Source organism: Argopecten irradians, chromosome 7 (genome assembly GCF_041381155.1).
Source record: "Argopecten irradians isolate NY chromosome 7, Ai_NY, whole genome shotgun sequence".
Classification (NCBI taxonomy): Eukaryota; Metazoa; Mollusca; class Bivalvia; order Pectinida; family Pectinidae; genus Argopecten; species Argopecten irradians.
Window position 1 is genome coordinate 39696265 of NC_091140.1, and position 72089 is coordinate 39768353.

A 72089-nucleotide genomic window follows, 5' to 3' on the forward strand; every position below is an offset into this window, starting at 1 on the left:
TAATTTCTAGTGTATGAGAGAGGAAAATGCCAGAATGGAAGTAATTTACATGTATATGTGGCAAATGTAGTTTTTGTTGAAACATTGTTTGGAAAATTAAAAAAAAAAAAAAAAAAAAAAGAAAAAAAAAGAGTTATGCCACAGTGTCCATCTTCTATAACCTACTGACTGGTTCATTGGATCTTTGCAATACAACATTCTCAAATTAAAAACTGTTTATTATTATCTTAAAATTCAAATACAACCAAAATACAAATACAACCAATCTTAAAAATAGTTGCACCCAGCTAATATCGAAACTATACATGTATTTCAACTACTGAAATATTATTATTAAAGGTAATATAAATTTTCATATAACATACATGCATACATTGTACCAAAGCGCGCGCTTTTCAGTCCAGGTCTTTTTAATAATATTTTACGGTGCTGTAACTTAAGAAGGCTCGAGGTTTTTAAATCGTGAAAAAAATCAGGAACCTCTTCACCTCTGTCTTATTGCACATTAGAACTTTAACCCCGACATTGCCATGTACTTCAAAAACTACCTCATGAATTAATACCTTATTATCTTTTTCATGTATTTTCCTTCCCCATCTTCAATATAACACATGGAATAATTGCCTTAACGAAGGAAAACACATAAAGCAATTTCTTTAATAGGAGTTGGTTCGACAAAACATGGCGCACTTGGTTAAATATTATTACATTGGATCCGCCAAGACGCTTAGGCGCACTTGAAATCTCAGGGGAGTAACTCTCGTTCATATTGTCTAAACAGCACGAGACTTCAGCGCGTGATTCGAGTGATTGACATCTGCCTTGTTTCAGGTTTGAGTGGAACGACTAAACCTGACGTCTCGCAACTCCAACAAATTAAACTTATTAGACCTCAGGGAGAAAGAAATGAAGAAAAATTCATGTGTGATTAAGAAATTTAATGAATCATAATTGGAATGTATAATTCTATCTCGTTTATTAGCCATTCCAACGCCGTACCTGTCGGGCGGCGCGAGACGCTGACACACGCAGGACCGGAAACACCCCTGGTCCCAGGGGTCACGAGGTGAACTCAACACATTCCGCACGAAGGATATACTTCTTATAAGTACTGTGTAATATAAGACTGATTTTAATTTAATTTTTTTTTTTCGTTTTTGCAGATTCATCGCAAAGACTGCCGGTGTACTGAACTTTTGGCCCTGGACATGTATAGTCATGCGACTTAATTAAAAAATTAATATTTCAGAATCGATACATTTAATATGATTATCAAATCCTCCACTACCATATCATTTTTCAAACCATATAGACTAATATTTTATTTATTGTTACAGAAGATTTGGAGAAGATAAATGGTGGAGAGATTTGAATTACTGAAATAAGAATGTCACGAAATAAGTTAAGTTTTTTTTATTTAAGATATAATTAATGTAATTTTTAATTATTTAGAAGGAAACTAATTACACAACGACCATTTCACAGTCCGATTTACAATGTAGAAACTAGAATAATTTCAACAATCTCTTTTGTAATGCTGATATGACTTGAACACCGAAATTTACTCCAGTAGTAACGGAGAACACACATGGGCTGAAGGTTCTTTCCAAATAATGCTGAGCATTATCTTTCAAACTATCACTACGCATCAGTCTGTTGTACCATCACACTGGTCGGTATTTACAATGATAAATCTAGGCATCAGAACCTGAATATCAAAAACTTTGATCTTTACCATCACTGATCCGAAAGGTGGTATTGGCTATGTGCATAGTTCTTTGCATTTTTTCCCATGTTTAAATATATACATCAACATAAAATTACTTCAACTAAATGATATTTGAGCGTAGATACCCAGTTTACACAAGCTTTGTATTTCTGTTTTTATCCATTTCGAACAAAATGACATAGTTAGCGGCTCTTGAGTTTTAAACGCTACAGAAACGTGAGCTCCTTTTTTGTATTAGCGTAGCCAAGTATCATTTTTACTGTTATATAAAAATATTATGGTTCACGTTTGTTTATTAATTATCATTAAACATATCTTGTACAAGAAAATTAATATAACAACATCAAGTATTATATAAATTATTTATCACTAATACATACTACAGAAGGTATTTCCTCTTGTTGATAATGTTTGCGATTTCACGGAACATTATACTGGCCGTGAACAATCCGCAAAATAATTACAGACTGATAGATCATATAAACTTTCTTTTTCTGATCGCAAAACTGTTATTTGCTAAAATTCAATTTTCAGCGATAAATACAGACTGGTAGATGTAGACTTTCTTTGTCTGATCGCAAATCTGTTATTTGCTAAAATTCAATTTTCAGCGATAAATACAGACTGGTATATATAGACTTTCTTTGTCTGATCGCAAATCTGTTATTTGCTAAATTTTCAGCGATAAATACAGACTGGTATATATAGACTTTCTTTGTCTGATCGCAAATCTGTTATTTGCTAAAATTCAATTTTCAGTGATATCGTTGACCTGTGAAAAAAGCCGCCTTCTCAGCTAGTGTACGGCTTCATCATTTTAAAAAATACAATTAACGAAGAAAAAATCCACATTATTATCAAAATTGTCACCATAATTAAAAGCTAAGAAAGCTGAGGCTTAGAATCCTCCTAACGTAGCATTGCAATAGTTGGAATGTCAAATGCGTTGAAATGAATTATTAACAGGAAATGGGATATGTCGACGAACACCATCTGATAGGAGAACGAAATATAGTAACGGAACGTAAAACAGGATAGCGAAACGAAATACACGTGGCATCTAACAATCTCTTACTTCCGATTTTATACATGTCAAAATAATATAGAAAACATTTTATTTCATCATCAATACACAGGGTTTTCTGAAGACAAACAGAACAAACATATGTTTATTATAACGATCTCGAAATGTCTAGCGTTCACGCAGCGATACAAACCTTCCAATGCCTTAAATGTATTGACCGAAAAAAATGAAGAAAAAAAAAAAATAAAAAACTACGAATAAAATAAAAAAAAATGATGAATTTAAAAATGTGTTTTTTCTCATTGGATGTCAAATTTCGGTTGGCCGATTACATAGCTCTCTCTAGATCATTTCTATTGAGCTTCCTTAATTGTCTATTTGAATTCCCTATTATGGTCCAACCCTCCTGGTAATTAGCTCACGTGCCCTTCTACTCCACTAATAAGCCTCCAGATGTCCCGATACCGCTGTATCATCGCAATACCTACTATGATATGATATATATATTACGCCGAGATGAAAAGAAAATCTCAAGTAATACTAGCAACTCAAATTGCGTGTAACCAAGGTCTACCGATCTCGTTTAGACGAGGAATTTTCTTTCATGAATGAGACTCGTTTTTATGTGATACCAAATTTTGGCAAGAGATCGAATGAACTTGGACACGGTGCCAATGTATCACGGGAGGGCAAGAGATCGAATGAACTTGGACACGGTGCCAATGTATCACAGGAGAGCAAGAGATCGAATGGACTTGGACACGGTGCCATTGTATCACGGGAGTGCAAGAGATCGAATGGACTTGGACACGGTGCCAATGTATCACGGAAGAAGTTCGCGTCGTCCAGTCAGTGTGTGCCGTGTAGTGAAGTTTGGTTACTACATATTACAATCCTTTCGCGGTAACTAATTTTCGCGATTTCCGTTTCAAAAGAGAAGCATGTGCGGATAAGATATTTGAATTGATTCATAGAAATTTTTAGTTGATAAATGTTCACGATCTTATCTTGATCGCGAAATTCGCAAAAATGCGCACGCAGAAAGTTAGTTTACTGTATATGGGTATGGGTGAAGAGTTTGATCCTCAGTAGGGGGATTTACAACACGATATGATTACAATGTCGTACTCTTGATGGTATTGTACAAAGCATGTGATATGTGATGTGATTTGGCTGAGCCGCTCGGGTACTATGCTATCAATTTGTTGACATACGTATCTTACTATTAACTAACAAATAATTACATCGCACTTATTTTTTTAAACAAATGCTAATTCCTTAATATGCATTGTTCAGGATATTTGAAATATTTGACAATCAATTGGCAGATAAAATACGCCCAATTTGCAACATTTACAATAAAATTGTAGTAAAGTACAATTCATAAGATATAATTCATAAATCCCGCTACATTATAACCACCAATATTGTCATTATATATCTGTCAGCTACTTGTGTATAGCTATCCATTCACCATTAGAAACCAAAGAGCACCACACCAAAACCACACCCCTAACAGCGCATTTTTTTTTTATGAAGTCACAATTTTCTATTAGCAGTAAGCTTTCCCACATATACTTACACTAGTAATAGTGTTCCTAAGACGGAGTAAATATACTCACTATTTCGAGTACTTGACTAAGAATCAGCCATTCCTGAATGACCTACACAGCAGTGGTCATTCCCATGTGTACAGCTCGATAACAACTAATGGCCGGGGCGCCATGCCAACTTTGTCTGTCATCGCCTCGCCGCATCCATCATAGTGATGATGGGTGAACACGACGATGAATTGCAAGTCAACTGTAGCAAACGACTTTCTTAAATGATAGTAAATGGTCTTTGGTAACGATAATCATGACTGCATGTTTTAATACCTTCTTTGGCAGTAAAACATAAGTTTACTTTGTTTGCACATTGTGTGTAAACTCGATCTATTTACTTATGTCGCCACAAGGTTACCAACGCTCTGTCTTGATACGGATACTAGTGGCATAAAATATGACGAAAAGGCGAGCAATAACAAAACCAGTACTGCGACATTATCTCGAAATAAGGTCAGGACCTGGTACAATTGTTCAAAATATTTCACCTGTTACTTTTAAATAAGTTGATAATACTTTGTAAAAGACATTTGGCTCGCAAATGTTTATTATTACATTGGATCCGCCAAGACGCTTAGGTGCACTTTCTGACTATCGTCATAATAATTTCATCATTTGCTCATTAATAAATAACAAAATAGATACGAAAATATATCCGTCTATATTTTATTTCATATTCAACGTATTTTCATAAAAATGGCTCATAATACTCAAATAGTCATAATGATTATACAATGAATATTGTTGGGGTTTTTTTCACGAAGAAAAATGTAAACAAGTCCATATATAAGACTGATCATTACAAAACAAACAACACTAACGTTTCCGGAACGCCAGGCACTACTTGTATCTTTTGTGTACATTTCCATGTGCGTAAGTCCTTTTTTATCACATTTTGTTCTCATTGGATAGATTATGAGCGTGGACAATGGTGTATATTATGATATTTCATGTTGTCAGACGGATAGTAGTTTCAAAATATCCATAGCAATAACGGATTTGCCTCTAAAGCGGTCACCGACTACCGGGCTTTCGGACTATTAGACTGTTAGATTTAAAGGGTGTCACCTTTCTGAAGTCACTAAAATTCTAGAAAAGAATCGAAATGAAGGCGTCCTTAGTTTCATCAACGACATTCAGTAATCTCTAACAAGGTAATGCTCCGCCGGTACACCGGGCTGACATGCAATGTCTGGGAAGAAATCGAAAACATAGGAATGAAAGCAGTTTTTAGTGCTTTTTCAAGGTTTTTGAGAAACAACATATGATTACGGCCTTATGTGTCTCTGATTTGTCGATAAAGATCAAATAAAAAAGTAATCTTTGTGTATAGAATCAAAATAATCCATTTTCCCTACTTTACACAGCTGCCCGTATAAAGGTTTGATAATTTTTTAAAACCTGATTCACCAATTTACTTTCTCAAAAACATTATAACGCATTATTTTTGCCAATGCGATTCTAAAATTTATTTATATACATAAAAATATTTTTTCATAATTTCTTCTTCTGAATAAAGAAGAAAATATAGTTAGGAAAACTTTCCTTCTCGTTCTGTTGTCAACGAGACCATCTGACCTTGCCCTTAACGTTACGATATCAGTAGGTCATTCACTTACACGAGTTTTAATATAAGATGCTCGTACTTGTTATCTAGAAGTTAACTGTTATCGCCGGACCTCTAGCGAGATAGATAACGTTTTATTCCGTATCAGTCAGTTTTTACAAGCCACTCTGAAAAGTCAATCAATCTCAACGATGGCCATGGATTCACTTAAATTTGAACAAACGTCATGATGAAAACCAACTGTCCGTTTAATTGGTCGACATTTGGGGTTATAAGCTAAAGTTTTCTTTGATAAAGCAATAGAAGATAAACTAGCACAATTAGACAGTCATTTGAGATAGGGTTATTGCGGCCATTGGTCAGCGATGACAAATTAAACCGGTTATGATATCTATATGAATGATGTGAAATAAAACGAAACGAAATATGAATCTTGTGAAGTCTAGACAAGCATTGACAGATTGAAATAAACTACGGAAGAAAATTAGCCCGGTTTATGGCTTCTGGGTAGTTCAAAGAGATCATCGGTGTAAACAGCCAAAGTGATAAGGAACCTGAAGTTTAAAGACTGTCATTCTTAAATGTTTAGAACTGGAAAAGTGAAAAAATTACAAATGGAAGGGATTGAGGGCGAACTCATAAAATTATATGCTGGTGTTGATATGTTGCTTCATATATATATATCGGATATTAGCACTGGAAATGCAATTGATATGTTAGAAGTGTTGAAATTTTGTTTTATTGATACCAAAGAGCAAACATCCACGGCAAATTTGTACACTTGACCGACTATTTCTTTGTGATAGTGCTGCTAAGACTTCAAGTTAACCACGCATTCGAATAGCGTATTTTTATTTTCGACGTGATAAAAATGTCTCGAAAATTCATTATTACAAAAAGAAAAAAAAAGAAAAAAAAAACCATTTGTCAACAACTCTGGCCTTTAAATATCATAACCACAGTTTTCTATGTTATTGGGTTCCTATAAATATATCACTTTTACATTTTTAACTTAGAATTAAGGAGTCATTATGAATAATGTAAATTTAAAAAAAAAAACAATAAAAAAACAATTTATGGAGCATACATATGTAATAAAAATCATTGACAAATAATGCAAAAATATCCTGTCCTTTACATGATGGTTTTCTTTTCAACTAGAAACATGTTTTTTTTAAGATTATCAAAATAAATTACAACAATCAGAATAAAATCCAAACATTTTTCTTCATAACCAAATCAGAAAATGAAGCCGGCGTTACGTCATCATTTGCCTTGGTGACAAATTACCGTCTGAAAAAGTCGCATATCAACTTGAAATCGTCTTTTTGATTTTTGATGCACAAAGTCGATGGTTCAGCCTCCATGGTCTCTATTGTCTACAAAACCAGCCGAAATATAACGACAGTATATAAAGCTGAGTAGATCTCTTCGCTTTGTACTGACCGAAGCAGAGCGGGGAGCTCAAAGTTCCCACAGGTATGACTAATAGGATTTCCTGAACAATAAATGATTTAAGAATTACATTCAAAATTAAACGTCGTCTCAACAGATAGCAGATAATATATGCATACTCAAAAGAATGCTTCTCATTATTCGATTTTTTTCCTAAAAGCAAGATACCTACCTAATAAAGAGAATTTGTTAATGCAGGTGGGGAGATTTTAAGTATTTCAAAAAACCACCATGCATATATTAGAATCCGACTACAAAAACTGACATTTTAATTTCTTCCCAACATATTAACAAATTTATGCTTTTCAACGTGTTACAGAAATGACACGTTTTGAAAGTGCATTTCGTACGAAAGATAAAGTCTTCTTATCGCTATGAATATTGAGTGAAGTTTTTTTTTTTTTTTTTTTTTTTTTTGCAGCAAAAAAAACATGTATAACTGCATTATTTTGTGTCTACGAGTAACAATAAATAAGAATGTGACATTGCCTAATGTACATATCGCCATAGGAGTAGTTATCTCCCATGCCTCTCCAGATAAAGCAGTGAGAATTATATAATCCGCGGGTAGCTGTCCAATACACGCCCACAGGCTCAGCGTTACATCAAGATACAATGTCACTTCTGACCCTTTAAAAATATTTCATGGGACGAGATATGACGCATGCGCAGAAAATATATCACACAGGAAAATGTTAAGGAATGTATTTATCTGCATATGTTGTTGTGTATTCTATGTAACTGTTCGCTATCTCAGTGTCACGACTGTACTCCAATCCGACATAACCAAGGAAAAGGCGGTCTTATATTGTTTCTGCATATAAACAATTTCCAGAAATATCATTTTACGGGATGAATATTTATTTTTCTATTTTGGTTTTCTTATTTTGCTCTTTTTCGAGGTATTTAATAACTGGCTGGTTTCTGCCATTTCGCCTCTTCGCGTTCTCTTACGCGACAATCGGCGTTCAGCGGGTTGTCGTGTAATTTTACAAGGTGAATAGAAGAAAACGTGAAGCAAAAGTTAAACGATGATGCGAGATTGTAAAAAGGGGGCGCTTTTTCGTGCTGATTTTTTCACAAACCGGTGAATATTTATTTTTTCTATTGTGGTCTTCTTATTTTGCTCTCTTTTTCGTGGTATTCAAGATTGTAAAAAAGGGGGCGCTATTTCTGGTGATTTTTCGAATTTTCGTGTACACCTGTAGATGATTTTAAGTGAACGGAGTGTTGTCGCGTAAAATCTACGTGAAATGGCTAAATAGCAGAAATCAGCCATCATACCAAACCTAGTTGGACCGGTTTGTTGATTTTGATTTTTCTATGTTATCATTGATATTTTTGGTATCAATAGTACATTATATTGAGAATAAAACGATACAATACATCATTACATTACAATGTATTTTATTAATTTTTAACTAGTTACTGTGATGGCGGTTTGGCCATGTTTAGATCGTTACGGAACAATGATTAAGGCGAGTACCAAATCCGTATTTGCATATTACAGATTTATCTACTCTTGCGGGTAGGTATTGATTGTGTCGTCATGAGTTTGCGAGCGTTACGTCATACGTTTCGGAGAAAACGACGTGAATTGCGCTCACAAAATAATGACGTCACAATCGATACCTACTCACAAGGGAGCAAACTCTGTACATATGCAAAGACGGAATAGCATAAGGAAAGTAAGGAAACCCCAAAGCTCCTATCGTTCACGGACGATTGAGTCAGAGAGAGCATTGACATTCTGATACTAGACAAAAACCGGTTTTCATGAAACTTGGAGGATTTGGAACTGTGACCTGTCCTCAAGAGTCCACTACCTGGACAATGTGTGCGATGTGAAATACACCTTGCTCTCCACCATTACACTTTCTTGGGGCTACGTTTTGAAGGCCAAATCCGGGTTGAGTAAAGTATCGTTTGTTTAGAACTATTTAGAACGTTATTTAAGTATTGTTTATATTTTTATCGACACTATCTCATATACGTCCTTGGTAGATGATATTATCTGAAAAGTTATTATCTTATTAGAAGAGCAATGAGAAATGTACTAAACTCGCTGTTTTGGTGTATTTGGTGTGTACTCCGGGTCGGGAATAAGCGTTCTCATCATACTTGTTTCATCCTAGCAATATCATTCGTTGCCAATCATCACGTGGAATATGTTAATATGTCTGTTTCATTTCCCATAATAACAACGATAGTTTTATGTAGTAATTTGTTTCTAGTGTGAACAATAATTGTAAATGTTACAAGTAGTAAATAAGCCATCAGGTTTTTAATCTGAGGCTTCCATCAATTCGCTTAACATTTCAAACATCGTTTTGCAGGAAAAAAAAGAAAATAATTACTGTAAGTGTCAGCATTTGTACTGTGTCTGAGTTGTAGGACGAAAAGTCGTTATATATATGTCTAGATGTCTAAATTGAAAACGGTTACACCTTGATGCTGGCCCGATAACCACCAGCATATCTCGTTTGCTTTCAAAATTGAAAGACATTAATCAAAAAAATGAATTTCTGCAACATTTTTCACATTTGACGTTTATGAAATACCTCATATTTGGGAAATCAAACATTTAAATGATGTGCTTTATATTAGGGACGAAAAGAAAACATTCAACACTAATCAGATCACTTACAAGTGATTCTATCAAATGCAATTTTCCTATTTTCAGTTGACTTGCCAATATTCGTAAATAATAGATATTGAGTCAAGATTTATGCCAACAGGTGGCGCGTCGGTTCCCTGACCCATGACCTTGACACCGTAACGTTATGGCATTTATATCTTTCATTCGTTTGTTGCCCACGATGAATGACACACACCGTTATTTCTCGCTGATCTGGACAGGATTGCGGGGATAACAACAGCTTGATCCAAAAAATATGATTGATGTAAAGTGATTAGTGAGGTATATCATTGTATATAGAGTATAATCAAAGTCAGATGATTGTATTAGTAACTATACATCATTTAGTAGTCCCCAAGTGTATATACCCGGGCTCTAATCTCACTAACTCATTACACCACCCTGATTCATATCATCATTCCTTTCCTTCACACTCTTCACATCGCTTGTACCTCATCCCCCACCCTACTAACCTCCGTTCCTCACACCCCATCCCTACCATCCACACCCATCCTTTGTCCTATCATACCAGCCCCAATCCTCACAACCCCTATCTCTCATATCTCCACTCTTTCCTTCTTACCCCACCTTATCCCAACCCTCTTCCTTCTTGCCCCACTCTTTCCCCACCTTCTTTCTTTTTGTCCAATCCTACCCCCACCCTCTTCCTTCTTGTCCCATCCTACCCCCACCCTCTTCCTTCTTGTCCCATCCTACCCCCACCCTCCTCCTTTTTGTCCAATCCTATCACCACGATCTTCCTTCTTGTCCCACGCTATTCCCACCCTCTTCCTTCTTACCCCACACTATCCCCACCCTCTTCCTTCTTGCCCCACCCTATCCCCATCATCTTCCTTTTTGTCCCACCCTATCCCCATTCTTTTCCTTCTTGCCCCATACTATCCCACCCTCTTCCTTTTCCCCACCTTTTCCTTCTCGCCCGCCTATCCCATTCAATTCCTCCTTGCTTGCCCACCCTATCTCCATCATCTTCCTTTTTGTCCCACCCTATCCCCATTCTTTTCCTTCTTGCCCCATACTATCCCCATCATCTTCCTTTTTGTCCCACCCTATCCCCATTCTTTTCCTTCTTGCCCCATCTATCCCCACCCTCTTCCTTTTTGCCCCATACTTCCCACCCTCTTCCTTCTTGCCTATCCCACCTCTTCCTTTTGCCCCATACTATCCCCACCCTCTTCCTTCTTGCCCCATACTATCCCCACCCTCTTCCTTCTTGCCCCATACTATCCCCACCCTCTTCCTTCTTGCCCCATACTATCCCCACCCTCTTCCTTCTTGCCCCATACTATCCCCACCCTCTTCCTTCTTGCCCCATACTATCCCCACCCTCTTCCTTCTTGTCCCATACTATCCCCACCCTCTTTCTTCTTGCCCCATACTATCCCCCCATCTTCCTTCTTGCTCAATACTATCCCACCCTCTTCCTTCTTGCCCCATACTATCCCCACCCTCTTCCTTCTTCCCCATACTATCCCCACCCTCTTCCTTTTTGCCCATACTATCCCCACCCTCTTCCTTCTTGTCCCATACTATCCCCAACCCTCTTTCTTCTTGTTCCATCCTACCCCCACCCTCTTCCTTCTTGTCCCATACTATCCCCACCCTCTTTCTTCTTGTCCCATCTACCCCCACCCTCTTCTTTCTTGTCCCATACTTATCCCGCCTCGCTATCTTCTCTACTCCCTCTCACTGCTCCTCCCTCTCGCCGCCCACTCGCTACCCTCTTATTCTCTATCCAAAACCCACATCCTATCCATCCTTTTCTCTTTCAAAAATCCTTTCTTTTTCAGGAACTAAAGTATCCTATTAGATGCTAATGTCCCTCATTAGGGGCCAATGTCACATTAGAAGCCAGTGAACCGTTAGAAGCCGGTGCCCAATAAGAAGCCAGTGTCCCATTAGAAGCCAATGTCCCATTAGAAAGCAATGTCCCATTAGAAGCCAAGTGTCCCGTTAGAAGTCAATGTCCCATTAGAAGCCAGTGTCCCATTAGAAGCAATATCCCATTAGAAGCCAGTGTCCCATTAGAAGTCAATGTCCCATTAGAAGCCAGTGTCCCATTAGAAGTCAATGTCACATTAGAAGCCAGTGTCCCTTAGAAGCAATGTCCCATTAGAAGCCAATTTTCATTAGAAGCCAATGTCCCTTTAGAAACCAATGTCCCATTAGAAGCCAACGTTCCATTTGAAGCAAATGTCACATTAGAAGCCAATGTCCCATTAGAAGCCAATTGTCACATTAGAAGCCAATGTCACATTGAAGCAAATGTCCCATTAGAAGCCAATGTCATATTAGAACCAATTTCACATTTGAAGCCAATATTTCATTTAGAAGCCAATGTCCCATTAGAACCAATGTCCCATTAGAAGCCAATGTCCCATCAGAAGCCAATGTCCCATTAGAAGCCAATGTCCCATCAGAACCAATTCCAATTGAAGCAAATCCCATTAGAAGCCAATGTCCCATTAGAAGCCAATGTCCCATTAGAAGCCAATGTCCCATCAGAAGCCAATGTCCCATTAGAAGCCAATGTTCCATTAGAAGCCAATGTCCCATCAGAAGCCAATGTTCCATTAGAAGCCAATGTCCCATTAGAAGCCAATGTTCCATTAGAAGCCAATGTCCCATTAGAAGCCAATGTCCCATCAGAAGCCAATGTCCCATTAGAAGCCAATGTTCCATTAGAAGCCAATGTCACATTAGAAGCCAATGTCCCATTAGAAGCCAATGTTCCATTAGAAGCCAATGTCCCTTTAGAAGCCAATGTTCCATTAGAAGCCAATGTCCCATTAGAAGCCAATGTTCATTAGAAGCCAATGTCCCATTAGAAGCCAGTGTCACATTAGAAGCCGATGTTCCATTAGAAGCCAATGTCCCATTAGAAGCCAATGTCACATTAGAAGCCAATGTTCCATTAGAAGCAAATGTCACATTAGAAGCCAATTTTCCATTAGAAGCCAATTTTCTATTAGAAGCCAATGTCACATTAGAAGTCAATGTTCCATTAGAAGCCAATGTCATATTAGAAGCCAACGTCCTATTAGAAGTCAATAACCCATTAAAAGTCAATATCCACTATAAACCAGTGTCACACTAGAAGTCAATGTCCCATTAAAAGTCATTGTCACATTAGAAAGTCAATGTCACATTAGAAGCCGATGTCCCATTAAAAGCCAGTGTCATATTAGAAGCCAAAGTCCGAATAGAAGCCAATATCCCATTAGAAATCACAGTCACATAAGCTCGATGTCGACCCAGTCTAGTACCGCTACACGTGCATAATTTACATATGATCCAGTTACCTACCTCGTTTTCAGAGTTGATATCAGTTTTAGATTAAAGATCTGAAGTCATCGGCATGTTTTCGGGAGTGGGGGAGGGTTTAAGTTGGCTTTCCTGGTCGACTTACCATCATTCTCCTATATATTGTAGCATTTTACATTAATTCCATCCGATTTATCTGTCCTTTAGACGGGCCAAACTGACCTCTGACTTAGTAGGTAAGCTGATATGAATTATTTATATCATATGTTTAGTATACAAATAAGATAGCATGCAACTGGGAGCTCGTAAAATTTCAAAAATTATCAAATAAATGGTTTCACAAATTAAAGAATGCTTAACTTTAATATTTAAGGATATCTGCTCAGATCTTCTTATCTTGTTAATCCTGTATCATATTTCTCTTCCTCTTTTTAAAAATTGTCAAATTTGAAATTGATTAATACTTATTATCTATAATTTGCCTCTTTGTTTAAGTCAGATACTATATGGATGCGTGCGCATCTCCCATGCATCACGGGAGTCAGGTGTTATTTATATAGCGTGTCATATAACTAGGGGATGCAGTACCGCTGTGTTATGCAATAGATTAACACTAGGGGGCGCAATGATACAGATAACACAAGAGTAATGGAGATATTTATTCTTAATTTCTGATAATACGACTTCTAAAATGTCCGATAGTTAATTTATTTGCGTGTACCGATGTGCTATCGGAGGTTTCAGTTGGCGAGAGGGGGAACCCTGGAGATCGCTTGGCAACAGTACAAAAATATATGAATGTGCGCTCTCCGTGATAGTTTTTCTTTGGAAATCTTTCATCTTGATATATAAATGGAAGTCAGAGCATTAAAGTCATCTTCTGTTCACCTTTAAAATGAACTCATATTTGGATAAATGGACATGAACAATAAATTTATAATAAATATTCTTTTTAACTATAACGAGAAATGTGTAAAAAATCTAGATGAATTTCTTACGTGAAATAAACACAAATATATTGAACTTCCAATACCAAAATCGGGTACTTTTCAAAGCTGGAACATTATAATGTAAAGTCATTTACATGAAACTGATATTATTACCGATTCACTTGATAGGCCAATGAAAGAAATTTAAATGATTCATGATCGGAATTAATGGGCAAATTCGATTTATATATTGTGTCAAAATAAAAACCTCAATTGAATTAGTCTTCTTAGCTAAGAATGCGAACAGTTTGGTCTTGATTGACTTTAGAAATTATTTATTATAAAAAGTTATCACTTTAAAACATTTTACACATGATGAGAGGTTTCATGGCCCTTTGTGATCACACTCACTTCTCCTCTTTAGACAGTATCAGCAGAGAACAGGGAGTATATATATCATGACCCCGAAGAAAAATGCTACTAATTGTCACGAAACAAAAGTTGGGCTTGTCCGGGAGTCGAACCCGGGACCTCTCGCACCCGAAGCGAGAATCATACCACTAGACCAACAAGCCTGATGAAAGAACAATTGACAGCTGTTGCATATGTCCACCAGGTAAGTAAGTTTACGTGTACATTAGTACACAATTGATTGTGTCTTATCTGTCTAACAGGTATGGTGGTTTATATCAGCCACTTGAGTCGTTATTATTCTACATGGGGAATCTGTAACTACTGTCACCAAATGTAAATGGGGAAAAATGATGTATTTTATTTATGTTTTTGAAAAATCCATGTATAATATAGACTCCATGTATAATACATGTGTAATATATAAAGTAATACACCACATTTGTCAGTTTATTTAAAACAAGAGAAAATCGGCATGAGGGTCTTTCAAACTCGATATTCCTCTCTACATTTGTCAGTTACTTATTCTCTGGAAACTTAGCCGAGAAACGAACCGGTCTGTGTCGTCGGTTGTGGTCTTGTCCAATACACATTATTTCAAGGAGACCTGGCCTCTATTTTGCACAAACACGCCAATGGACATACTTGATTGAGAAGCATAAATATGTCAAATGTTATCAGTGCAATTAGTAATTTTACACTTCTTAGTAAATTTTCCCCTCAGTCTCTTTAAAACTGAAAATTGCTGTAATGCATATCCTTATTAAAGTGGACTACACAGATCAATATCAAGACCTGTAGTAAGTCCACACTGTTTTCACTTGAAACTTCCAGATACCTTCAATATTGAAAGATTCATAGCTCTTCTAATCGTATTTCCAAAACAGTCTCCCTGCCTCCAGTATATATATAACAACGTTAACGTTTCTCTGTCTTTTTCTAAAAATTCTTTTAAAAATTCATCACAGATCTTTGAAGGAGTATTATCATCGGTACATATGTACACTTACCTATAAAGTTAAAAAAATGGCATCTATAAAAATTGAAGATAAATATTCGAATATTTGAGAGAACCCTTTTCTAACTTCTACACATTTGCTTGTCTAAAATTACTTCTTTATAATAAAATTTTGTGTATGGAATAAGAGATATAAAATATATACGATATATCATATAATATTTAAGTCCAAAATATCTTATATATATAAGATATCTTATTTCTTTTGTAAGATATTTTATAAACGTGAATATTAGATATGCTCTGATTTTCTCCTATTCTCCCTACCTTACACATGACCACGTGTGTTTCGATATATAGCATATCGACTCGATGTTTCCATTTCTCAAAACACTGAGTTTTAAAAATATTCATTTTGTGACATCACAACTTCATTGCCTGACGTTGGGGTCTTCAGGGTGGCGTTCTATGGCCACTGTTCTTCTTGTAATTATCAAGCACATCGGATAATCGAACAAAAAGCTATATAATTATATATTTATGTAATATAAAAATTAAGATCTTTTTAATTCATTCGCTTCCTATTGTGTTATACCAACCTGACAATTGATAAATACATCATATATAATATGTTTGTATGTAAGATATCTTTTATTGTCGCATAAGATATATAATAGGGTATGCATTTACTAGTCACTATTTACTGGATCGACATTTTTTGTCGTATTTAGTGATACTCTGGGTCGTGGAATTCGAGTCCGCACTACTATAATTAACAAATTAACGTTTATACTATTTGAAAGCTTACTTGAATATTGATAGATTACATTTTTTTATTTTTTCAATAACAAATTTTATTCCATATTTGTTTTCATTTCGACAACTAAAGCCGACCCATAGTTCGTAATGCTTTACTTACACAGTAAAGGGGGCGTAACTCGTACTAAATGAATTTTCTCTCTAGACGCATACCATCGATGATAGGTTACACTAAATTTCATGAAAGTCATTAATTATTTTTAACGGGTTAATGTTCGAAACATTACATTCTTACTGCTCTGTTTTCATTAAAACTGTATCAAAGAATAATTAACCAATTTTTTTTGAAAAAAAAAAATAAAAATGTGTTGTTTTTCCATATTCTTACGAAAATATAATACGTAGTCAACTTGATCAACATGACTATGGATTATCAAATTACAGTCCTGTACTCTATAAGTCATAGATGCTGTTTTTTTTTGGAAAGTCCGACAGTTTTGGTCCTAGAACGCCTTTTCAGACTGGCGAAGAAACTATTCAACCCATCCCACTAGTTTGTTTGTTCGGCTTAACTAGATTTTTTTAGTTTACATTTTTTGTAGTTTTAGTTTACATGCAACAAACGAAAAATCCAGCTGTTGTTGTTATTTCTTTTGAATTATAATGTTATACAATAATTCGTTAGACATAGACCTCTGCTCTGTAAATAAAAATACTTTTCAACATTTGACAATAAATTATTCGTGCACACTAAGTAGAATCATATATATTAGTTGTATATGTGTCTGGCACACCAGCTGTGATCTATATACGTCATGAGAAATATTTGAGAACTACATGTATGGCCGTCACTTATAAAGTCGAAATAATGATAGCATATCGATTATCACAGCTACACATAGATCATTGCATGGTATATGATGTGATTTGATTTGAAATGTCTTTCAACTCTTTAGTTTAAATCATATTTCTTATATTGTATACCTTTTTTAACATGAAGGATTAAAATAGTTGTGGATCGTAAAACTCAAACAAATAAGGATTTCATATAAAATTTTAAAAAATATGATCGGGCTTGTCCGGGATTCGAACCCGGGACCTCTCGCACCCAAAGCGAGAATCATACCCCTAGACCAACAAGCCGCTATACAGATGTGAGGGTTGCCAATATATATATACCGGAGAGCTCTGATATGAACGCCTTCTTCCGGTATACACGCACCAGCTTCTGATGACTTCCGGTTCAACATTATGACTTTCTTTGTTACAAATCGCACGTTGTGTGACTATTTTTATGTTATTTTTGACCATAACGTTTAAAAGTGTGTGTAAGGTATTGTTTCTCAATGGATTATAACTTGGTAGCTGAATATGCATCACCAAGACATATGGGTAACCATAGCGTACAGTATATCAATAACGGACGTGAGTTAGTATGGATATATCAGTCGAAAGATTTTAATCTAAACAACTGCCGTAATTTGAAAAGGTTTTACTTCATGATAGTGGAATGTCACTATTTATACAAGAAATGTTCGCCAGTTTCTTTCTCATCACGTTTATATTAAATATTAACTTTCCCAGAAAGTATGGCTCGTTGGTCTAGGGGTATGATTCTCGCTTAGGGTGCGAGAGGTCCCGGGTTCGAATCCCGGACGAGCCCCACTTTTGTTTTATTTTACTAATTTTTTTTAAAATTTTATTGTTAGTAGTTATCAAACGGCAAATCGTAAATGACACACAGTTACATTTGAAATATGTGTAACTTGGGATATTATTTTTTTTAATTTCCATGATAAGATTATGTCAGGTTGTATTACTAATCATAAGCCAGGTCTACATTTTACAGACGTAATTGTTAAGTGATTTCTGCTGGTACATATGGCATACATATGATAATTTGAAGGTCAATAATCATATATCATGTTGCGTCACTAATTGTTAAAAACTTCATCCGAAAATACATATTTATGATAAAAATACACGACGAGTTGAATTTGCCAAAGTGTTTAAATTTATTCTTATGCATATTTCTATCGATTATTGCCCTGAATACAAATATCACAAAGCTGGAAATAGCTTGTCTTCTACTACATAATATGTAGCTTTAATACGTAATGTAGATATCTGGAGGCGCTTCACGAGAAGTTCTGACAGTATACATGTATATAATGTCTATAATTGTAGCTTTATATGATGCGCTGTTTATAGCCGTTATACCAACCAGGGGTCCAAACTACTGTATTTGTTTTACCGTTACATGTTTTGCTAAATAAAAAGCGGTGCCGCTGTATGCGCTAAATACAAATTAAAGTGTCAACGACATATGATTAAGGTCAGGTCGAAGTACCTTGTGAGTTATGGGTGGGGCGGGGGGAATGTAAATAGGAGGCTCAATTTTCTGTTTTGTCTGGTTTTGTTGGAACCAAATGATATTTCGTGAATGAAACATTTTGGAAAATATAACTTACTGTTACAAAATAGGTCACGGTGACCTAATTTTGCAAAATGTCAATTATGTAAAAATAAAGTTTATCTGGTGCAATAATATTCCAGAAAATGGTATACATGTATATCACAATAGTTTGCATTGAGCGAAATATTTGCATATCATAAACTTAGGCAAAGAATAATACATATGGATGGGATAAGATTGGGGAGGGGGAGAAGGGGGGTATCGATAGATAAAAAGTAGCCTAGGAAAATAATACAATAATGATGTATTTGGGAATACAACATGTTCAATGCAACATGCATGAGTGATTGAATAATGAAACTGTTTTCATGTGTAGATCGATCTGTTATTCCAATGTTCATGACAGATATGTTTCAACTGATGAGGGAGATCCTCAGGGGTTCGAAAGCTGTAGGTCGTTGAAATTACTGTTGAAAAATGATAAACATGACTTCATCGGAAATCTATTCATATTAGCAGCCCAAACAAAGGTTAGTTAATTAACGGTATATTTTAAACAAGATTGTCTTGAACAGATAACATCTTTAAAAGTTTTCTTTTACTCATGTCGTGGTCAGAAATTTTGTCTTTATTGTTATTAATGATATCAAAAACATTTTCGAAAGATCGACCAAAAGAGATTTCGAAAATGCAAATCTACAGGTCATAATATATGAATAAAATGTGCGCATGCGTACTCTTAATTATATTACATATGTATATTACACAACATATGAACGAAGTAGTGCAACATCACAGGGGCCAGGCAATATTAGCTGAATACATTTTGATATGTCATTATACCATGGGGATTAAGCATGTTAAATAGAAAAATAAAAATAAAACGGTAAAAGCATACAGAAATTTATAACAAAAATATATGATAGAAAAGTAAACTGTTAAGTTCTACGTACAGGCAATTCCCTTAATTCCCAAGTCACTGTGTATAACACATCTGAGCATGACGACATTAAAATTAACACATGTAATAGGGATAGATATATATATATAAGAAGAAAAATAATTATATCTCCGTCAAGCGGCAAATAGCTTGCTTCCCATTTTTTCGGACATACTGATTAATGTAAAAATGTTTAGACGTCAAAGTATTATAAACATTGCAAACATATCAGTTTGCACATATGTACTATTTCACTATAAAAAGGACTGAAATGAGTCATAAAACTGCCATTTCCACATTTTATCTCTAAGTGATACAAAGCGAATTGACCAATTTAATAGGTTTAACCGTCTAATCTAGCCATACTAAGATTGGCTGCTCCCGGCTAAATTCGCAGAACTTAATTTTCATTCGGCAAATCTCGGCCGATTCCGGTATCCTACATGTAACACATAAATGTAACCAAGGTTGAATCCCAACAAAATGTCAGGCAAAGCGACCGATTATAATTGCTACCTACTCAGCATGGTAGCAATAATTGTACATGTGCATGGGCTGTATATATTTCTCTTAATAATTATATCTGATTATATTCAGATTCCTTAATCTATAAATAACCACCAGGGGCGGGCGTATTTAGGGTTGAAGCAATGTGAATTCAATATGATTTTTTCATTGAAAATATCTCAGAAGCACAAGTCTACTATTTCAAGTGAAAAAAAAACTATTGATAAATCCATTTATAACTCTGAATAGGTTTAATATGGAGAGAAAATATATATAGTACAGTACTACAGGGAGGATAGTACGGTACATACATTAATGTACACGTAGTGCCACAGATTTTTTTGAGATGCAATTAATTACCGTGTATTTCTAATATTTTTATCTTGGAGTAAAAGTAAAAGCTCAAGCTTTTCAATGATGGTAATGGTGTAAATTACGTAACTTTTGTGACTGAAGAAAAATACTAAATCTTCTGCTCCTGTTTTTGATAGAGAAAAATATACCATTTGCCAACGGTGGATTTATAAAAATATACCATTTGGCATCTTTAAATGTTCTAACTTTATTACTGATAAACTTTCAAGTGTTGTTTCGGAAACTTGGTGACCTTTAAAGGTTCAAACTTTTCCATAAAAATGGCCTTGATATGAGGGCCACTCTCTTTGTACAGGGTTAACCACAGGGACCTGGCACGAAAATTTTTAACCAATAGTATACATACATATATTATAGTAACCTTGATACTATAATATGTATATATGTATACTGTTAGTTTAAAAAAAATCGTGCCAGGTCCCTGTGGGGTTAACAGACTGAACGTTTAGGCTGGACCGAAAACGTGATGACTGATAACATATAACATGAATAATTATAGAAAAAAAACAGACCGTGAGTTAATGGTTAACAAAGTTAATGGTTTATGTAGTTTATGTAAATAATAACAAGTAACAAATGTGAGCCTATCGTCGCCGTCCCCCAAAGTTAGCATTAATGGCATTTGGATCAAAGCTTCCTCCTGCGCTTGCGCCACCGGAGCTGCTGCTACCAAATCCACTTCCGCCAAATCCTCCGCTGCTGCTATCACCCCCAGAGCTGTAACAACAATAAGATCATTTTTGAAATACATGTATTCAAGCATTTATTGAAATTAAATATATAAGCTGTTCCACACTTTTTGCTACTAGTACTGTTGCTGTAAAATAATGTAAGATGTGTCGGATGTTGATACTGTAAACAAAAATGCCCACCTGCTTCCAAATCCACTTCCGCCAAAACCGCCACTGCTTCCGCTACTACTGAAAATTTAGAAAAAATCCAAATAAAATGTCAAGCAATCAAACAAACTAATTAGAAACATAATTGAAATATTATAACACGTAAAAACGATAAATACAAAAAACTGATTAGCCTCACCTGCTTCCGAATCCACTTCCGCCAAATCCACTAGAGCTTCCACTGCTGCTTCCCCCGGAACTACTGCCGAATCCACTTCCGCCAAATCCACCAGAGCTACCACTATCACCACCGGAACTGCTGCCAAATCCACTTCCGCCAAATCCACCAGAGCTACCACTATCACCACCGGAACTGCTGCCGAATCCACTTCCGCCAAATCCACCAGAACTACCACTGGAACTGCTGCCAAATCCACTTCCGCCAAATCCACCAGAGCTACCACTATCACCACCGGAACTGCTGCCGAATCCACTTCCGCCAAATCCACCAGAACTACCACTGGAACTGCTGCCAAATCCACTTCCGCCAAATCCACCAGAACTATCACCACCGGAACTGCTGCCAAATCCACTTCCGCCAAATCCACCAGAGCTACCACTATCACCACCGGAACTGCTGCCAAATCCACTTCCGCCAAATCCACCAGAACTACCACTGGAACTGCTGCCAAATCCACTTCCGCCAAATCCACCAGAGCTACCACTATCACCACCGGAACTGCTGCCAAATCCGCTTCCGCCAAATCCACCAGAACTACCACTGGAACTGCTGCCAAATCCACTTCCGCCAAATCCACCAGAGCTTCCACTATCACCACCGGAACTGCTGCCGAATCCACTTCCGCCAAATCCACCAGAACTACCACTGGAACTGCTGCCGAATCCACTCCCGCCAAATCCACCAGAGCTTCCACTATCACTACCGGAACTGCTGCCGAATCCGCTTCCGCCAAATCCACCAGAACTGCCACTGCTAATGATATATATGTATTAGAGAACTTCAATTTGTAACGTTAACGTATGTGATCAAACGATATTTAGAAAATACTTAAAAAAGTCCGTAGAAATACACAGTGTTTCGAAAAATACACTGTATTCCATACCTGCTGCCGAATCCACTTCCGCCAAAGCCGCCGCTACTGCCGCTGCTTCCAGAACCACTGATACAAAAAAATGCATATAATTTTTTTTCTAAAATACAGAAGAGTATCTCAGGTTGATAGGTACATCAGATCATGTCTATCACCATTTAACATACAAACACTACGCCTGCCCACAGATGTCGTTAGGATTTAAACTCTATCCACTACTTCTTCCACTACCAAATTCTTGCCAAATCCATTTCCGCTGAAGCAACTGGAAATTCCAATGTTCAAAACCAAAAGGAATATCTTATAGTCTCATATTTTCATTTCCATATTCTTTTTTATAAAACCATATAGCATCAGATAGCATTCATGTAATTGGTATAATTTATTCGTTGAAAGAGAAACTATTTAGTATTACGCACCTGCTTCCGAACCCACCACTGGTATCAAACCCACCAGAACTACTTCCAAATCCGCCACCACTACTTCCGAAGTTGGCATTTATCTTGTTAGGATCAAAGCTGGCTCCACCATCGGAACCACCGCTTGCTGCTGCCCCACCGAAACCACCACTTGTGGCCCCAGTATTGGTACTGCCGGTATTGGATCCAAATGCCATTCCATTGGGATCGAAAGTCCCGCCTTCAACATAAAGGACATGCCCGATTATACGGTTTATTTTCGGAATAAACTTATGTACATCATGTTCGGTCAGATTTAAACCCTACTTTTCTGAATATATTCTCTCAACATGCACACCTCCATCTGGTAATTAGTGAGAACTGAGAATATACAAAATAAATATTCTTATGAAATATATCCGAAAAGTTCATTCTAATTTGATTGAAAAACTTAGCATTGCATTTTTTATTAGTTTTCTATATAGAAAGACACGAATTACATGTAGACCATTTCTGTGGAATATTCGAATCATAATGAAAACATATTCTACATTTTAAAACTTAACAATGCGCCATATTTACCATCGCCGATTACGATAGCTGGAAAGACGATGAGAGAAAGACAAATCCAAACCTTCATCGTGAACTCTTGGACACGGACTGACCAGCTGAGGTCAGTGCTATCAGACGTGTTAATTGGGCCACAGATAAGGCCATTCACTGGTCATTGGGACAGAGAACATGGGCTTGTCACCAGTGAAAAGTCATGACTTTTTCAATGCGAACTCAGTGCCACAGAATTATTGGTTTTGGTTTTCTCCGGAGGGCTGCGTGGCCGAGTAGTAAAGACGTCTCGATATATATATTACCACAAGCCCTCCACCTCTGCGTTTCGAGTTCGAATCCCATATGGGGCAGTTGCCATGGACTGACCTTTGTTCGGTGGTTTTTCTCCGGGTAATCTGACTTTCCTCCACCAACAAACCTGGCACGCCATTACATTACCCTGGCTGTTCATAGGACGTTACACTAATAAAACAATTATACATTCCCATTGTAACTCCACTATTAGAACGAATATACGTACCCGGCCTACTATACCTTTCGGCCGGGTACGAATTGGTCCCTATGTGTCGTAGTGGAGCACTGCCTCCGAAAATCACTCGGGCATAGTTTTCTATACTTTTTTGTAGGTTTCCAATTATTTTAAGCGTATACATGCATTTGCATATTATTTTTTGTCCAAAACAAACATAACTACCATTCTTAATATCTACCTTACCGCTCACAAGGTTTGCATAATCATTACTTTGCTCAATTAGCAGTAATAGGCACCAATTGTACATGTAGCTCTGAAGACGACACCATTTTCTGTCAAAAAGTCTTTTGAGCTACAATATTGTAGCTACTCCACTAAATGTAACCTTACTAAACTCAGTTGGCGTTCACCAGTGCATTAACTGCCACACGCTTATTTTGACTTCATTTTCAATTTTACATCACGATGGTTTTACCAGTGAATACGGAAAATGGTTGTTCCATACTTGACGATAATGAATTGTTTATGAGTGGGGGTAAATACCGAAATTAGGAGGCGGACCTTTTTCCTGAAAATAACGTACCATGGGAAGTAACTCTTACTCCCTTTGTATAATAATCACTCTTCTTACAAGGAGGCTGGAAAGGTGTTATCATTTAACTAGAATCATCTAGACAGTGCCGAAAGAGAAACACGTTGCATTACCAGTGATTTAAGAGCAAGTAAAGGTAAATATCGACAGAATCAGAGTACAGGTACCTAACCTATTTCACATTTCAGCTCAGCCGTTTTTAAAACCTTCATTTACCCATTGATGATCAGACCGGCAGTGGTCGGGAAAACGCTGTTGATGTTGAAAGATTATGAGTACTGGCCCGTTTTCGTTTATTCGGAACAACCGGTTCGACCGTTTGTAAAAGTGTTTATTTCAAGTAGAAATCCTGACGGATCTGCAGTTTATGATACAGGCCTGTAAAGGCTTTGTCAAGGCTCGTCTGAAAACAATATAAAATCACCAGGTCCGTCTTTTATTCATAAACAAACAACTAGGTTCAGCCAGTCAAACCGCATAATCGAAAACGGCCTTAGTATACAGGTATAGATACAAATGTAGGTCTACCTTAGACCGTCAGATGTTTCAAGCTGCTACAGTAGTACATTACTGTTTACATTCATTTATTTACTATACTATTACCAGAGATTTGATAAACCCTGGTCAGACGGTTTTCTAAATCTCTGATACTTAAACCGTTTAACGTTCCCAGCCTAACGCAAACGCAACGCAAGAAAATCGTCCGTTAGCTAACGCTAACGATTGCTAACGCTAACGATTAACGATTAACGATAAACGATTAACGCAATACCGGCTAACGATTAACGATTAACGCAAAACGCAAAACGATCGGCTATGATAAACCGGAAATATCATTGTTATAATCACGGACACGGCTTGACGGTAAATATATTACGGATCTTGATGTTTTGAAATACAAACGAAAGTACAGGAAAAACTGGAGTATGTTCGGGATTAAAGTTTCTGTATATCATATAAACATTTGCCTATGAAAACTATATGGACGCGATGAAGTCAAAGACGACAGTACTCGATGCAAAGTTTCCATGGACAAAATAATGGACGTTTACAAAATGAATGACATGTGCAACTGTATGTATGGATAAAGAATGGTATTATTCTAAAGTGTCATATTTACCCGATATTTTAAGAAATAACAAATTGTTACAACATCTCTTTACTGATAATTACACAATGAAGTCAAACACGACTGTACTCGATACGAAGTTTCCACTTCACACGTACGTTTACAAATTACTTGTACAACCGTATGTATTAAGAGGTTACTAGGGTGTGCATTCATAAAAGCTCATTGCTTACAATTGACTAGGCATCGATTTTAGGGTCGTACATGTACATTTACAAATGCACGTACATACGCCACAGCTACTGTAATAAAGATTAAAGATTGAACATTTGAATTCGTGTTTCGCCATTTGCAGTTCTCTCATTTTATAGTTCATGCATATAATAAAGATATAAAGAATGAAAATATTTCACTTCCAGTTGTTTATATTCAAATTAATTCAATTATGCATAATCATTGATGACAACGACGATGAAGATAGTGATGCACATGCATACATGTATGTACACTGAAGATAACTGTAAAATTGTCTACGTATATTTGTAACTGGTGTAAGAAATATAGTTATTTGATCACATTTCACATCAAGCAACTCCTCAATTTACAGTTTAAACAAATTAATTATTCATACAATGTATAAGTGTAAGCTAATTCATTCCAACGTAATCTATAGGAAAGCATATTGCACACATCAAAATTTTGAAATACGACAGTACATATAAATTATGTCCGTGAAATGTACTGTCACAGTGTACATTTTTGTACGGGGCACAGGTAAGTTGGGTATACAGTTAATCTCCCTCCCAAGAAGGTGTTAATTACAGGTGAACTCCGCCCGTGGCCAGCTACAGGGGGTCGACACAAGGTAACACCAGTCGTGACCTATATACCTGTGCAGGTAAAATACCCGTGCGCGTCACGCTGGGAATTGAAAAGATTCCAGGTACAAATAACAACGAACACATGTGAGAAGGTGACTGTCCAGTTTTTATTGATATGAGCTAAACGTATATCCGTGTCTGATTTGACACGCGTACAGTACGTGTGAAGGCTTACAATGTAACGTACAGATACATGTACCCCTGCACAGTTCGAATTCTCTACACGTGTTCTACATGTAGTTGTAGGTATACTCGTACATTGCAAACATTTACATCATTCATTCCATTTTCATATAGATACAAGTACTAATTAATTGCGTTTAAAAATATGTACATGTAAATGCCAAATCTCACCTATTCCCCGTGTTCAAACTCGTCATATTAATGATTTTTTTTCACGAATTTGTTTACAAATCTCCCGAGTCTTTTTTTGCGTTCTTCGTACATTGATAATATTTAACATAACAAGAAGAATATTATGCAGCGTGTCTGTAATAACATTTTTATATTTTTATTATCTGTTTTAGCTATTTTCTTGTGTAATCTTTCAGTTGTCGTGGATTCTTTCTAAAATAATGCTTTTGACATTAATATTCTGTAAGACAGTTTCGTTAATATTTGAATTGCTTTCGCAGAAATCATAGTAACTACGTTTCTGATAATAATAATAAAAATAGTGATAATCACATTAAGTTTTGAAATGTCATTTAAATACGAGTATTTCAGAACGTTTTCACGGATAGGAGCGTACGTCATGTATGCGATCTTGTTACTGTACATATTTTTTATTTCAACCACATCTAACAAACATATATACATCCAAAAGAGATATAAAATGCAATACAATACACTTTATTCATATTTTTTTTTATTTCATAGATGTTATGATAATCGCTTCTACACGAAGCGGTAAACGTAATATATCATATCCGGATCGTCAAAGCATCTCACCGGCATTTGGTTCTATTTTTAGTGGCTAACGTTAGCGGAAGTGGGTCCTGCTAACGATTAACGCAAACGATTTCTAACGCAAACGATTGTAAACGCAACTAACGATTAACGATTGCTAACGCAAACGATAACGATTAACGATAAACGATTGCTAACGCTAACGATTGCTAACGGAAATAACGCAAACGCAAACGAAACGCAAATTTGGGAACGTTAAACGGTTCAGGTACTGTACTTAAAACATTTGAAGTTCCAATATCCGTACTGGCAAGCGAACAGTTTCTCGCCGAGTACCAATTTTCGACATTGCATATGTAATTGTATGATCATAGACAAACTTTGAAACAATTTTTTGTGGAAATCATGCAGTTTCTTCTAACAAATGAAGGCTTTATTGACTAAATTTGCGTGGAAATTAGGGCTGAAACGATTCATCGCGATACACATTGAATCGCGATATTTCTATGTCGATACGATTTTACGATACAGCCTTGTCGTTTCGGTTCGATACGATGCAGTCTTTACACTCACACTTGAAGCAATAAATCTTAGCCATATCAAGATTATCAGACATGGGATCAGACCCAAAAGAGGTGTAAACACTCTCTGACCATCTCTCCGCCTGTTTTGATTAACAGCCTGAGCCTATTAAGCCTGGTAGTGAGCTAGTCCTACTAACGTGTGTCTGTTGCAGAAGTCGACCAGCTGGTTGCGGCCGATTTGGAAACAAGCCACCAATATTTAAAGCCCTTACAATAAATGTAATGACTACAGCTAGTAAGAGTCGCATCAATAGCAAACACTTTTCACATTTGTTAATGATTTACTCACGTTTTCAGTGTTAAATAGGCCTACATTGTCTGATGGAAGTCATGAAATTTGCAATCGTAATGGCCGCCATTTTGGCATTTGGTAATTGTAATAAAGGAGTCGGATAGGTATAACAAACCCGGATTTAAACTAAATTTTATTACTGATATATGGCCTACTACTCAAATGTCAATGAATTTTACTGGTATAAAAACAATTTGTATTGAAATTTCATGAACACAGAGATTTTTTTTCTCTTAAACATTATTAAATGTAATAATTTAATTAGTAGGTCAAAAGATTTTTATTAGTATTTTAGGCATATAGCTAGTTGTTTTGAGAACAAGCTCACAATAAAATGATAATTATTTATAATTTTGAACCCTGTTCAATCAATTTAAAGAGATATTTAAATATAACATTTAAATAAGTATATTATTGCTTTAGAAATATTTCAAGTATACAAATATATGAACTTAGTATTATTATTTTTTGTTACAGTTAGATGGCTACATATACTTATATTCAAGTCATCAATTTTTTTACCTTTTTTGTAATAATTGGAGAAATTTATGTATATTTACATCAAACATAAAAAATGTCTCTTTTAGGTATGATTTATTTGTACATTTTAAAATCCAGAAGTAAAAAAACTGTTGAAAACGCAAGATGGCATAAAACAGAAGTATCGTATCGAAAATAATCGAATCGAGAGGCATGTATCGTGATACGTATCGTATCGGAGTACTGGTGTATCGTTGCAGCCCTACAGATGTATCTGTAAAGATACAGATGCGATGGCGAGAACTGGTCGCCTGCCAGTATCTGTCTTATTTTTTACATGATTTAGAAGAATTTAAAAAAAAAATCCTGTTGTAAATCATGCAGAGACAGGACTAAAGTGAAATAAAAAAGATGAACGATAATAATAAGGAAACTTTTGATAAAAACCAAATAAATTTTGAACATCACTAGATGGGTCCCATTTAGTCAAACAAACCGTTGTTGCCGAGAACGTTAGTCCGAAATCTTCCAAGAACGGCTTATGAACTTTCTGACTTAAGCTTCCATTGGCAACTTCAACTACATGTTCAAATACTAACAATATCGGGGTCAATCTAACTTGACTTTTTGTTGATAGTTAGGCTACCTATAATGAATTGGCTTTAACACAAAACTGGGTTGGGCACAATCTCATATATGAGTAACAATCCTACATTTGAGTAATCATTTAGTTACCCAAATGCAGGATTCTGTGAAATGAAAACACAAATTTGTTTTAAAAAGGGTGTCATAATTTTTACATGGCACCATCACTAATACAACTTTCTACATTATTACTCAAATGGGGACAAATAGTGTTAAATACAGTCTCTGTCACTCAGCTGACGAAGCATGCTTCAGCTTCTTTGAGGGGTAGTTTTTCACACCTGAGACTGGTCAGCTTTCGTTTCCAAAGTTCAATTCAACAGGAATGTGTATTTTTCCCTGCCCTTAGAAATTTAAACTCACCAATACAAATCATCAATGAACTAGCTAGGCCGAACAACATCTACTGTAATAACTTCAGTGATATATTTACTTTGTGATTAATTTGTTATATCTAACGTTTATCTGTTTATTTACATCTTAAATTGACATTTCTATATTTCTCTTTGTCTGCAGATGGCAGATACTAACAGTAATAATACCAGTGATGAACAAACATCGCCTCCTTCTCCACCTCCTCCTCAACAGAGTGTAATGGTAAGTCAACACACGTCCACTCAACCTGCCTGTATTATACATATATATTAGGGTATTTTTTAGTTGTCCTAATATAATATATATACCAGTATTAGGAAAAAAAAATAAAATGAATAAAGCCTAATGTGTATATATATACCCTTATATAGACAAGTTCAGCATATACTAGTCCGTTAAACCTGCCTTTTATATACATTGTATTATTATTTTTTTTATTTTGCAAACAAGAAATAAAAGCTTAATATATATAGGCAGGTTTAGTGGAATACAGTAACGTGCATTGTCTGTTTTTTGGGCTGAACAACTGGAATGGGTTGGTAATCACTAAATCAGAGACCATGCAGATAAATTTTGTCATTACAGCGTCCTCTGTTCTGATTGCTGTACAGTGCATTTCTCTGTTCTAATTGCTGTACAGCGTCCTCTGTTCTGATAGCTGTACAGCGTCCTCTGTTCTGATTGCTGTACAACGTCCTCTGTTCTGATAGCTGTACAGCGTCCTCTGTTCTAATTGCTTAACAGCGTCCTCTGTTCTGATTGCTGTACAGCGTCCTCTGTTCTGATTGCTGTACAGTGTCCTCTGTTCTGATGCTGTACAGTGTATTTCCTCTGTTCTAATTGCTGTACAGCGTCCTCTGATTGCTGTACAGCCCTCTGTTCTGATTGCTGTACAGCGTCCTCTGTTCTGATAGCTGTACAGCGTCCTCTGTTCTAATTGCTTAACAGCGTCCTCTGTTCTGATTGCTGTACAGCGTCCTCTGTTTGTTGCTACAGTCCTTGTTCTGATAGCTGACAGTGTCCTCTGTTCTGATTGCATTACAGTCCTCTGTAGCTGGATTGAAGAAAAATGTATCAGGTTCACTGACATGAAGATTATAGTTTAATGAATTAATAGCTACATCATTTAGTTTAAAGGTTTTCTGCTTTCAAAATGATGATTACCCCTAGGCCTGGTACTACAAATTATGTTGATACAATTAACATAATCAGTGCTTCTTTAAATTAAAGTGATCTTTACAAAGTTCTCTTTGTGTTGTAGGGTTTTATGCTGTCCAACAAGGTGGAGGCAGGACTGTGGCTCACGAGAATCTTCACCGTCATATGTACCTTCTTCTTCTTTATCCCAATTATAGGGTAAGGTCACAAAACACCATTTTTATAGGGTAAGGTCACACAGCACCATTTATAGGGTAAGGTCACACAACACCAATTATAGGGTAAGGTCACACAACACCAATTATTAGGGTAAGGTCACACATCACCATTTATAGGGTAAGGTCACACAACACCATTTATAGGTCACACAACACCATTTATAGGGTAAGGTCACACAACACCATTTATAGGGTAGGTCAGCCTTTTATTGTCTCCCGGCAGGAGGAGTCTAAATTCCCGATTTCTATATAAACCCCTCCGTTTTATTTTCGTTGCCATATTTGTGTACATGCTAGGTTAATTTTAGAACGAGAGTAACCACTCCATGACCCCTGGTCCAAACACCCAATGTGGCCCTAATTAGCAGCCTCCCCTTGGGCTATTTCCACCTTGGCTTGTTGTGTCATATCAACTTCACGTCTGTGTATTAACGTAAAAACTGAAGTCAAGAAGCCGACCTCTCTAGGCCGCCTAGAAACAATCAGCTGGCTTTTCAATAAATTTTATGACTACAGCTAACGTGGATCTGAACAGTACAACAAAAAAATACTGCTTACACACTAGTGAATGGATTTACTCTACGTTTTTAATGTTAAATAGGCTTATCTAGTATTTGATGGGATGTACACAAACTTTGCTATCGTAACTGGCCCGCCATTATTGGCGTAATTGTATTAGATGATCCGGATTTTATAGTATTTCCGGATTTCCTAAATTAACCACGTTTTTTTAAAAATGGATAAAAAAAAAGTTTTATTTTTTAGAATTTCTGTGTCGTGAATTTATTTTAGAAAAAAACAATATATTAATGAATAAAAATTTATCAGTAGTAACACTGAAGTTACATAAATAAAAATTAAAATGGTTATTTTTACTTTTTTTCTCTCTCAGATTAAATTACAATTTTGAACTACTACTGCTAACGATTCTGGTATTTTTTTTCAATTATAAGCTTAGTAAATTTTATGATACTATTACTCTAAGTTAATTATGCTGTTATTGTTAAGCGATTATTAAAAACTGCCCAAGAGTCTAATATTTAGAACAATAAAAAACTGCTCCTAGAACATGTATGGGCATGTATGGAATGTGTCTTTCTTTTGTTATATCAATGGTGATAAATTTCATCATAAAAAAAACCCAAGATATTAATTTTATTACATACATGAGGTTCATGGGTTCACAGTATTTATCATTTTTACACGGTTCAGTTTCACAGTTATTTTTTCTTATATATCACAGTACGCCCCACCAGTTTCCGGATATGCGAAATCAGGATTTTTTGAGCAGTTATCAGTACTTTCTACCAAAGATATTGGCCATTGATCCAAATCGTTTATGTAGTTGTAGATTTCTAATCTAGATTTCTGTTGATGCAATTACTAACTAAAGCGTCTATGTAAGGCATTTACAGTTTCAAATATGTTTATTTGTGAACATAATGTACCTTTTATACTTCATGATCAGTTGGAGAAACTTTACATTTCGGCAGCCATGATACGATTTTGTTTACGCAGTCAGTATTGCTGCAAGTTTCGTATTTTACTGTGGCTACAAAAAATACATCCTACGGTGTTTTTATGCAGTTAATACTTGCATTAAACTTTGAAATACTATCAAACTTTCGTCATATCAATAACAATACGGATCAAATTTCCCAAATACAACCCGATGTTAAAGTGTGAAGGCATGGCTTCAACTTGACGACATTTTTTTACACATGTATACGATGTTACATACAACTGCATGTAAGCACGTTGAAATTTAATCACGATCGTTTGCTCATTTGGCTGAGACAAATATACGTAAACATTCTTCTGTTAACGATCAAATTTGATAAAAACATGTGCAGTGAAATTCACTGAAAATACAATAAGGAGTCTGAACGGTGATCGTCTTTCCGATTCACGGCAATTGATTCACCTGTTTACTAAGATGGACAGTAACCTAATTTAATACTTTAAAATAACTATATGATTATTAAAACTTTTAGATTAAAATTAATACAGATTAATAAATTACTAAGCTTGTACATTTCTTTTTTTAGCTCACCTAGTCCGAAAGACCAAGGTGAGCTTATGCTATACCATGGTGTCCATTGTCTGTCTGTCTGTCAACAATTGACTACTTCTCCATAACTACTGGTCAGAACTTAACAAAATTTTACAGGTTACTGACTGGAAATAGTACAATGGTCAGGCTGACCCCCTTGGGGCCTTTGAGGCGGGGCCAAAAAGGGGTCAATTTGGCTATATCATATAAATGACTTCTTCTCTGAAACTAAGAATGGGATAGTACTCATAATGCAGTGGTAGCATGCTCTTATAGGGCGGGGATTCAAATTGTACAAATGATGAGGCTGACCCCAGGGGACCTGAGGGGCGGGGTCAAAAGGGGTCAATTTGGCTATTTCCATATAAACGACTACTTCTCTAAAGCAAAGCATGGGTATAAACACTCATAATGTAATGGTTGTATCCTTATATGGTTGGGATTCAAAATTGTATAAATGATGTGGCTGACCCCCGGAGGCCTGAGGGGCGGGGTCAAATTGACCTATTTCCTTATAAACGGCTTCTTTTCTGAAACTAAGCATGGGATAGCACTCATAATGCATCCTTTAGAGCGATGATTCAAAATAGTACAAATGATGGGACTGACCCCCTGGGGCCTGAGGGGTGGGGTCAAAAGGGAAAGGGGTCAATTTGGCTATTGCCATGTAAACAAATTCTTCTCTGAAACAAAGCATGGTATAACACTCATTATGTAATGGTTGTATCCTTATATGTTTGGGATTCAAAATTAAACAAACGATGGGGCTGACCCCCCCCCCCCCCTCCCCCCCAGGGCCTCATTTCTCTCTGAAATTATGTATTGGATAGCACTCATAGTTGTATGGTATCTATATATATAGCATATACGTTTATATGGTTGCAATTGGGATTCAAATTAATCAAAATTGTGGTGGGGTCAATTTTTGCTAATTATTCTAATTGTAAGAGTCTTTGTGATAGATACTTAAAAAAAGGTGAGCAATACAGGCCCTCTGGGCCTCTTGTTCTTAATTCTGTTCTCACTTCTTACTAATATTAAAATTATGATGTGTGGTAGCTTTCTATGTTTTTTTCTGAAAGTTCATTCTTGAATCTTCTCTCTTTAAATTATTTCAATAAATACTGTGATACTTATCGAATGGTGAGACAAGTATCGTGATACGTATCGTATCGTGGGGGAAGCGTACCGTTGCAGCACTATTATAGGGTAAGGAAAAGGTGCAGATCAAATATACATATCACATATGATACAGCACTTCATGAGATTTCAAGTTACATAAACAAAGACATTGACTAAAGATGACAAGGACATCATGATCAAAAGTCAAAAATAGATATTACTTATATAGTCCAAAAAATCATTAAAATTCAAAATTTTCACTTTGAATAGGGGAAATGGAGAAATTCATTCATAAATTAAGGTCTTCTTGGGATGTAACCAGACATGGCTAGAAACACTCTGGGAGGAAGGTGGGCAGGGGAGGGGTGCAGAGTTTGTATAAATCTTGACTCTGACTTAGATATAATCAGTTGTCAATGTTTTCATTGTCCATCAGTGATCTATTTAATGTTCTGTTATTATGATGTATTGTCTTTGTCTCCACAGGAGTGGCCCCCACGGGTTCTATCAGCGCGCCCTAATCAGTAATGCTGCCACCAGCGCCCTACGTTTACACCAGCGGATCCCTAACTTCCAGTTAAACATGGCGTTCCTGAAGATGCTGGTGCTGGAAGACAGCTGTCATTATCTCTTCTTCTCCCTCATCTTCCTCAACAGCTACCCAATTACCAGTATCCTTTGTTGTCAGTCAGTGTTAAATAACAACTAAATCTGAACATTCAGTCAGTGCTAAATAGCAATGAAAGCTGAACATTCAGTCAGTGTTAAATAGCAATGAAAGCTGAACATTCAGTCAGTGCTAAATAGCAATGAAAGCTGAACATTCAGTCAGTGCTAAATAGCAATGAAAGCTGAACATTCAGTCAGTGTTAAATAGCAATGAAAGCTGAACATTCAGTCAGTGCTAAATAGCAATGAAAGCTGAACATTCAGTCAGTGCTAAATAGCAATGAAAGACTGAACATTCAGTCAGTGCTAAATAACAATGAAAGCTGAACATTCAGTCAGTGCTTAAATAGCAATGAAAGCTGAACATTCAGTCAGTGCTAAATAGCAATGAAAGCTGAACATTCAGTCTGTTTAAATAACAACTAAAGCTGGCTGAACATTCAGTCTGTGTTAAATAGCAATGAAAGCTGAACATTCAGTCAGTGCTAAATAGCAATGAAAGCTGAACATTCAGTCAGTGCTTAATAGCAACTAAAGCTGAACATTCAGTCAGTGCAAAATTGCAATAAAAGCTGAACATTCAGTCAGTGCTAAATAGCAATGAAAGCTGAACATTCAGTCAGTGCTAAATAGCAATGAAAGCTGAACATTCAGTCAGTGCTAAATAGCAATGAAAGCTGAACATTCAGTCAGTGCTTAATAGCAACTAAAGCTGGCCCTGAACATTCAGTCTGTGTAAAAAATAAAAACTAAAAGCTGAACATTCAATCAGTGCTTAAAAGCAATGAAAGCTGAACATTCAGTCAGTGCTAAATAAGCAATGAAAGCTGAACATTCAGTCAGTGCTAAATATCAACTAAAGCTGAACATTCAGTCTGTGTTAAATAGCAACTAAAGCTGAACATTCAGTCAGTGCTAAATAGCAATGATATCTTAACATTCAGTCAGTGCTAAATAGCAATGAAAGCTGAAACATTCAGTCAGTGCTTAAAAGCAATGAAAGCTGCAACATTCAGTCAGTGCTAAATAGCAATGAAAGCTGAAAATTCATCAGTGCTTAATAGCAACTAAAGCTAAAACATTCAGTCAGTGCTAAATAGCAATGAAAGCTGAACATTCAGTCAGTGCTTAATAGCAACTAAAGCTGAACATTCAGTCAGTGCTAAATAGCAACTAAAGCTAGCTAAACATTCAGTCAGTGCTAAATATAGCAACTAAAGCTGAACATTTCAGTCAGTGCTAAATAGCAATGAAGCTGAACATTCAGTCAGTGCTTAATAGCAACTAAAGCTGGCCTCTGAACATTCAGTCTCTGTTAAAAATAACAACTAAAGCTGAACATTCAGTCAGTGCTTTAAAAGCAATGGCAAAGCTGAACATTCAGTCAGTGCAAAATTGCAATGAAAGCTGAACATTCAGTCAGTACTAAATAACAACTAAAGCTGAACATTCGGTCAGTGCTAAATAGCAATGAAAACTGAACATTTCAGTCAGTGCTAAATAGCAATGAAAACTGAACATTCAGTCAGTGCTAAATAACAACTAAAGCTAGCTGAAAACATTCAGTCTGTGTTAAATAACAACTAAAGCTGAACATTCAGTCAGTGCTTAAAAGCAATGAAAGCTGAACATTCAGTCAGTGCTAAATAGCAACTAAAGCTGAACATTCAGTCAGTGCTAAATAGCAATGAAAGCTGAACATTCAGTCAGTGCTAAATAGCAACTAAAGCTGAACATTCAGTCAGTGCTAAATAGCAATGAAAGCTGAACATTCAGTCAGTGCTAAATAGCAATGAAAGCTGAACATTCAGTCAGTGCTAAATAGCAATGAAAGCTGAACATTCAGTCAGTGCTAAATAGCAATGAAAGCTGAACATTCAGTCAGTGCTTCAAATAGCAACTAAAGCTGAACATTCAGTCAGTGCTAAATAGCAATGGATATCTTAACATTCAGTCAGTGCTAAAATAGCAATGACGAAAGCTGAACATTTCACGTCAGTGCTTAAAAGCAATGAAAGCTGAACATTCAGTCAGTGCTAAATAGCAATGAAAGCTGAACATTCAATCAGTGCTTAATAGCAACTAAAGCTAAACATTCAGTCAGTGCTAAAATAGCAATGATATCTTAACATTCAAGTCAGTGTTAAATAGCAACTAAAGCTGAACATTCAGTCAGTGCTAAATAGCAATGAAAGCTGAACATTCAGTCTGTGTTAAATAACAACTAAAGCTGAACATTCAGTCAGTGCTAAATAGCAATGAAAAAGCTGAACTTCAGTCAGTGCTTAATAGCAATGAAAGCTGAACATTCAGTCAGTGTTAAATAACAACTAAAGCCTGAACATTCAGTCAGTGCTTAAAAGCAATGAAAAGCTGAACATTCAGTCAGTGCTAAATAGCAATGAAAGCTGAACATTCAGTCAGTGCTAAATAGCAACTAAAGCTGAACATTCAGTCAGTGCTAAATAGCAATGAAAGCTGAACATTCAGTCAGTGCTAAATAGCAACTAAAGCTGAACATTCAGTCAGTGCTAAATAGCAATGAAAGCTGAACATTCAGTCAGTGCTAAATAGCAATGAAAGCTGAACATTCAGTCAGTGCTTAAAAGCAATGAAAGCTGAAAATTCAGTCAGTGCTAAATAGCAATGAAAGCTGAAACATTCAATCAGTGCTTAATAGCAAACTAAAGCTAAACATTCAGTCAGTGATAAATAGCAATGATATCTTAACATTCAGTCAGTGTTAAATAGCAACTAAAGCTGAACATTCAGTCAGTGCTAAATAGCAATGAAAGCTGAACATTCAGTCAGTGCTAAATAGCAATGAAAGCTGAACATTCAGTCAGTGCTTAATAGCAACTAAAGCTGGCTGAACATTCAGTCTGTGTAAAATAACAACTAAAGCTGAAACATTCAGTCAGTGCTTAAAAGCAATGAAAGCTGAACATTCAGTCAGTGCAAAATTGCAATGAAAGCTGAACATTCAGTCAGTACTAAAATAACAACTAAAAGCTGAACATTCGGTCAGTGCTAAATAGCAATGAAAACTGAACATTCAGTCAGTGCTAAATAGCAATGAAAACTGAACATTCAGTCAGTGCTAAATAACAACTAAAGCTAGCTGAACATTCAGTCTGTGTTAAATAACAACTAAAGCTGAACATTCAGTCAGTGCTTAAAAGCAATGAAAGCTGAACATTCAGTCAGTGTTAAATAGCAATGAAAGCTGAACATTCAGTCAGTGCTAAATAGCAGCAACTAAAGCTGAAACATTCAGTCAGTGCTTAAAAGCAATGAAAGCTGAACATTCAGTCAGTGCTAATAGCAATGAAAGCTGAACATTCAGTCAGTGCTTTAATAGCAAACTAAAGTCTGAACATTCAGTCAGTGCTTAAATAGCAATGAAATCTTACATTCAGTCAGTGCTAAATAGCAATGAAAGCTGAACATTCAGTCAGTGCTAAATAGCAATGAAAGCTGAACATTCAGTCAGTGCTAAATAGCAATGAAAAGCTGAACATTCAATCAGTGCTTTAATAGCAACTAAAGCTAAACATTCACATTCAGTGCTAAATAGCAATGATATCTTAACATTCAGTCAGTGTTAAATAGCAACTAAAGCTGAAACATTCAGTCAGTGCTAAATAGCAACTTAAGCTAGCTGAACATTCAGTCTGTGTGTTAAATAACAACTAAAGCTGAACATTCAGTCAGTGCTAAATAGCAATGAAAGCTGAACATTCAGGTCAGTGCTTAATAGCAATGAAAGCTGAACATTCAGTCAGTGTTAACAATAACAACTAAAGTCTGAACATTCAGTCAGTGTTAAATACAACTAAAGCTGAACATTCAGTCTGTACTAAATAGCAATGAAAGCTGAACATTCAGTCAGTGCTTAATAGCAATGAAAGCCTGAACATTCAGTCAGTGCTAAATAGCAATGAAAACTAAACATTCAGTCAGTGCTAAATAGTCAATGAAAGCTGAACATTCAGTCAGTGCTAAATAGCAATGAAAGCTGAACATTCAGTCTGTGTTAAATAACAACTAAAGCTGAACATTCAGTCAGTGCTTAAAAGCAATGAAAGCTGAACATTCAGTCAGTGCTTAAAAGCAATGAAAACTAAACATTCAGTCAGTGCTAAATAGCAAATGAAAAACTGAACATTCAGTCAGTGCTAAATAACAACTAAAGCTAGCTGAACATTCTGTCCGTGTTAAATAACAACTAAAGCTGAACATTCAGTCAGTGCTTAAAAGCAATGAAAGCTGAACATTCAGTCAGTGCTTAAAAGCAATGAAAGCTGAACATTCAGTCAGTGCTAAATAGCAATGAAAGCATGAACATTCAGTCAGTGCTTAATAGCAACTAAAGCTGAACATCAGATCAGTGCTTAATTAGCAATGAAAGCTGAACATTCAGTCAGTGCTTAATAGCAACTAAAGCTGAAAATTCAGTCAGTGCTAATCTCTCAGCAGACAGTCAGTGTGCAGTCTAAATTCAGTGCAATGAAAGCTGAACATTCAGTTCATGCTTAATAGCAACTAAAGCTGAACATTCAGTCAGTGCTAATTAGCAATGAAAGCTGAACATTCAGTCAGTGCTTAATAGCAACTAAAGCTGAACATTCAGTCAGTGCTAAACTATGCAATGATATCTTAACATTCAGTCAGTGCTAAATAGCAATGAAAGCTGAACATTTCAGTCAGTGCTTAAAAAGCAATGAAAGCTGAACATTCAGTCAGTGCTAAATAGCAATGAAAAGCTGAACATTTCAATCAGTGCTTAATAGCAACTAAAGCCTAAACATTCAGTTCAGTGCTAAAATAGCAATAGATATCTTAACATTCAGTCAGTGTTAAATAGCAACTAAAGCTGAACATTCAGTCAGTGCTAAATAGTAAACAACTAAAGCTAGCTGAACATTCAGTCTGTGTTAAATAACAACTGAAAAAGCTGAACATTCAGTCAGTGCTAAATAGCAATGAAAGCTGAATCATTCAGTCAGTGCTTAATAGCAATGAAAGCTGAACATTCAGGTCAGTGTTAAATAACAACTAAAGCTGAACATTCAGTCATTGCAAAATTGCAATGAAAGCTGAACATTCGGTCAGTGTTAAATAGCAACTAAAGCTGAACATTCAGGCAGTGCTAAATAGCAAAGAAAGCTGAACATTTCAATCAGTGCTATAATAGCAACTAAAGCTAAACATTTTCAGTCAGTGCTAAATAGCAATGAAAACTGAACATTCAGTCAGTGCTAAAATAGCAATGAAAACTGAACATTCAGTCAGTGCTAAATAACAACTAAAGCTAGGCTGAACATTCAGTCTGTGTTAAATAAACAACTAAAGCTGAACATTTCAGTCAGTGCTAAATAGCAATGAAAGCTGAACATTCAGTCAGTGCTAAATAGCAATGAAAGCTGAACATTCAGTCAGTGCTAAATAGCAATGAAAGCTGAACATTCAGTCAGTGCTAAATAGCAATGAAAGCTGAACATTCAGTCAGTGCTAAATAGCAATGAAAGCTGAACATTCAGTCAGTGCTAAATAGCAATGTAAAGCTGAACATTCAGTCAGTGCTAAATAGCAATGAATATCATAACATTCAGTCAGTGCTAAATAGCAATGAAAGCTGAACATTCAGGTCAGTGCTTAAAAGCAATGAAAGCTGAAACATTCAGTCAGTGCTAAATAGCAATGAAAGCTGAACATTCAATCATTGCTTTAAAAGCAATGAAAGCTGAACATTCAGTCAGTGCTAAATAGCAATGAAAGCTGAACATTCAATCAGTGCTTAATAGCAACTAAAGCTAAACATTCAGTCAGTGCTAAATAGCAATGATATCAGCCTTAACATTCAGTCAGTGTTTAATAGCAATGAAAGCTGAAACATTCAGGCAGTGTTAAATAGCAATTGAAAACTGAACATTTAGCAGTGCTAAATAGCAACCTTAAAGCTGAACATTCAGTCTGTACTAAATTTGCAAGAAAACTGAACATTCTAGTCAGTGCTAAATAGCAATACGAAAAGCTGAACATTCAGTCAGTGCTAAATAGCAATGAAAGCCTGAAAACATTCAGTCAGTGCTATAGCATAAACAACTAAAAGCTGAAACATTCAGTCAAGTGCTAAATAGCAATGATCATCTTAACATTCAGTCAGTGCTAAATAGCAATGAAAGCTGGAACATTCAGTCAGTGCTTAAAAGCTGAAAGCTGAACATTCAGTCAGTGCTAAATAGCAATGAAAGCTGAACATTCAGTCAGTGCTAAAAGCAACTGCTAAAAGCTGAACATTCAGTCAGTGCTAATTAGCAATGATACTAAAATAGCGTGTTAAATGAATACAACTAAGCTGAACATTCACTCAGTGCCTTAATTAGCTAAAAGCTACAAGTCATACTAAATAACAACTTGAACATTCGGTGCAGTTAACATAGCAATGATAAAACTGAAACATTCAGTCAGTGATTAAATAACAATGAAAAGCTGAACATTCAGTCAGTGCTAAATAGCAACTAGAAGCTAGCTGAACATTCCAGTCCTGTGTTAAATAACAACTGAAAGCTGAACTTCATTCAGTGCTTAAAAGCAGCTTGTCTGTGCTTAAAAGCAATAAATGAACATTCATTCAGTGTTAAATACTAAAGCTGAACATTCAGTCAGTGCTAATTAGCAACTAAAGCAATGGAAAGCTGAAACATTCAGTCAGTGCTAAATAGCAATGAAAGCTGAACATTCAGTCAGTGCTTAATTAGCAACTAAAGCTGAAACATTCAGTCAGTGCTAATTAGCAATGAAAGCTGAACAACATTCAGATGCTCAAAAGCAAACTGAAAGCTGAACATTCCGTCTAGTGCTATATAGCAATGCTAAACTGAACATTCAGTCAGTGCTTAAATTGCAATGAAAGCTGAACATTCAGTCAGTGCTTAAAAAGCAACTAAAGCTGAACATTCAGTCAGATGCTAAATAGCAATGAAAGCTGAAAAAACAAATTTTTTTTTCACATCAGTGCTTAATAGCAACTGAAAGCTAAACATTCAGTCAGTGCTAAATAGCAATGAAATCTGAACAATTCAGTCAGGTGCCTAAATAGCAACTAAAAGCTGAACATTCAGTCCGTGGGGTGTGTTAAATAACAAACTAAAGCTGAAACATTCAGGTCTGTGTCTTAATACTGCAATGGAAAGCCTGAACATTCCCAGTCAGTGCTAAATAGCAATGAAAGCTGAACATTCAGGTCAGTGCTTTAATAGCACATGAAAGCTGAACATTCAGTCAGTGCTAAATAGCAATGAAAGCTGAACATTCAGTCAGTGCTAAATAGCAATGAAAGCTGAACATTCAGTCAGTGCTAAATAGCAATGAAAGCTGGAACATTCAGTCAGTGCTTAATAGCAACTCTAAAGCTGAAACATTCAGTCAGTGCTAATTAGCAATGAAAGCTGAACATTCAGTCAGTGCTTAATAGCAACTAAAGCTGAAAACATTCAGTCAGTGCTAAATAGCAATGAAAGCTGAACATTCAGTCAGTGCTAAATAGCAATGAAAGCTGAACATTCAGTCAGTGCTAAATAGCAATGAAAGCTGAACATTCAGTCAGTGCTAAATAGCAATGAAAGCTGAAACATTCATCAGTTGCTTTAAATAGCAACTATAAGCTAAACATTCAGTCAGTTGCTAAATAGCAATGATATCTTAAACATTTTCAGTCAGTGTTAAATAGCAATGAAAGCTGAACATGTTCAGTCAGTGCCTATAATAGCAACTGGAAAGCCTGAACATTCAGCAGTGCTAAATAGCAACTAAGCTGAACATTCAGTTCAGTACTAAATAGCAACTAAAGAACTGAACACATTCAGTCTGTGCAAAATAGCAATGGAAAGCTGGAACCATTCAGTCAGTGCTAAAATAGAGTAATGAAAAGCTGAACATTCAGTCAGTGCTTAATAGCAATGAAAGCTGAACATTCAGTCAGTGCATAAATAACAAACTAAAGCTGAACATTCAGTCAGTGCTAAAATAGCAACTAAAGCTGAACATTCAGAGTCTGTACTAAAAAATAGCAATGAAAGCTGAACATATTCAGTCAGTGCTAAATAGCAATGAAAGTCTGAACATTCGTCTAGTGTTAAATAACAACTAAAGCTGAACATTCAGTCAGTGCATAAAATTGCAATGAAAGCTGAACATTTCAGTCAGTGTTTAAATAAAACAACTGAAAAGCTGAACATTCAGTCAGTGCTTAATAAGCAATGAAAGCTGAACATTCAGTCACAGTGCTTTAAATAGGCAATGAAAGCCTGAACATTTTCAGTCCAGTGCTAAATAGCAATGAAAGCTGAAACATTCAGTCAGTGCTAAATAGCAACTAAAGCCTGAACATTCAGTCAGTGGCTAATAGCAACTAAAGCTGAACATTCAGGCAGTGCTAAATAGCAATGAAAGCTGAAACATTCAGTCAGTGCTAAATAACAATGAAAGATGAACATTCAGTCAGTGCATTAAATAGCAACCTAAAGCTGAACATTCAGTCATGTGCTAAATAGCAATGAAAGCTGAACATTAAAGTCAGTGCTAAATATCAATGAAAGCTAGAACATTCATTCAAGTGCTTAAATAGCAATGAAAGCTGAACATTTCAGTCAGTTGTTAAATAACAACTCGCCAAAAGCATGAACATTCAGTCTGTGCTAAATAAGCAACCCAAAGCTGAACGTTCCAGCCTCCAGTGCTAAATAGCAATGAAAGCTGAAAACAATCAGGCAGTGCTAAATTGCAAACTAAGAGCTGAACATTCCGTCAGTGCAAAATAGCAATAGTTTAAACAAAAAAAAAGTGCTATAATAACAATGAAAAAACTGAAAACATATCAGTCAGTGCTAAATAGCAACTGAAAGCTGAACATTCAGGCAGTGCTTAATTTGTAATGAAGCTAGCTGAACATTCAGGCAGTGGTAAATATGATAACCAACTTAAGCCTGAATCATTCAGGCAGTGACTACAATAGCAAAGAATAGATGAACATTCAGTCAGTGCTCAGGAATAGCCATGAATGACATATGAACTAGTCAGTCAGTGTTAAATAACCACTAAAGCTGAACATATCAGTCTGTTCCTAAATAAACAACTAAAGGCTAACAATTCAGTCTGTGCTAAATTGCAATGAAAGCTGAAACATTCAGTCGTGTTGGGATGTGTAGACTAAACATGGGGGTAAATGTTTATCTCAGAAACTGTTCAGTAAACTAGTTAAACATTTTTTTTTTTGCCTGCTTTTAGCAGTCAAGTTATTAGCACATTCCATTGGTGATAATAATTGTAGATGTATTATTATAAGCATGGATACTAAATTAGCACAAGGACAATGGCGTAAACAATACCAGTCGAAACCCTCTTTGCGAATAATTTTAGCCGCTGTACATAACTTAGCGCAAAAAGACCAGTGTTAAAAAACCTACGAAAATAAAACAAACGCTAAATATATGTACGTTTACATAATGAATTGCGCAGTATTATATTTAAGTAGCTGTTCTTAAACATTATCACTAATTTGAATTATCAAAATCTATTAATAACTTCTTAAACCCAATTGTATGGAGAAAACTGAGGAGAATGGCCTTGGGTTTAAAATATTCAATTAAAGTTAACATGATTAAAATTCCTGTAAACTTAACAACAGAGAGCACAAAATTGCAGTATTTTTGTTCTGCGATTGCTTCATGCCTGTAAATATACCAAAGAATGTACTTAATTAAAGATTCTGTAATGTACACAAGAGTGTTCTAAATGTAAGTATTCTGGTTATAATTCAAAGAGTAGTGTACTAAATGTAAGGTAATCTCAGTAATTGTACATAAGAGGAATGCGTGACTCAGATATGTTATATTGTTCTGAAAATTATACTAAAGAATGGAGCTAAAATTATGTAGTGTAAGTACTTCTGTAATTGTAACAAGAGCTGTGCTAAATGTTAAGTATTCAGTGAAGTAGTACATAGAGAGTATAGTAATCTAAATTATTAAGTTTTATCTGTAGATTGTGAACAAGAGTGTGCTTCTAAATGTAAGTATTCTATAATTAGTACAAAAGAGTGTACTAAATGTAAGTATTCTATAAATATACAAAGAATGTTACCAATGTAAGTAATTCGTATAAGTTACTACAAAGAGAGATGCTGGACATTAATCATCTAAAATTATACAAAGATTGGTACTAAATAAAGTTATCTAAATTAGTATCAAAAGGTAACCTAAATGGGTAAGTATCTTATAATTATACATAAAGTGGCTCAAATGTAAGTAATGTCTCAATATTATACAAAGAGTGTTACTAACATGTAAGTTCAGTCTATAATTTACAAAGAGTGTACTAAATGTTATTCATATTGTACAGTAAGAGTGTACTAAATGTAATATACAAAAAGTGTACTAAATGTAAGTACCCTGTAAATTATAAAAAGATTCTAAAGTTTAAGTATGTGAGAACAAAGAACATTGTCAATAAGGTACGTATATACACATGCTAAAAGTATGTTATTTACCAAAAATGAATTCTAATGTAGTATACTATACTTATACAAAGTGTGTGCTAAATGTAAGTATGGTTTTAACAAAGAAGTGTCTCTATTGTAAGTATTCCATAGCTGTACAAAGATTTCTAAATGTAAGTTCTATAATATACAATCTGTTAAATATATTTTATATGTACAAAGATGTTCTAAATGTAAGAATTTCATAGCTATGAAGATTTAAATGAATGTTCATCGTAACATTAATGCTAAATGTAAGTATTCTATTACAAATAGTGTCTAAATGTAAGTATTAACCAATATACAAAGAAAACTGAGTCCTTCTAATTACATGTAAATACAAAAGATTTCCTAAATGTAAGTTATATAATCACAATAGGAACTGAAATGTGTAAGTAGATGGTACAGTTGTATATCAATTAGTGTACAAATGAAATTGTAACAGTAAAATGTAGTCTATTAAGAAACAAATGTAGGTAAATGTAAGATTGAAAAATTATACCTAAGGAATTTCTCTAAATGATAAGTATTCTAATAATTCATTCAAAACAGTGTAAATACTGTAAGTATTAAAATGTGTAAATATGTGAATATACCTATTTAAATAGCAAAGAGTCAATGTAAGTATTGATATAATACAGTCTGTAAGTAGAAATAAGTGTAGGTGCTTAGATAGAACTATATCAAGATAGATTTTCTCAATTAGTTCAATATTAAGAACCCCTAAATGTTAAGATAGAAAATAGGTTATAAATACTAAATATGAAAAGTAGATCATTAGATAATTTCATAGTAAACATCTTAGGAATGATACTATTGTAGGTAAGTAATGGTAACTATATCCTTAGTTTTCTCACCTTGAGGTACTGAATCTCGTAGGAGTGTGAGTTACATGTAGGTAAGTGTCAAGATGGTTTTATTAATCCTATAGTTTCTACCTTGAGGTACTCATACAAAGGAACTAGTGTAAGGCTTAGTAATGGTACACTATATTCTATAGGTTTATCACCTTGAGGTATCATCTCGTATGAACCCCCTTGAAAGTTTGTAAATTTAGAAGGTAATTAGATGGCATATAATAAGTCAATTGTATTGTTTAGCTAATGTTTTGAAAGTATACAGTGGAGATGTAATCTAGTCTGAATCTTCGAAAATATAGGTAAGATTTAACAAATTAGTCTAATGTTAAGATTGAATACAGGTGTTCAATATGAGGTGTTAATATCGTTAAAATTTTATATATAGGTATATGATTAGAATTAGTCATATAAACAGGTTATGTATCTCGTCATCTCCCCTAATGTATGGGAAAAGTATCAGTTGGTACACTATTTTAGGTTTTCAGATTGAGGTACTAAAATACAAACCCCTTGTTAAAAAGTACATGTACAATCTTCTTGTTTCTAAACCTTGAAGTACTAATCTATTCCATACTTGGGAAACCCCTAATGTAGGTAAGTAGATGGAACATTATATACCTATAGGTTTCTCACCTGTGAGGTACTCATCTCGTAGGAACCCCTACTGTAATTTAAAAGATGGTATCATATGTATAAAAGTACAGTTTTATAAATTCTAAAGAGGTTTATCTCACTTGTATGTATATTTCTCATCTGTATTTTGTCTTAATAAATGTAAGTATTGTATCAATATTTCTAAGAACTTGAGTGTACTTATCTGAATTTCGTAGGAACCCCTAAACCACTGTAGGTAATTAGATGGTTACACTGTTCCTATATGCCAAGCTTTTGAGTACATATCACGTCTCGTACCGAACCATTATTTCATTTGTCTGTAGTAACAAATTGAAATCCGAAAACACCTGTACTAATAGGCAATAGGGATTTAAGTCTCACCTCAGTGAAGGGTATTTTGAGAATGTTAATCTTTAAATAAGTAGTAATGTAATACTACGTGTCCGCAAAATGTCAATCGTGTAAGGAACGATTTGACATTTCTCCGGGGAAGCAATGGACCTCTCTCATTGTTCATGTACTGCTGGGATGGTACTTTAATTTTGTATTCTTTTATTAAATTCCAATCGGCAATTTCTTTCAAAGGTATATACATAAATTTTTTATGTAGCTTACCTACATGTTTATAATCATTATTGCAAAATATTCCCTACTTTGCGCGATTGTAAGTAGATTGGTAAGCTTATATCCATTTTCTCACCTTGTAAAATCCAAGCATTCATTAAAGGTTTCTACTGTAGGTAAGTAGATGGTAACTATAGTAAAGGTCATTTCACGTTGTTGTTACTCAGCTCGATAGGAACCCCTACTGTAGGTAAGTAGATGTAAATACGACATATATTATACAGGTTTCTGTACCTTGAGGTACTCATCTCGTAAGGAACCCTTACTGTAGGTAAGTTACAACTATATTTGTTCTCCTACCTTGATGTACTCATCTCAGTATAGAACCACTACTGTATTAGGTAATTAGCGTCAGGTACCAGGACACTTACCTATAGATGTTTATTACACCATGTGTGTACTTGTAGGAACCACCCACTTTGTTTATATTAGAGCACATATATATTATAGGTTTCTCATCTTAGCTGTAACTCATCTCGTAAAATGTTACTGTAAGGTAATAGATGTAATATATCCTATAGGTTTCTCAAAACAGTGAGCGGTACTCATCTCTGAACCCCTACGTAGGTGTCGGATGGTGACTTATCCTTTACTAAAGTGGCAAATTGGGTCTGTAGATGTTCCCCTACTGTATAGTAGATGTTTCCTAACAACTATGGTCTTCTCACCTTGAGGTACAAAAATCTCGTAGGAACCCCTACATGAAGTAAGTATGGTACACTAAACCCGATAGGTTTCAAGGACCAATTAAAAACACAAAAAAGTAGGCCGGTATTATGATACATGTAAAGGTAAGTACACATATGGTATGCATACATATATCCCTTAATATATTTCTCTGACAATATAGCTCGATCTTTTGATTAACCTTGAGGTACATTGTAGGAACCCCTAACTGTAGGTATTAGATGGTACACAAATATAGAAAGACATATTGGTTTTTTTTCACCTTGAGGTAACATTCGTACTATGAAACAAAATTTGCCTACTGTAGAAAATAAGGTAGATATTGTACACTATAATCCTATAGGTTCCCTCTCAGTTACCAGTGAAACCAACTAGGATTGTAGATACACATTTAGGTCAACCCCTACTGTAGCGTAAGTATGGTAGTAAGATTTACACTAACATAACTATAGGTTTCTCACCTTGAGGTATTCATCTCGTAGGAACCCATACTGTAGGTAAGTAGAATGGTACACTATATCCTATAGGTTTCTCACTGTTGAGGTACTCATCTCGTAGGACTCCCCTAAACTGTAGGAAAGTTTGATGGTACACTATATCCTATAGGTTTCTCACCGATAAATGCTCGTGCAACCCCTTTTTTTGGTAACAAAGCATCACTTTCTCATCTGTAACCCTGTAACGGGCAAAAGGTGGAATGTTTAGCTTTAGGTACATTCTGTACATATATCTCTATAGGTTTCTCACCTTGAGGTACTCATCTCGTAGAATCCCTACATTAGGTAAGTAGATGGTACAAATTTTTTTATATCTTGCATAGATTTCAAATATTCACCTTGTGATACACCAGAAAATCATAATGATGAGAAAATAGGAACCCCCCACTGTAAGTAAGTAGATTTGTAGTCATATATCCTATTGTTTTCAGGAGGATGGTTTGCATCTCGTAGGAATCCATAATAGCAAAGTTGTAGGTAATGGTCACAAACTTGCTAGGCATCATCCTAAATATTGTATCCCTTGGTGGCCAAATTGAGACTTCCCCAAATCTGTAATTTACCCACTGGGTAAATATCACCCCGACAGTTTTTGCTTGGTTAGTCCAAATCTATATCTATCGTTTCTCACCTTGTGGTATCAAAGTTGTGTCCCTCATGAGGTAAGTATTGGTACATATATCCAATAGCCATTTTTCCTTGTCCTATTTTTGGGGAATCAATAGGAACCCCTTCATCATAGGATAAGGTGGATGCCGCGGTACACTAAATCCTATATTTATTTCAAACCTTGTAGGATTGGTTATCAAATCTCGTACGTCAAACCCCTACTGTAGGTAAGTAGATTTGCCGGTACAACTGCACCTTTTATCCTATATTTTCTTATCCAAAATTAAGATGGTACTCATCTCTCATCTTTCGTTTTCACAAGTAATACCTATGAACTCTAAAGGGTCAGTATCTGAAATTATAAAAGACAAAAATAAAGTATAAATGTGCATTTTAAAGTTAATGTTTTTTTTTGTTGTTTTTTTTTTTTTCAGGCAAAATTTCTATGAAGCACAACTTGAGCCTTACTCATCAGTAGGAACCCCTACTGTAGGTAAGTAGAATGCACTATACATATACTATAGGTTTCTCACCTCCCTGCAGGTATCGTAATATCGCAAGAAACCCCTCAGGTAGAGTAAGTAGATGGTACACTAGTATCCCATATGGTTTGAGGCTCGGCAAACAAGGATAACACATCAAAATTCATGAGGTTATGCACAGAAAAACAATCTCTGACAAATATTTAAGCAGGTTACTTTTTAACAAATATCAAAGCTGTTCATGGAGTATGGAAAAAGAAAAGAAAAACTCATGCGCGGAACCCTTATGTAGGCTGGTAATCACGTAGATTGTGGACTTATAATAAATCCAGGTTTCCACATTTAGGGGCTACACCAGTACGGGAAAGTTTGTGAAAATGGCAAGACCGGCATTTTAGAAATCAAATGTCCATGTGCCAGGCAAATGAAAATAGAAGAGGGGTTATCATTGCCAAACTTCTGTTTGGAGGTACTCATGTGTCTTAGGAAAAAACCACCCTACTTACAGGTAAGTAGATGGTACAGTTGCTAGTAACAGGTGCTAGAGTTTTGTGACTTTGTTGTATTCACTCGTAGGAAACATTTATGTAGAGAATTAAAAACCAAAGTAAATGTACACGAAATCCAAACTTTCAAATAATATTTTGAACTTGTTCGGTTCTTCATAAATAAATGTTGAAAATGTACTGTACATAATGGTCCTACACTGGCATTCCTATAGGTTTTTCACCTTGTGGTATCATCTCTGTAGGAACCCTCACATGTACTTAATTAAAGAAAACATGGTATTGTAATTAATATGAAATGAAAATGCTTTTACTTTATAGATTCATATATATATACATAGCCCTTTCAAATGTTTCTAAGTCCTTGCACTTATAGTATATGTTTGTTACAGTTACATGTATCTATCTCTTTTAGGAACCTACTGAACGGTAAGTAGATGGTCCACTATATCCTATATTTTTAACCTATAATGTACTCATCATTACTGGTCACAGACACAGATGCTAATATGGTAAGTGTTTGGTAAACACTTTGAATTTGAAGAGTGATATTTATTACCTTGAGAAATAAAGGATAAAACCCTATACTGTAGTGTAAAATACCAATTTACGTAATATATCCTATAGGATTTCTCACCTTGATAAAGTACTCATCTCGAGGAAGCTTTCTCCTACTGTAGCTGTCTAGTAGGACTTGGCAGAGACACTATGTCCTTTATGTGTTGGTATTCAGGAAACGAATCAGTAGGAACCCGATTCTCCGTAGGAAGTGTAATGTACAAAAGAATAAACAAAAAAAGTGATTTCCTACTTAGGCATCGGGAACGTACTGTATTCAATTCATGCACATACATATATGCATAGGTATTTGCAGTCCACCTTGAGGTATATCTAACATGTAGGAACTCACGATATTATAGATGTACAAGTAGTGGTATATACCTATACATCCACTCCCATTACCGATGACAGGTGTTAATAATCATAATAATTTAAAGTTCATACATCAGGTCTGTTATGGTACACACTTCCGTTCGTAGGAATCCCCAGGTAGAATACGTGTCAAATTTGTAGCGATACCTGCTGTTCAAGTCAAACCCCGGCCCGGTACACTATATCCTATAGGTGTTTTCACCTTGCACATGTGGTACTCATCTCGTAGAACCATTCTGGTAGGTATACCTATTCCTATATAGGTTTCTCGAACCTTGAGGTACTCATCTCGTAGGAACCCCTACTGTAGGTAAGTAGATGGTACACATATATCCTATAGGTTTCTCACCTTGAGGTACTCATCTCGTAGGAACCCCTACTGTAGGTAAGTAGATGGTACACTATATCCTATAGGTTTCTCACCTTGTGGTACTCATCTCGTAGGAACCCCTACTGTAGGTAAGTAGATGGTACACTATATCCTATAGGTTTCTCACCTTGAGGTACTCATCTCGTAGGAACCCCTACTGTAGGTAAGTAGATGGTACACTATATCCTATAGGTTTCTCACCTTGAGGTACTCATCTCGTAGGAACCCCTACTGTAGGTAAGTAGATGGTACACTATATCCTATAGGTTTCTCACCTTGAGGTACTCATCTCGTAGGAACCCCTACTGTAGGTAAGTAGATGGTACACTATATCCTATAGGTTTCTCACCTTGAGGTACTCATCTCGTAGGAACCCCTACTGTAGGTAAGTAGATGGTACACTATATCCTATAGGTTTCTCACCTTGAGGTACTCATCTCGTAGGAACCCCTACTGTAGGTAAGTAGATGGTACACTATATCCTATAGGTTTCTCACCTTGAGGTACTCATCTCGTAGGAACCCCTACTGTAGGTAAGTAGATGGTACACTATATCCTATAGGTTTCTCACCTTGTGGTACTCATCTCGTAGGAACCCCTACTGTAGGTAAGTAGATGGTACACTATATCCTATAGGTTTCTCACCTTGAGGTACTCATCTCGTAGGAACCCCTACTGTAGGTAAGTAGATGGTACACTATATCCTATAGGTTTCTCACCTTGAGGTACTCATCTCGTAGGAACCCCTACTGTAGGTAAGTAGATGGTACACTATATCCTATAGGTTTCTCACCTTGAGGTACTCATCTCGTAGGAACCCCTACTGTAGGTAAGTAGATGGTACACTATATCCTATAGGTTTCTCACCTTGAGGTACTCATCTCGTAGGAACCCCTACTGTAGGTAAGTAGATGGTACACTATATCCTATAGGTTTCTCACCTTGAGGTACTCATCTCGTAGGAACCCCTACTGTAGGTAAGTAGATGGTACACTATATCCTATAGGTTTCTCACCTTGAGGTACTCATCTCGTAGGAACCCCTACTGTAGGTAAGTAGATGGTACACTATATCCTATAGGTTTCTCACCTTGAGGTACTCATCTCGTAGGAACCCCTACTGTAGGTAAGTTGATGGTACACTATATCCTATAGGTTTCTCACCTTGAGGTACTCATCTCGTAGGAACCCCTACTGTAGGTAAGTAGATGGTACACTATATCCTATAGGTTTCTCACCTTGAGGTACTCATCTCTCGTAGGAACCCCTACTGTAGGTAAGTAGATGGTACACTATATCCTATAGGTTTCTCACCTTGAGGTACTCATCTCGTAGGAACCCCTACTGTAGGTAAGTAGATGGTACACTATATCCTATAGGTTTCTCACCTTGAGGTACTCATCTCGTAGGAACCCCTACTGTAGGTAAGTAGATGGTACACTATATCCTATAGGTTTCTCACCTTGAGGTACTCATCTCGTAGGAACCCCTACTGTAGGTAAGTAGATGGTACACTATATCCTATAGGTTTCTCACCTTGAGGTACTCATCTCGTAAGAACCCCTACTGTAGGTAAGTAGATGGTACACTATATCCTATAGGTTTCTCACCTTGAGGTACTCATCTCGTAGGAACCCCTACTGTAGGTAAGTAGATGGTACACTATATCCTATAGGTTTCTCACCTTGAAGTACTCATCTCGTAGGAACCCCTACTGTAGGTAAGTAGATGGTACACTATATCCTATAGGTTTCTCACCTTGAGGTACTCATCTCGTAGGAACCCCTACTGTAGGTAAGTAGATGGTACACTATATCCTATAGGTTTCTCACCTTGAGGTACTCATCTCGTAGGAACCCCTACTGTAGGTAAGTAGATGGTACACTATATCCTATAGGTTTCTCACCTTGAGGTACTCATCTCGTAGGAACCCCTACTGTAGGTAAGTAGATGGTACACTATATCCTATAGGTTTCTCACCTTGAGGTACTCATCTCGTAGGAACCCCTACTGTAGGTAAGTAGATGGTACACTATATCCTATAGGTTTCTCACCTTGAGGTACTCATCTCGTAGGAACCCCTACTGTAGGTAAGTAGATGGTACACTATATCCTATAGGTTTCTCACCTTGAGGTACTCATCTCGTAGGAACCCCTACTGTAGGTAAGTAGATGGTACACTATATCCTATAGGTTTCTCACCTTGAGGTACTCATCTCGTAGGAACCCCTACTGTAGGTAAGTAGATGGTACACTATATCCTATAGGTTTTCTCACCTTGAGGTACTCATCTCGTAGGAACCCCTACTGTAGGTAAGTAGATGGTACACTATATCCTATAGGTTTCTCACCTTGAGGTACTCATCTCGTAGGAACCCCTACTGTAGGTAAGTAGATGGTACACTATATCCTATAGGTTTCTCACCTTGAGGTACTCATCTCGTAGGAACCCCTACTGTAGGTAAGTAGATGGTACACTATATCCTATAGGTTTCTCACCTTGAGGTACTCATCTCGTAGGAACCCCTACTGTAGGTAAGTAGATGGTACACTATATCCTATAGGTTTCTCACCTTGAGGTACTCATCTCGTAGGAACCCCTACTGTAGGTAAGTAGATGGTACACTATATCCTATAGGTTTCTCACCTTGAGGTACTCATCTCGTAGGAACCCCTACTGTAGGTAAGTAGATGGTACACTATATCCTATAGGTTTCTCACCTTGAGGTACTCATCTCGTAGGAACCCCTACTGTAGGTAAGTAGATGGTACACTATATCCTATAGGTTTCTCACCTTGAGGTACTCATCTCGTAGGAACCCCTACTGTAGGTAAGTAGATGGTACACTATATCCTATAGGTTTCTCACCTTGAGGTACTCATCTCGTAGGAACCCCTACTGTAGGTAAGTAGATGGTACACTATATCCTATAGGTTTCTCACCTTGAGGTACTCATCTCGTAGGAACCCCTACTGTAGGTAAGTAGATGGTACACTATATCCTATAGGTTTCTCACCTTGAGGTACTCATCTCGTAGGAACCCCTACTGTAGGTAAGTAGATGGTACACTATATCCTATAGGTTTCTCACCTTGAGGTACTCATCTCGTAGGAACCCCTACTGTAGGTAAGTAGATGGTACACTATATCCTATAGGTTTCTCACCTTGAGGTACTCATCTCGTAGGAACCCCTACTGTAGGTAAGTAGATGGTACACTATATCCTATAGGTTTCTCACCTTGAGGTACTCATCTCGTAGGAACCCCTACTGTAGGTAAGTAGATGGTACACTATATCCTATAGGTTTCTCACCTTGAGGTACTCATCTCGTAGGAACCCCTACTGTAGGTAAGTAGATGGTACACTATATCCTATAGGTTTCTCACCTTGAGGTACTCATCTCGTAGGAACCCCTACTGTAGGTAAGTAGATGGTACACTATATCCTATAGGTTTCTCACCTTGAGGTACTCATCTCGTAGGAACCCCTACTGTAGGTAAGTAGATGGTACACTATATCCTATAGGTTTCTCACCTTGAGGTACTCATCTCGTAGGAACCCCTACTGTAGGTAAGTAGATGGTACACTATATCCTATAGGTTTCTCACCTTGAGGTACTCATCTCGTAGGAACCCCTACTGTAGGTAAGTAGATGGTACACTATATCCTATAGGTTTCTCACCTTGAGGTACTCATCTCGTAGGAACCCCTACTGTAGGTAAGTAGATGGTACACTATATCCTATAGGTTTCTCACCTTGAGGTACTCATCTCGTAGGAACCCCTACTGTAGGTAAGTAGATGGTACACTATATCCTATAGGTTTCTCACCTTGTGGTACTCATCTCGTAGGAACCCCTACTGTAGGTAAGTAGATGGTACACTATATCCTATAGGTTTCTCACCTTGAGGTACTCATCTCGTGTAGGAACCCCTACTGTAGGTACCCTAGTAGTAAGTAGATGGTACACTATATCCTATAGGTTTCTCACCTTGAGGTACTCATCTCGTAGGAACCCCTACTGTAGGTAAGTAGATGGTACACTATATCCTATAGGTTTCTCACCTTGAGGTACTCATCTCGTAGGAACCCCTACTGTAGGTAAGTAGATGGTACACTATATCCTATAGGTTTCTCACCTTGAGGTACTCATCTCGTAGGAACCCCTACTGTAGGTAAGTAGATGGTACACTATATCCTATAGGTTTCTCACCTTGAGGTACTCATCTCGTAGGAACCCCTACTGTAGGTAAGTAGATGGTACACTATATCCTATAGGTTTCTCACCTTGAGGTACTCATCTCGTAGGAACCCCTACTGTAGGTAAGTAGATGGTACACTATATCCTATAGGTTTCTCACCTTGAGGTACTCATCTCGTAGGAACCCCTACTGTAGGTAAGTAGATGGTACACTATATCCTATAGGTTTCTCACCTTGTGGTACTCATCTCGTAGGAACCCCTACTGTAGGTAAGTAGATGGTACACTATATCCTATAGGTTTCTCACCTTGAGGTACTCATCTCGTAGGAACCCCTACTGTAGGTAAGTAGATGGTACACTATATCCTATAGGTTTCTCACCTTGTGGTACTCATCTCGTAGGAACCCCTACTGTAGGTAAGTAGATGGTACACTATATCCTATAGGTTTCTCACCTTGAGGTACTCATCTCGTAGGAACCCCTACTGTAGGTAAGTAGATGGTACACTATATCCTATAGGTTTCTCACCTTGAGGTACTCATCTCGTAGGAACCCCTACTGTAGGTAAGTAGATGGTACACTATATCCTATAGGTTTCTCACCTTGAGGTACTCATCTCGTAGGAACCCCTACTGTAGGTAAGTAGATGGTACACTATATCCTATAGGTTTCTCACCTTGAGGTACTCATCTCGTAGGAACCCCTACTGTAGGTAAGTAGATGGTACACTATATCCTATAGGTTTCTCACCTTGAGGTACTCATCTCGTAGGAACCCCTACTGTAGGTAAGTAGATGGTACACTATATCCTATAGGTTTCTCACCTTGAGGTACTCATCTCGTAGGAACCCCTACTGTAGGTAAGTAGATGGTACACTATATCCTATAGGTTTCTCACCTTGTGGTACTCATCTCGTAGGAACCCCTACTGTAGGTAAGTAGATGGTACACTATATCCTATAGGTTTCTCACCTTGAGGTACTCATCTCGTAGGAACCCCTACTGTAGGTAAGTAGATGGTACACTATATCCTATAGGTTTCTCACCTTGAGGTACTCATCTCGTAGGAACCCCTACTGTAGGTAAGTAGATGGTACACTATATCCTATAGGTTTCTCACCTTGAGGTACTCATCTCGTAGGAACCCCTACTGTAGGTAAGTAGATGGTACACTATATCCTATAGGTTTCTCACCTTGAGGAACTCGTAGGAACCCCTACTGTAGGTAAGTAGATGGTACACTATATCCTATAGGTTTCTCACCTTGAGGTACTCATCTCGTAGGAACCCCTACTGTAGGTAAGTAGATGGTACACTATATCCTATAGGTTTCTCACCTTGAGGTACTCATCTCGTAGGAACCCCTACTGTAGGTAAGTAGATGGTACACTATATCCTATAGGTTTTCTCACCTTGAGGTACTCATCTCGTAGGAACCCCTACTGTAGGTAAGTAGATGGTACACTATATCCTATAGGTTTCTCACCTTGAGGTACTCATCTCGTAGGAACCCCTACTGTAGGTAAGTAGATGGTACACTATATCCTATAGGTTTCTCACCTTGAGGTACTCATCTCGTAGGAACCCCTACTGTAGGTAAGTAGATGGTACACTATATCCTATAGGTTTCTCACCTTGAGGTACTCATCTCGTAGGAACCCCTACTGTAGGTAAGTAGATGGTACACTATATCCTATAGGTTTCTCACCTTGAGGTACTCATCTCGTAGGAACCCCTACTGTAGGTAAGTAGATGGTACACTATATCCTATAGGTTTCTCACCTTGAGGTACTCATCTCGTAGGAACCCCTACTGTAGGTAAGTAGATGGTACACTATATCCTATAGGTTTCTCACCTTGTGGTACTCATCTCGTAGGAACCCCTACTGTAGGTAAGTAGATGGTACACTATATCCTATAGGTTTCTCACCTTGTGGTACTCATCTCGTAGGAACCCCTACTGTAGGTAAGTAGATGGTACACTATATCCTATCTCGTAGGAACCCCTACTGTAGGTAAGTAGATGGTACACTATATCCTACAGGTTTCTCACCTTGTGGTCCTATCTCGTAGGAACCCCTACTGTAGGTAAGTAGATGGTACACTATATCCTACAGGTTTCTCACCTTGTGGTACTCATCTCGTAGGAACCCCTACTGTAGGTAAGTAGATGGTACACTATATCCTATAGGTTTCTCACCTTGAGGTACTCATCTCGTAGGAACCCCTACTGTAGGTAAGTAGATGGTACACTATATCCTATAGGTTTCTCACCTTGAGGTACTCATCTCGTAGGAACCCCTACTGTAGGTAAGTAGATGGTACACTATATCCTATAGGTTTCTCACCTTGAGGTACTCATCTCGTAGGAACCCCTACTGTAGGTAAGTAGATGGTACACTATATCCTATAGGTTTCTCACCTTGTGGTACTCATCTCGTAGGAACCCCTACTGTAGGTAAGTAGATGGTACACTATATCCTATAGGTTTCTCACCTTGTGGTACTCATCTCGTAGGAACCCCTACTGTAGGTAAGTAGATGGTACACTATATCCTATAGGTTTCTCACCTTGAGGTACTCATCTCGTAGGAACCCCTACTGTAGGTAAGTAGATGGTACACTATATCCTATAGGTTTCTCACCTTGAGGTACTCATCTCGTAGGAACCCCTACTGTAGGTAAGTAGATGGTACACTATATCCTATAGGTTTCTCACCTTGTGGTACTCATCTCGTAGGAACCACTACTGTAGGTAAGTAGATGGTACACTATATCCTATAGGTTTCTCACCTTGTGGTACTCATCTCGTAGGAACCCCTACTGTAGGTAAGTAGATGGTACACTATATCCTATAGGTTTCTCACCTTGAGGTACTCATCTCGTAGGAACCCCTACTGTAGGTAAGTAGATGGTACACTATATCCTATAGGTTTCTCACCTTGAGGTACTCATCTCGTAGGAACCCCTACTGTAGGTAAGTAGATGGTACACTATATCCTATAGGTTTCTACCTTGAGGTACTCATCTCGTAGGAACCCCTACTGTAGGTAAGTAGATGGTACACTATATCCTATAGGTTTCTCACCTTGTGGTACTCATCTCGTAGGAACCCCTACTGTAGGTAAGTAGATGGTACACTATATCCTATAGGTTTCTCACCTTGAAAGTTGTATAATTAATTTTTTTTTTTTTTTTTTTTTTACATACATTTTTATTCAAGAAATGCATATTACCTATAGTATTTTACAAATAAATACATAACTTCAGCAAATTTGATTCTCTCATACTGACATTCAAATCATTCATACATATGTTTATTCTTATAATAAATACATTATATTAATTATGATTATAATCTCCTAAAATAATAACTGTTGAAAATAAAGACAGATAATATTAGTACAAGTTAATGTCATGATTTCGTCAAATAAAAAAAGGGTAAATAACTCGTATACTTGTTTTGACGTAAAGGATCTTTAATTTTTCTTTGTTTTCATACTTAATCTGGCTCTTGATTGGCAGATTTTTTTTCTTCATACTACTTTGTCATTGAAGAAAAAAAGTCCGACAGTGGCGGATTCTATTTATCAATGACGTCACAACAGAGACCTTGATGTTGCGTATAGATTTTGAAAAAACAAAACCAATTGAAAATCAATGGAATCGTACGTTTAAATGTATTTTATTTCATCAAGTAGTCTTAAAATGTTAATCATAAGTATGTATTGATGTCACTATTTTTGAACTTCATCAGGATATGAATATATGAATTTTGTTTGCTATGCAGATTCACACAGTAATTTGCAAACAAAATTTCTTTGATACTGCAATGAAGTTCAAAAATAGTGACATCATTAATATTGCTTAATTTAACACAACTAAATGTTTATGCTATTAAAGTTGGCCAGTTTTCAGTGTTAAAGAAGGGTTTGAATATTTGACAATAGCCCCAATATTTTACCACTAGCCCCAACATTTTACCACTAGCCCCAACATTTTACCACTTTCCTCACCATTTTACCACTAGCCCCAATATTTTACCACTATATAGCCCCAATATTTTACCACTATATAGCCCCAATATTTTACCACTAGCCCCAATATTTTACCACAAGCCCCAATATTTCACCACTAACCCCAATCTTTTTCCACTGCCCCAATATTTTGCCACTAGCCCCAATATTTTTCCACCAGCTCAATATTTTTCCACTAGCCCCAATATTTTACAACTAGCCCCAATATTTTAACATCTTAACCACTTGGCTATCGTGGCCCTTATTCTCAGAAAGTACAGAGGGTCATTTTGTTGACTGGCTGGTCCTAAAATGCAACATGCACAACTATACCCCGAGGGGAACCATTTTATGAAATTTGAGATAGTAACCTTCCCTCTCAGAAAGTACAGAATGTTACCGTTGGTCTAGTTGTGTACATGTATATCGCATTTTAGAAATGATCAGTCAGCAAGATGGCTGACTAGCCGACATCTTGGATTTTGATAGTTGAAGTTTGAAAAGAAGAGAAATGATCCCTTTTTTCAATTCTTTGGTAGACGCCAAGATCTGCCTGGGATCTCTTGGTAAGATGAAGAAAGACAATTGTTGGGCGGTCACTTTCCGAAGTCTTATTTAATTGTTTTGTTAATTGTTAATTTAATTGTCATTGTTTTGTTTTGCCAGGACTCTGTTCACTGAGATGCGTATGACCGTTGAGTACCTAACCAACAAGCCGCAGTGTCCAGCTATCCTTAGGACACTCTGTAACAAAAGTATAGGGCTTATCTATCGCCTCGCTCCTCAGCTGTGAGGCCACCTCCATACAGCATGCAAGGATGAAAGACTATTGATCTCGTGTAAGAGAAGAAGCTAGGAATGATGGATTAATTGTGATACATATTTATAGATTTATTGGGAAAGAAATGGTATAACTCAGTGTGTGTTAAATGTGTGTCAGGATTTTGTGAGCCTGAGTCTCAATTTATACAGTTATAGTAAATATTTATCTATCTTTGTCATAAACGTATGAGACTAATGTATTCACACTGTAAACAGTTTTCAAAATGATGGAGAAATCAACTCTGATTTGAAAAGAAATATTCATTAGCTTAGAATTACTGAATTACCAGGTATTATTTTGTTCTTTCATATCAATTTTGACCAAAATAATTTTGAAATCCTTAGAGCAAAAGTGCTAAGTAATTCATCACTTTGATACAAAAGACACAAGTGTAGACTTTTTAAAGTCTCGTGAACATTTTTTGTCTTCAATGGATAAGACTTTTCACGAAATTAGTATCCAGAAATGGCGTACGAAATGTTTTCCCTTTATCAAACATTCCTGTTTCTATCTTCAATGATATCACAAACTCATCTCACTGTTATGTGGTGTTTGATTCCACCGTGAACATTTCTCATTTTTCTACACCATTAAAACCATGATTGTTATCTGTAAATGATGTGCATCCATCCATTTAAGATGTTCACCCTAGCTAATGCTATGGTTACAGCATCTGCCAAGTTTCCTTTAAGTCACTACTATTCATGAGCCAATATTTTTTTGCAATTGCATTGAGATCCTTCTGCTGTAGGAATGAAGGGATTTAGTTCATTTTAGGTTGATGACATCTTTGTATGAATGAGAATCAATTTTGCATGTAACAATCATCTGGGCTTCAATATAGGAAATATCTGGTTCAATCTGCATCAGTCTTATCTAAAAGGGAATCAAATTCACCTAAACTAAGGGTGTGGGGCCCCCAGGGGCAGGAGGGGCAGGACCTAATTGGAAAAATATAGGATTCTTTTTTATGATTCAAATGAATATCTAAGTAGCAATATCGTTGAGTAGGACACTTAATTTCTACTCCTCAATAACATTGCTGAGTTTGTCTCGACATGTCATGTTACCAATACAGGCCCTGGGGCCTCTTGTTCTGAAAAAGTTCACAGGTAGCCTATTTGTCTCCCAACATTCCTAAAGCTGGTGAACAATGTACATACACCCTGTATTATTGAAATCTTAGAAATTTTTGTTCAATTGTTAATTACATTTTACAATTTATCAAAAATAAGACAGTTTTGCCATTGAATTATGTTTCGTTAGAATTGACATTCGTGTAATTTTGTACAGTAATAACTTAAATAATCAGGATTCTTATCCGTTTTCTTGAAATAGTTTAAGCTTTGATTTATTATTCTAGTTTTCTATTTTGTATTCACTACTTGTCATAACAAAATACCTAAGATATGGTAAGTAAAGTTCTATCTAAAAGATGTACTTTTCACTGATGGCAACCAGCAGCACCAGATGAACCTAGAATATACCATTTAGTACCTGGCTCAGGAGTTGCATCTCTTACTTTTTCGATGATGTTTTCACTGATGTGTCCAGCTGTGGTTTGATTACAATGATCTCAGGTGTGTGCAAGTTTTTTGTATTGTTGTAAACAGAAAAATCAAGTCATTAGCTAATACCATGTTTACATCTATCAGAGACAACCCATAGGAAAGACTCTTTAAACATGTAGGTACCAAAACAATCAGTTGGTTTATCTCTTGATTCAGTTATATATCGTACGAACAAAAATTTAGATATTGGTGCACTTTTCTTATAAATAAAATAATATATAATAGAATTATAACAAAGATTGTGTAGGTACTCTGATGGTTACAGTATTCAGTTTCCCACCATTCACTGGTTTGTCACCACTTTGTAAAACAAGTGACGCCATGGCTTCATGAGATGTCACAGTGGCATACATTGTTGATGAAATTTTAAATATTAACATGTTCATGACGCGGTAAATGCTTCTATTAAGGCTATAATTTCATCTTTCTCTTTCGTATATGGGAGAAAAAGAATAATTCCCTACCTACGAGAGTGTGACAACGTAATTACTAACCTTTGGAAGAATTCATGATTACGCAAACCCTGGCAAGTCTCTGGTAGGACATTCATGAATTACCCCTCGGGTTTTCTTGTCTCATCCTCATAGATAGGGAAAGATTTTATTTGTCTTAAGCTGTGTGTTGAGGAGGTGGAAATATTGTATCTTCTCAGACTTGTTATAAAATATACATCCGTTTCAAAATTTATTTTATGTGATTAATTGAACACAATTACTTTGGAAACAAATTGGTGTTTATGTAACATTGTTCTAGCTATAGTAACCTTTGAAACAAAGAATTTGATCCTGTGAGGCTAAAAAAAAAAGTCTGTTTAGGATTACCTGACTGACCCTAATTTTTTACCCCGACCCTAATTTATTCTGTACCTAAAAGGATACTCCTATTAATAGTTTTACACTAGGCCAGTCTGAGCTGTTAATACCTTCTTTCTAAGTCAACTTTCTAAGTCAACTCTCCATTTATTCATTTTTATATAAAAGGTCAAGAGTGAAAGACACTAATGTTTAATCATTTTATTGATAAATAGGAGCCATATATCTGTTTAGTAAACAACACGCTATCGCATCTGAACTTGACCAAAAAAAAAAAATTTTAAATCCCTATTTACTGACCCTATTATTTTTTTGCCAATGTAACCCTTAACATACATAATTTTTTTGGCCTGATATACATGTATATGATTTATCAGTTCAAGTACATTTACAAGTTTTAGAAGATGTAAAGCAACATTTAATTGAAGATGTCTAATTTATCTATGCCATATTATTTTAAGAATCAAATGTTAACAACCACTCTGGGAACTCCTTATGAAATACCAATTTAGAACATTTGTAAAATATGTAAGTCTTATCAAGTAAGCAGACACTGTGGTTTAGGTGTACCATAAGCTCTCCATCTTTGGGGCGAGAGATCTAATCCCATGTAGGACAGTTACCAGGGTTTTTTCTTGGTACTCCGACCTTCATCCACCTCTTAAACCTGGCACTGACATGCCAATTACATTGTTAATCAGTCAACTAGTCAGGCCAAGAAGTTTTATAGAAATCAAAATATCAAGTCGACATTTTTAATCCTTAATTCTGTAGTCATAGGTTTAAAGATGCTCCACCGCCGACAGAGCATAAGTGATATTCTTCATTTGAACAATAATTAGTGTTAAATCGTGTATACATATGTCTAATTAACACAAAGAATAATACAAAATAATTTATTTCGCCTTTGGTGCATGCGCAATCAGTACTTCATTCCATATAGGATATAGTGCCACGGAATTTTTGCGGGATGCAATTAATTATTTTTCATATTTTTAACATGAATCAAAATTGAAAGCTCAGATTTTTTTAACGGTGGTAATGGTGAAAAGTTAGTAACTTTCGTTACTGAAGAAAAATACTAAATCGTCTCATCTGTTTTTGATAGTTAAAAAATACCATTTGTCAGCGGTGGAGCATCTTTAAACATTAAATGTGATATATCTGCTAAACATTCAGATGTTTTACAAATAATGGCTATTGTGTGGCATCTCATGATTGTAAATTTATTATTACATGCAATATATAGACGGCAGACTGGGAAACAGAAGTTTCTGTGAATCTATAAATTCGTTGTAGATCCCGATTACCTTTTTTTTCTCACAACAATGAATATTCAGAAATGTTAAAGTGCAATATGAAAAGTCGTTGTTGCTGATTTGATGGATGCATGAATGAGTTCCCTTATTGTGGGAAATGCAGTGCTTTACTCTCACAAAATGTGTGCTTTATTTGAAGTGGAAGTGCTAAGAATCTGGAAGAAATTACATTGTATTGTTTCATAGGTAGCTTCTAGTCTTGCGTGTAGATTTTGATTGCATTTGTTCAACATCACTTATTGTTGTTGGAATACTAGACATTTCAGAGTGTTTGTGAGGAATAATACCAATATTTTAAACTTATCATGTGTTTGATCAACAACCTTTTTGTACATAATGGGTTTTTTTTTCAAAGTAGATAGAATTTTTCCTGTGTCCAAAAAATCTGAGGTTATTAAAGGAGTTACTCCCCTTGGACCATACCCGAAATGCCAGAGTATATATGTGAAGGTGTTAGTTTGTATGTAAAGTTTGTGTTAGTATTGTGTATTATTAAACATCCATGTTGAACTTTCCATAGTAATATACAGAACCATCACTACCCAAGCTTCTTCATTATTGATAAATGTCGTAGTGACCACGTAGGTTTTATACAGATACTTGTAACAAGAATGATATATACTCTCTCAAGGTGATTTAGATAACCATGCAGAACAAAATTAGTTTTCCTCTGAACTTGACTCTAGATGCTTCTTAGAGCATTGTACTATCACTTATTTAACTAAATCTGAACTAATAACTTATAGATAAGATGATACCAATAGAATCCCGGGTGGTGCTAATGAGTAACTATTATCAACACCAATGATTACTTGTAAGTTGAAAGACTAAAATACTCATACACTTATTTTGGTAGCTACAACAACAAAAAGGTCTACCTGTATACATGGTGATAAGAGCCACTTTTGGCTACTAAATCCATCATTTTTTCAAACCTGTTAATTGATTAAATTGCTTAATTTCAAATATTGAGTATCCCCTATTATAATGGTAAGATAGTTGTGGGTCATCACAGCTGTAGTTGTCATAGTAACCATCTTAAACAATGGTAAGATAGTTGTGGGTCATCACAGCTGTAGTTGTCATAGTAACCATCTTAAACAATGGTAAGATAGTTGTGGGTCATCACAGCTGTAGTTGTCATAGTAACCATCTTAAACAATGGATAAGATACTCTAAACCAACATCTTTTTATTCGCGTGCGATTTATTTTCTTAATCAATGGTAAAATAGTCGCGAAAGTTAATCTCCGTGAATTATGATCGATATGACTAATGCATATGATACTGTAAATCAACTCTATGTATTATTTCGGATCAATTAAAATCCGCGAAAGTTTAATCTCCACGAACTTGTTTTGAAACAGTAATTTGCGAAAATTTCAGAAATAGTTTTGAAACAGAATTCCGAAAGTTGCCGAATAAAAGTTGGCGTACATATACAAATGTGAACATTTTGTCAATACTGGACATTTTTTGCAGGTTTTGCATTTAAAAAAAACCCATAGAGCACATCCTTGAACAAAACTAGTATTTTTCCTTAAGATGTATCTTTATTGCCTATATATTCTTAGTAAATATTAAATTTGTTCAAGATTGGTTCTATATTTAGGTCCAAGTTACCCAGTTTACCCAGACAACATCCTCATTACTCCAGGGGTTACTTTCACTGACCTTATTTCCACCTCTGGACTATCTCAAAGTAAAACTGGAGTTCAGCAGAAAAAACTGACCAATCATATGCCTGCAGAAACATCTTTTGAAGATTATACACCCAACTTAAAAGCCACACAGTCAACCACAATGTACCATTATACATAGACTGGCCACCAGTCTGTAGAATATTAAGAAAATCATTAAAATTTGGCTTGATTATTTTTGTCTCTACTACATGCTTGATTCTAGAAACTAGGGGGAGATAATCTAATAAAGAATTCTGCTGAGAATGTCTTATCAACAACTTAGGGTCTGGTGGCCAGTCTACATTATACATGCAATTCAGTTTTTTTTATGTACATCAAAGGATCAAATTACCTGTGTCTTCTGTTGCCTCCAGTTTTACTATGAGAGAGTCCAGAGGTAGATATAATGTCAGTGATAATAACCCCTAGAGTATCAAGGATAAGCTGACAACTAAAGTTGCAATTAAACTTCATTATTAGCTGAAATCAGGGTTGTACTTAGTACATGTATTTCAAATACAACAGCTGACTTTCCTGTGGGCTCTTGGTGTTCAGTTTCTCATGTTGTATCAACACATGTGTCTATTATATGTCACCTTTTGGAGTAAAATGTTTCTTTTTCTTTCAATTTGCTAATAAAATTAACTTGAAACAGATATGCACCTTTTTATGTTGTGTAGTAACAGAATGGAGTTGTCTCCCTTAGACCATACAGACCATTTTGTCTATTAACTGTGGCTGATGATGAGTTAAAATTGTTGTCATCGAAAGAGGAACACAATTAAACAAGCAAAATAATTATGAAAAATAAAAATTGAAAACATACCCCCAACAACGAAGTTGGTGGAATACTGTAATCAGATTGTCTGTCGGTCTGTCTGTCTGTCTTTAGACACAACTTTGTCCAGCAAACTCCTCCTAAACTACTTGACAGATTTCGATAAAATTTGGTATACAGAGCCCTGACATAAAGGAGAGTTGAGTTAACTAAATAGAGGTCTGCAATGTCCCCTATGAAAGGCCCACTACCTTTCTGAAACAAAAAAAAAGTTTCTTAAACACATTAATAACACGAGGAAATATATACCGATGGCCTAAGATGAGGTTACAATACCAAACAAATGTAAGATTTCCTGTGTAAAAATGTTTACAGTGAAGATTCATTTCGCTGTTTTGCCGTCTGGCGCAAAACGCTCGGTAATTAGGACGACGGAGGGAAACATTATACGACCTGCGGTATGAAAATTATTAATTTAATTTATTTAAATTTAATTGTTCAGTAGGTGATTGTACATGTATATAGTATTAACTTTAAGTTAATAATTTTTGCGACTCTACAAAATAAAATAATCAAATTTCATTTTACATTTCCGTTTTAAAAATTTAAAAGTCATTTCGGACATGGAGTATGTTTTGGGATATACAAAACTAACGTGTTCCGACACATCATGAGTACTGTGTAGATTTCATATGAAGGTACATAACTTATAAATAATTTTTATTATAAACGATGTCATATTTATATATTACTTTACGACTATTTTATAAAATTTATGTGGATATGAAGGCCGGATATGGATATTCTACCCGTGGGTCACAAAATGTTATAAAATCCGAGGCTTGCCGAGGGTTAATATTTTGTGATGCAAATCCAGTTGTTTGTATCTTTTACACTAAAACCAGCCTAGTGTCTGAAAAAGATATGGTCATCACGAGGCTGTATAATAGCCATGTAATCTCAGACAATATTTAATGAGAGTACCAGCCAGTATTACACCTGTACATGTAGATAGGAGACCAAAATACAAAACAATTATATTGGCTTCGCCCGTTAATTGACTTGAAGGTTTGAGAACCTGTTTAAACTAGTGGTTTTTTGTATGCCTATATATCACTTCCTTTTACAAAGTTTTTGCGAGTTTCACACCGAGGTGTATTGGATTTAGAAACACAGACATTATAAGATACATTAGAACCTCTGATTCTTGAATCTTTTACTAGTCGATAATTCACAACATTTCCCCTTTTCATGTCATCCCTTTTATTGTGGATAACAGATTAATGTCGCCGTATTTATGTAGTCCGAATCAAGAAGAACACTTAGCTGTTTTAAAGTTCAAAAGTCAGCATTAATGCTACATATTAGCGCCGCTGAAAACAACCTGCCTATTAATTATTAAGTTAGAACATGAAGCCATATTTTTTACAATGCTTAATTTACAGTATTAAGTAATTGTAAAGTGATTTCTGAAGGTATTTTTCCATCTATAACGTTATATGGGGGAAAAAAACAAGATAAAAGCCTAAAAATATAGTCGGGTTATATAGGTTTGTCTGTACATTTGAATGATTTCACAAGCTGTATTCATCGGAGATAGTTTGAAGAAAAAACGACATTCCTATCATTTAGTAGTTTTCATCAGCCAGAGACATAACGTGTCCGCTAAACCTGACCGCTAATTGTTAAGTTGTTAATACCCCCCTACCATAACGGTACAAGCCATTTGGTAGAGGTCGCTGTTAACGAGAATAATATAGTCGCTAACTGGTCCCAAACATGACCGCTAATGGGTACCTGTATTACCTAACGTTACCTGCCAGGTGATAGCAGGTGTTGTTAAACGTGACCGCTAACGGTTCCTGTATACCACTACCTAACGGTACCCGACCAGTGATAGGGGTGTTGTTAACGTGAGCCACTAACTGGTTCCTGTGTATACCTCTACACACGGACCCACCAGTGCATAGCGAGTGTTGTTAACGTGGGACGCTAAAACGGTTCCTGTAATACCTAGTATAACTAACGGTCCCACCAAGTCATTGAGGTTGTTGTTTAACGTGACTCGTCTAACGGTAACCTGTATACCTCTACCTAACGGTACCACCAGTGGATAGAGGGTTGTTGTTAACGTGGACAGATAAACGGTCCCCTGGATACTGTTACCCTACCGGTACACACTCAGTGTTAAGGTTGTTTTGTTAACGGACCACAGCTCTAACGGTTCTCTGTTATACCTCTACCCTAACGGGTACCTACACAGTGATCGAGCGGTGTTGTTTAACGTCACCGCCTAACGGTTCCTGTATATACCTCTACCTCCTAACGAATACCACGTGGTAGGGGTGATGATAGAGCTGTAACGTGACCGCTAATCTAACGGTCTCTGTTTTACATCTTACCTAACCGTACCATAGTGGTAGAGATGTTGTTGTTAACGTGGGACCGCTAACAGGTCCCTGTAATACCATACCCTAGACGGTACCTCACCAGTGATAGAAAGATGTTGTTAACGTGACCAAACCTAAACGGTCCCTGTATAACTCTAGCCTACGTTACCACTCAGTGATAGAGGTTGTGTTAACGTGACTGGTATAACGGTGTCCTGTAAAACCACTAACCTAACGTTCCACAGTGGTAGGGGTGTTGTAAACGGAGGACCACTAACCAGGTCCCTGTAACTGTTTACCGTTACCTAACGGTACCTAGTAGTGATAGTGATAGATCAGTGTTGTTAACGTGAACCGCTAACGGTCCCTTTTCTGTATACCTCTACCTAACGGTACCCACCAGTGGTAGAGGTGTTGTTAAGCGAGTAACCGCTAAACGGATCGCCTGTCATACTGTTACCTATCCATTACACACCAGTATGGTAGGGGTTGTTAACGTGACCAGCTAAAACGGTCCCTGTATACTGTTACCTAACGGTACCCACCAGTGATAGAGGTGTTGTTAAACGTGAACCGCTAACGGTTCCCGTATACCTCATACCTAAACGGTACCCCACCAGTGACTAGAGGGTGTTGTTAACGTGACCAGCTAACGGTTCCTGGTATAACCTCCTACCCTAACGGCTACCACAGTATAGACGGTGTCACACCAGTGACCGCTAAGGTGTATATCGTTAATCTAACTGTGACCGCTAACGTTGTTGACGTGGACCGCTTATACTCTCTCTACCTAACGGTACCACCAGTGATAGAGGTGTTGTTAACGTGACCGCTAACGGTCCCTGTATACCTCTACCTAACGGTACCACCAGTGATAGAGGTGTTGTTAACGTGACCGCTAACGGTCCCTGTATACCTCTACCTAACGGTACCACCAGTGATAGAGGTGTTGTTAACGTGACCGCTATACGGTTTCCTGTAATACCGTTACCTAACGGTACCACCAAGTGATAGAGGTGTTTGTAACGTGACCGCTAATTTACGGTCCCCTGTATACCGTTACCTAGACGGTACCACCAGTGATAGAGGTTGTTGATTAACGTGACCGCTAACGGTCCACATGTATACCTCTACCTAACGGTACCACCAGTGATAGAGGTGTTGTTAACGTGACCGCTAACGGTCCCTGTATACCTCTACCTAACGGTACCATCCAGTGATAGAGGTGTTGTTAACGTGACCGCTAACGACACCTGTATACCGTTACCTAACGGTACCACCACAGGTATAGAGGGTGTTGTTAACGTGACCGCAAACGGGTCCCTGTATATACCTCTAACCCAACGGTACCACCAGTGGAACGAGGCTGTTTTGGATAAATGTGACCGCAAACTCGTCACCCTGTATACTGTTTACCTAAACGGTACACCAGTACAAGGGTGTTGTTAACGTGACCGCTATACGGGACACTGTATATCGTTATCTAACGGTACCACCAAGTGATAGAGGTGTTGTTAACGGACCGCTAACGGTTCCTGTATACCTCTACTAACGGTACCACCAGTGATAGAGATGTTGTTATCCGTGACGTCTAACGGTCCCTGTATACCCTACCTACCGGTACCACCAGTGATAGAGGTTCGTTGTAACGTGACCGTTAACGGTTACTGTATTACCTCTACCTAACGGTACACCAGTGGTAGGGTGGGTTGTTAACGTGACCGCTAACGGTCCTGTATACGTTTACCTAACTGGTTACCAGCACGTGATAGAGGTGTTGTTAACGTGACCGCTACCGGTTCCTGTTATACCTTACCTAACGGTACCACAGTCGGTAGGGGGTGTTGTTAATGTGGACCGCTAACGGTCCCTGTATACTGTTACTAAACGTTTTTATTTGAGTAGGTGTTGTTAACGTGACCGCTAACGGTCACTATTTGTTACCTCTACCTAACGTTTGTACCACCAGTGATTAGAGGTTTGTATAATTTTGACCGCTAACGGTTGTATAAATAGACATACCACCAGTGATAGAGGTGTTGTCCAAACGTATACGCTAACGGTCAATGTATGTATACCTAATCCTAACGGTACCATTTTGATAGGGTTTCATGTTGAACGTGACCGCTAATTGTCAAACTAATGAATGCGAGTACCTCTAACGTATAACTTAACGGCCACCAGTGATAGATTTGTTGTTAACGGTTTTGCTAACTTTGTGTTAACGTATACCTAGACACCTATACTGTTAACGGTACCCTACCTAACTTTAGGTGTTATATTTTACACCCGTCGACGATAGAGGTGTTTTTACGATTTGGTAAAATCCCTATCTCGAACGGTACCTATATCAATGTTCAAGTCACTCAAATGGTACTAATTCAGTGTAGAGGTGTTTTTAACGTGACCGCTAACGTGTCCCTGTATACCTTACCTAACGGTACCACCATGATGTTGTTAGAAATGTTACGTTAACGAGATATGACCGTAACGAGCTCTTATACCTTATACCTAACCGGTAACCAGTGATAGATTTGTTGTTAACGTGACCGATTCTAAATCTACCTAACGGTACCACCAGTGATTAGAGGTGTTGTTAACGTGACCGCTAACGGTCCCTGTATAGTTACCTAACGGTACCACCAGTGATATAGGTGTTTTAAAATTTAACGATCCTGTATACTACCTATACCTAACGGTACCACCAGTGATAGAGGTGTTTTAAACGTGACCGCTAACGAT

At 36.6% G+C, this 72089-nt stretch overlaps 4 protein-coding genes, 1 long non-coding RNA gene and 3 other non-coding genes across 11 annotated transcripts; 4 read left to right on the top strand and 4 right to left on the bottom strand.

Annotated features, from left to right (window-relative positions):
- Positions 1–11025: 11025 nt before the first annotated feature.
- LOC138327214 (high mobility group nucleosome-binding domain-containing protein 5-like) lies at positions 11026–11598 on the bottom strand. Its single transcript, XM_069273194.1, has 2 exons — positions 11418–11598; positions 11026–11186 (listed from the first exon to the last, which is right to left on the bottom strand). The coding sequence occupies exons 1-2, from the start codon at positions 11596–11598 to the stop codon at positions 11026–11028; spliced, it is 342 nt and encodes a 113-aa protein (XP_069129295.1).
- Positions 11599–12446: 848 nt separating this feature from the next.
- On the top strand, positions 12447–12848 carry LOC138327215 (sporozoite surface protein 2-like). Its single transcript, XM_069273195.1, has one exon. The coding sequence runs from the start codon at positions 12447–12449 to the stop codon at positions 12846–12848; it is 402 nt and encodes a 133-aa protein (XP_069129296.1).
- A 1886-nt stretch (positions 12849–14734) lies between these two features.
- On the bottom strand, positions 14735–14806 carry Trnap-cgg (transfer RNA proline (anticodon CGG)). The gene has a single exon. It is a non-coding gene; the product is annotated as a tRNA-Pro (tRNA).
- Positions 14807–17430: 2624 nt separating this feature from the next.
- On the bottom strand, positions 17431–17502 carry Trnap-ugg (transfer RNA proline (anticodon UGG)). Its single transcript has one exon. It is a non-coding gene; the product is annotated as a tRNA-Pro (tRNA).
- Positions 17503–17950: 448 nt separating this feature from the next.
- Trnap-agg (transfer RNA proline (anticodon AGG)) lies at positions 17951–18022 on the top strand. Its single transcript has one exon. It is a non-coding gene; the product is annotated as a tRNA-Pro (tRNA).
- A 3093-nt stretch (positions 18023–21115) lies between these two features.
- On the bottom strand, positions 21116–23636 carry LOC138326939 (loricrin-like). 4 transcript variants are annotated; one of them, XM_069272905.1, is made up of 6 exons: positions 23529–23636; positions 22968–23187; positions 22561–22617; positions 21636–22427; positions 21470–21517; positions 21116–21314 (listed from the first exon to the last, which is right to left on the bottom strand). In XM_069272905.1, the coding sequence occupies exons 1-6, from the start codon at positions 23584–23586 to the stop codon at positions 21182–21184; spliced, it is 1308 nt and encodes a 435-aa protein (XP_069129006.1). In that variant the 5' UTR covers positions 23587–23636; the 3' UTR covers positions 21116–21181. The 4 variants fall into 4 exon arrangements, with proteins under 4 accessions (XP_069129006.1, XP_069129007.1, XP_069129005.1 ...); XM_069272906.1 differs by having other exon boundaries at positions 21470–21514; positions 21636–22430; XM_069272904.1 differs by having other exon boundaries at positions 21636–22430.
- A 961-nt stretch (positions 23637–24597) lies between these two features.
- LOC138327216 (transmembrane protein 33-like) lies at positions 24598–35072 on the top strand. The gene is made up of 4 exons (XM_069273196.1): positions 24598–24713; positions 29954–30034; positions 31074–31168; positions 34850–35072. Exons 2-4 carry the CDS (start codon positions 29954–29956, stop codon positions 35070–35072), a joined length of 399 nt encoding a protein of 132 aa, XP_069129297.1. The 5' UTR covers positions 24598–24713.
- A 23896-nt stretch (positions 35073–58968) lies between these two features.
- LOC138328420 (uncharacterized) lies at positions 58969–61938 on the top strand. Its single transcript, XR_011209209.1, has 2 exons — positions 58969–59007; positions 60640–61938. It is a non-coding gene; the product is annotated as an uncharacterized lncRNA (long non-coding RNA).
- Positions 61939–72089: the final 10151 nt, after the last annotated feature.

What these genes read in the sequence shown, in the direction of transcription:
- LOC138327214 (XM_069273194.1), bottom strand. Translation starts at nt 11,598, where the DNA reads ATGGAACAAGAAGAAAGAGGGTTGGGGATAGTATGGGACAAGAAGGAA. An exon ending in AGAAGGAAGATGGGGGGATA is followed by an intron (nt 11,187 to 11,417) that starts GTATGGGGCAAG and finishes ATGGGGCAAAAG; the next exon opens with GAAGAGGTGGGATAGGCAAG.
- LOC138327216 (XM_069273196.1), top strand. Translation starts at nt 29,954, where the DNA reads ATGGCAGATACTAACAGTAATAATACCAGTGATGAACAAACATCGCCT. An exon ending in CTCCTCAACAGAGTGTAATG is followed by an intron (nt 30,035 to 31,073) that starts GTAAGTCAACAC and finishes TTTGTGTTGTAG; the next exon opens with GGTTTTATGCTGTCCAACAA. An exon ending in TTCTTTATCCCAATTATAGG is followed by an intron (nt 31,169 to 34,849) that starts GTAAGGTCACAA and finishes TTGTCTCCACAG; the next exon opens with GAGTGGCCCCCACGGGTTCT.
- LOC138327215 (XM_069273195.1), top strand. Translation starts at nt 12,447, where the DNA reads ATGTCCCATCAGAACCAATTCCAATTGAAGCAAATCCCATTAGAAGCC.
- LOC138326939 (XM_069272904.1), bottom strand. Translation starts at nt 23,586, where the DNA reads ATGAAGGTTTGGATTTGTCTTTCTCTCATCGTCTTTCCAGCTATCGTA. An exon ending in GGAAGTGGATTCGGCAGCAG is followed by an intron (nt 22,431 to 22,560) that starts GTATGGAATACA and finishes ATATATCATTAG; the next exon opens with CAGTGGCAGTTCTGGTGGAT. An exon ending in GGAAGTGGATTTGGAAGCAG is followed by an intron (nt 21,315 to 21,469) that starts GTGGGCATTTTT and finishes TTGTTGTTACAG; the next exon opens with CTCTGGGGGTGATAGCAGCA.